Source organism: Kogia breviceps, chromosome 17 (genome assembly GCF_026419965.1).
Source record: "Kogia breviceps isolate mKogBre1 chromosome 17, mKogBre1 haplotype 1, whole genome shotgun sequence".
In the NCBI taxonomy this organism is placed as follows: domain Eukaryota; kingdom Metazoa; phylum Chordata; class Mammalia; order Artiodactyla; family Physeteridae; genus Kogia; species Kogia breviceps.
This window is the reverse complement of record NC_081326.1, coordinates 33964446-34025393: the sequence shown is the minus strand read 5'-3', so window position 1 is coordinate 34025393 and position 60948 is coordinate 33964446. Positions and strand designations below refer to the sequence as shown.

Genomic DNA, 60948 nt, shown 5'->3' with positions numbered 1-60948 from the left:
GAGGCCACAACAGTGAGAGGCCCACGTACCACAAAAAAAAAAAAAAAAGAGAAAAAAAAAAAAACTGCCTTTCTCAGGGAAGCTGCCTCGCACATGGGTAACTTACAGACTCGAATACAGATCACTCAGGGAAATAAATTGCAGTATCAATGGAGGGGAAAAAAAAGTGCCTTATATAGAAAACTAATTTGTCATTTTCTTAGTGTCCAAAGTTTCCTTTTAGATTTTGATAAACAGGCAAAATTATTTTAACTAGCTGTAAGTGAAAGTGTGAAACTCTTGTTTAAGGATATTATTTGCCTTTTAATGGTTGAATACATGATGAAATAAACATCCTAAAGTTAACATTATTAAAGTTATCACAGTAATTGTCAATAATTAATTCTAATTAAAAGTAGAAATGATTCATTGGGAGACAATGTATATGTAGAATCACATTCTGTTAATAATCATAGATTAAGAATAGGCTGAGTTGGACTTAAACATAATGACATCTGGCTTGAGGAATGAGTCCACATAAGTGACTTTTTAAAAGCTGAACTAGTTATTTAAAAATTTAAAATATATACATCCTTAAAAATCTCTTTTTCGTGTTGCAAGATGTAGAGAATAAGAAAATCAGATAAACAAAAAGAACATAATTACCCAAAGTCCAACTACCCAGAGACAACTATTGGTAATAGTGTGTATAAAACAAGTTTTTAAAAGTGTACAAATAGTGTATATAGCATACCTATTTGTGCAAAATGATAGAAAGAGGCAACTTCTCAGTTCCTGGTTGTTGTTTTGTTTTTGTTTTTTTGACAGTACACTTCCTAGTTTTTAATACAGAAATCTTATAGAAAAAATAATATATACATATCTCAACACTTTTTAATAGAGAAAAATAACATATTTACATCACCCAAATTCAGTACAATTTCAACAAAACAATGCTTGGGAAAGCCTCAAGTTATACTGCAGACACAACTGGTAGGTTAAGAATCAAATGTACACGTTTTGGAAGGCTCACAAGTGTCAACAAAAGTCATCTGCTTCTCTGAAGTCAGTGCCTGAAGATGCCCTAGTCAGGTATACAAAGCAAAGGTTTGTTAGTAAGTCTATTATTGGTGATTAGTAGGTGATGTTTTAAGCAATTTTTATCCTAATATGATAGTATGTTACATATATAAACATTTTACTGTGGTTTATATATTATTTAGGAAATTGGGGGGCTGGGGGTTGACATGACACAAAATGCATTAGAATGATAAAAATAGGCACATGCTTAACATTCTCTTGCAGATTTTTAGGACTGTATTATTAATGTTAATAACATTACCATTAATGTGCAGGCATTAACATTAACTATACAGGTGTGTGAGACACCTGTATATGTAATTGTGCATACATAAACAATTTCTGGAAGCATATACCACACACTGGTATCACTGACCGTCTCTGGGAAGGGGACTATGTCACTGGGACAGGAATGCCAATTTTGAACCATATGCATATGTTAGCTATCAAAAATGAAATTATATAAGTACAATCAAATATAATGTGAAAAATATACTCATGACTTTGAATATAACTAGTTTTATCTATTTTCAGTAAAAGCAAACATGATTTAAGACTAAGATTCATAGTCTCTATCCATATTAAATGTGCAATGACTTATTAGGGGCTACTGAGATATGAGGAGATGTTCATATCTATAGTAGACTTAGACTGGTGGTCTTGAAATTCTAGTCAGGTATCCAGTGGCCCCTTTAAGGAGCTATTGGGCAAGAGCTGGTATGTCTCATTAAGGAGCACTCTGGGAGAAAGAAAAAAAGAGGAAGAAGAGAAGAAAAAAATTGCCCTGAGCACTTCTCACTTTTCTGCTTCTTTTTGCTGGCTGTTATCTGATTCGCAATCCATTGCTCTCAACTACAGTCGGCCCTCCAAATCCCAGGTTCTGCCTCCCTGGATTCAACCAACTGCAGATTGAAAACATTCAGGAAAAAGAAAAATTCAAGAAAGTTCCAAAAAAGCAAAACTTGAATTTACTGTGTGCCAGCAACTATTTACACAGCATTTACATTGTATTTAAATTATTTACACAGCATTTACATATTAGTATTAAGTACTATAAGTAATCTAGAGATAACTTAAAGTGCATGGGAGACTGTGCATAAGTTATATGCAAATGCTACGTACACTATTATACAAAAGGGACTTGAGCATCCTTGGATTTTGGTATTGGGGGTCTTGGAACCCATCCCCCATGGATACAGAGGCACAACTGTAGTACAACTTTCATTATCTCCACTGATCAGCTCCAAGTAGCTTTTTTTTCCCTTCCAGTTTTATTGAGATAAAATTAACATACAGCACTGTTTAAAGTGTACAGCATAATAATCTGACTTATATACATCATGATTACCACAATAATTTTAGTGAACACCTATCATCTCATATAGACACAAAATAAAAAACTTTTCCTAGAGATGAGAACTCTTAGGATTTATTCTCAACAACTTTCATGTATTACATACAGCAGTGTTAATCATGTTGAACATTATATCCCCAGTACTTATTTATCTTATAACTGGAAGTTTGTACCTTTTGACCACCTCCATTCAGTTCTCCCTTCCCCCGCCTCTGGTAACCACAAATCTGATCTCTTATTCCATGAGTTTATTATTTTTTAAATTATTATTACTATTATTATTGGCTGTACCGCACGGCTTGTGGGATCTTAGTTCCCCGACCAGGGACTGAACCCTGCTCCTTGGCAGTGAAAGCACCTAATCCTAACCACTGGATCACCAGGGAATTCCCAAGTTTGTTTATTTTTTGGTGTAGAATTGACCTACAACACTATGTTAGTTCCTGGTACACAACATGGCAATTCAAAATTTCCATACATTACAAAATGATCACCATGGTAAGTCTAGTCACCATCTGTTATCATACAAAGATAATACATTATTAATGACTATATTCTCCATGTTGTACATTTCACCCTGTGACTCATTTATTTTGTAACTGGAAGTTTATACCTCTCAATCTTCCTCAACTATTTCTTTCCTCTCCCCACTCCTCTCCTCTCTGGCAACCACCTGTTTGTTCTCTGTATCTATGAGTCTGTTTCTGTTTTGTTATGTTTGTTCATTTGGTTTTTCTAGATTCCACAGTAAGTGAAATCATATGGTATTTGTCTTTCTCTATCTGACTTATTTCACTTAGCATAATACCCCCTAGGTCCATCCATGTTGTTGCACATGACAAGATTTCATTCTGTTTTCATGACTGGGTAATATTTCATTACCCAGTCATGAAAATACACACACACACACACACACACACACACACACACACACACACACATCCTCTTTATCCATTCATCTATGGATGGGCTATTAGGCTGCTTCCATATTTTGGCTATTGTAAATAATGCTGCAATGAACACATGGGTGCATATATCTTTTCAAACTAGTTTTGTTTTCTTTGGATAAATACCGAGGAGTGGAATTACTGGATCATCTGGTAGTTCTTTTTTTTTTTTTTTTTTTTTTTTAATTTTTGGCTGTGTTGGGTCTTAGTTGAGGCACATGGGGTCTTCGTTGAGGTATGCAGGATCTTTTGTTGTGGTGCGTGGCCTCTTCATTGCAGCATGCAGGTTTTCTCTCTCCAGTTGTGGTACGTGGGCTCTAGGGTGTGTGGGCTCTGTAGTTTGCAAGCACACAGGCTCTCTAGTTGAGGTGCCCAAGTTCAGTAGTTGTGGCACGTGGGCTTAGTTGTCTTGTGGCATGTGGGATTAGTTCCCTGACCAGGGGTCAAACCCATGTCCCCTGCACTGTAAGGTGGATTCTTTACCACTAGACCACCAGGGAAGTTCCTATTTTTAATTTTTTGAGGAACCTCCATACTGGTTTCCACAGTGGTTGTACCAATTTACATTCTTACGAACAGTGCACAAGGGTTCCCTTTTGTCCATCCAGGTGATCTCCCAGATGCTACTTGAGCAAACAAATGAAATCCTCCCTGTAGGAGCAAAGATTAAACTTCCTTCCTGTTCAATGATTTTTGGAAGTGTCCTGTTTAATCCTAGTTCTGGATTTGTCTAGCTCCAGCTCAGTATAGGGACACTGTTAGGTCATGAGGGAAACTCTCAGAGTCCCTGACCATATGCAGATTTTTGGAAGCATGTGTTCTAATTGTTCTGATGTTCTAATTGCTCTGACTTATATCACAAGTCCAAAGCTAGGCTTCTATTCTCATGTGTATTAATCTCAAGATACAGGATCTTCCCATTTAGGAAAAGAATAATGAATGAAATGATTCCTGGCCACCTTTCAGCCTGCTCATCCTTATGCCAAACGCTTCATCCTCCAAATATTTCCAAAAAAAGCCTATTTGAACTCTTTTTTGCTTTTATAACACCCTCCTTAGCTTTGGTAATCAGGCATCCACTCTTTGCCACATACCATATGTACTGGCTTATTATGGAAGTCTAGTCCTGGCTGAAATAAACTGCATGGTTTGTGGCCATTGAGGGTGGGTTTGAACTAGTTTTCATATCAGCTACCTGATAAATCTGGTAGCCTGAAAAATCATGGCATCTATCATAGTCATGACTATTAAGGTTTATCAAGGCTTCATGTCGCTTCTCCTTGAGGACTCAGGACAGTCAAAAGCTGATTACTTTAACATGATTTATTTCCAAACCACCAACAGCTCTTCAAATGACAGAAAGTTATCAGAAGTCTTTCAACAGCCAGCCTGACACTCTGTCCTATAAGCTTTCCTAAGAACATTGTCTCTTAAGCAATTCTTCACTCTAATTTTTAAGCCACTCAACACAGGCTGTACCAAAACAGCTTGCTCCAAATCCTCAGCTGACTTCAGCTGAACACCCTGTTATTACTGAGAATAGGTTCCCTTATTGTCATCCTGTCAAGGAAGTACCAGGTGCATGTGTTACACTTAGGCAATGACGCAGTCCTCTTGTCACCCACACAAGCACCCTAATGCAGCTTAAGTTCCTATAAGATACCTCTATCAGTCTGCTTTTATCTTCCTCATTACAGTTCTGTCTGCTTCCTCATTTCTGCCTCACATCAGTTTGTATATCTCATGACTTTCCAAGTGAAAAATTTAAACTTTTAACGGTATGCAAAGTTCTGTGCTTGCAGACAACAATCCTTGCTCTTTAGGAACTTATATTTAGAAGGATACAGGAGACATATGACTTAATTACTGTGACGCCCATCAGCTGATTGTGTGATGTATCAGGAGTCCAGGCAAACCACAATAGAATTTCAGAGGAAGAGATCTCTGTCTGGGGCGGCAGAAGACTTCATGGTGGAGACAGCATCTGAGCTAAGATGTGAAGGTTGGCTAGGGTTTTAAACCACAACTAAAATGGAAGAGTTGACATTCCAGGAAGAAGAAATAGTCAAGTAAATGGAAGATCTGAAATTGTATGTTTAGAAAACAAACAGCAGCCCATTTCTGGCTGAAAACCAGAGTATATGAAAAATAGTAAATCTTGACATTTTGGGGTCAACTTGTGGCATGCTTTGATTTTCCAAATTATAGAACTGAATTAGTATGTAATAAAAATAAAATGGCAGAATTGGAGCAATGTTTTAGAGATGAATTTGATACTGAAATGCAGAGTCAGAAGGATGGAAAAATAGTTAAAAGATTACTGAAACTGTAGTAAAGCTCTTTTAGAAACAGAATTGTAAACTGAGTGCTGTAAGGAATTATAAGTTATGTGATGAATACTATGAAAAAATAGTATCAATGTATGACAACCAATTAGCTATTGTAGACCTAATGGATGACTTAGAAAGAAAAGGAATAACACACTCCTTTTTTGTATGCTATGCAGCATCTATCATTTTTCTTTGCATATAGTAGGTGTTCTATAAATATGGATTCAGATACTCTATTTTTAATATCTGATTTCAACATTCAGGATATTTCTGGGTAAGCCAGTCTCAATTTTGTTGCAGCTAATTTAAAATGCTGGATTTATAACTAGTAGAAATTGAAGTGCACTACAATACCATTGCTATATTATCATTGAAATTCTTAGATAATTTATTACAAGTTTCACAGGGTATACATCATAAATTTTAATCCTTACATTTTATCTGCAAGAGTAATACATACTTGTAACAAATTCACAGAATATAAGAGCATATGAAATAAAGGAAGCAAATTCCAACGCCCCTGGAAACCCGGCAGGTAACAACATGAGTCAAGTCTGACATGGAGAGGGCACATACCTTTTAAAGGGGGCAGCGTTTATCCAGCTCAAGCCAATTGTTGCCAGGCAGGAATACGGGTCCTGGGTTTCCAAATCTTCTTATTTTAAGAGAGCTGGAAGTCCAGGTTTTTTCATGAATTCTTTTGATTTTTAAAACATTCTCTCTGTAAAAAATACATCTGGTAGTTGAATCAAGCTGGCAGGTCACCAGTTTGCAGTCTCTGATATGAAGTAAAAAAGTGAAAGTCTTTATGCTTTAGCCTCATTTCATAAAAATGTGCATTGCTGACAATTTGATGTACTATGATGATTATGTCTATTAGTCTATAAATTGGTTTTTGAAATTAACAATAGATTGAGGACATTTTATATGCCAGCCTGTGGAGATGCTCTTCTACTTCATCTCTTCCATCTTCTTCTCTAGGCTCAGTTTTTCATTGTTGGAATTACATAATTAAATTACCTATTTCTACCACTTAAGGGAAATTTATATTATTTCCCTTTTTAAAAGTTACCATTGGTAACAGATGGACAGCTTTACAGAGGTATCATTCTTCTCTTGTGCTAACATGGATTCCGTGATGTGGTGTTGCTGGGTGAGTGAAAAGGCACATGCATTTGAGATTTTAATAGATATTTCCAAATAGCACTCCAAAGATACCTGGAGTGTTGGAGAGTGCTAGGTTTCTCATCTCTTGTAAACACCAGATAGAATCTTAGACATTTTTCTCAGCCTGATTAGAAATGTTGTATTTGATTATTTTTTTTACTGGTGAGGTCGAGTACCTTTCTCTACACTAATTGGTTATTTGTAGTCTTCAATAAATTGCTTGCTCATAGTTTTTGCTCATTTGTCTACTCATGTTGTTTGCCTTGGTTACTGATTTGAGCTTAGTATTTTCTACCATCCTGTTTGCTCTTAGCTATAGTTCATGTAGTTTACCTTTGGCCTTTCTGCCTTTCACTGTATGGAAATGTTAATTTTTTAATATAATCAGATAAGATCAGCACATCACCAAATATTTCCTATGTGGCTTCTGAGTTCTAGGTCATACTTGGAAATGCCATTTTCTCTTCAAGATTATAAAAGTATTCACCCATATTTTCTTGTACAGTAATATATATAATATACATAATATGCTTATATACATATTAAATACTACTATATTGAATTTAGATATTTAATCCATAAGAAATTTATTTTTCTAAATGGTTGGGGTAGGGATCTACCTGGTTTCCTTCAAATGGTCCAACTGTCCAAATATCATTTGTTTGGGTAACTGGACCAGCTGTTTTTAAGTGTCACCTTTGTTATATATGATTTCCCATACATAAGTTTGTTTTTGTTCTCTCTATTCTCTGCTACTATTTATCTATTCTAGTACTAGTACCAGATTTTTAAATGTCCATAGCATTATACTACATTCTCATATCCAGTAGGAAGCTCCTTTTTAAAAAATTTCTTGACTATGCCGAATTATTACTCTGCAGTTAAACATCATTTGACAGTGACTTTTCTGGTTTGGTAATATATCATGTATTACTATTAATCCAAGACTTCTACAATGTTACTTGAAAAAGTTTGAGTTTATTCCTAGATATTTTATAATCGGAGTTGTTGGTGAATGAGTTTTTGCTTTTTTTTTTATATAACTCATTACTTGGATACAGTTGTCATATAAGAGGTCTATTGTTATTTATAGTATCTTTGGGGGGACCATCTTATCTAACTTAACTATTTCTAAGCAGATGATTTTAGTCCCCTGTCCTGTATGATGTTGAGGAGAAAGTGATCAGTGAGTTGAGCTGCCACAGAAGAAGGCTGAGATTTTGGCAGCCTAGTATGTGTTTCTAAAAGTCTGGAAACTCTCAGGACTAGGTAGTGTTGATAATATACATTCTAAAAGAAATTAACTACTAGCTGAAAATAAATTAAGATGTTAGCACTCTCAAATAGACAGTGACACTCAATTTAAAGTTCTAAAGAAAACTGTTATGAATGATTATGCTCAGAGGCATTGGTCTGAAATATTTGCACAATGATTCAGCACTTTATTAAGGTGAAATTTTAAAAAACTGATCACCAACTTGAATCAATAAGCATATGTTTTATGAATGGACTTACACTGAAAGGTAAAAAAATCAAGTTCTTTTATAAGTGAATCTGACAAATATTTCCTGTAGCAATAGCAACCATTTAAATTTTACAGAGCTTTGTAGTTTACATGCAATCATTTAATCCGCAGAAAAATTCTATGAGATGGAAAACAAGGCTCTCGTGTTATCCTCACTTTCTCAATGAAGAAACTGAGGTTTAATGAGGTTATATGAGTTGTCCAAATTTATATAACTCTTAAGTGGTAAAGTCAGGGTTTCGATGCAGATCCCCTGAAGCTTATATCAATATGCATTGCAATCCACACTGCTGCTTTCAAAAAGATCGAGCATACTGTAAAATGACATATGAAATATCCTGATTATCTTGTCTTTGATCCTTGATTACATGGTTGTGCAATCACACATGCAATTTGTGTGACCCCTATCTGACATTAACATTGCATGGGTACACCAAATTCTCCACCATGCAAGTCTGAATACTGCCTTTCTGCCATGGCCAATGAGAGATTTCATTAAAGCCCTCCAATGTTTTTTTGATATCCATATTGACTTTATGCTAAGCAACTGTGTTCTATATAATAATCAATTACAACATAATTCCAAAAGAAGATTTTTAGTATTTACAATCCTAAATTCAATGAGCTCTCTACTCTGCCACTGGCATGACAACTTAATGTTCACAAGGATTTGACATTTTTGAGCTTTAGAATCTAGAATATTTTAAAAAGCATTTCTGAACTTTCCATAACAATTTTTTTCTTCAAATTGTGAGGCTGTAGAACTCCTTGTATATTATTTTTCCTATGTCAAATGCCCTCTTCCCTGGTAGAGAAGGGCTGTGAGAAAAGAGGATGGAATATTAATGGATTAAATCTCAATGAATGTCCTACTGATGGCTGGGGAACATACTTTTAAAAATTCAGTTAATTATACACTGAAACTTTCAAAAAAATTGAGATTTGTTATGATTCTTACTTCTAAAATCCTCACTTCCTCTCTTTTCCATCCCTTTCCTGCCCCACCCTTGTCATATTACTTTTTCCTCAAATTCATCAGATCACCAGTGACTAACACATTTATTCTAAGCCACCTCTACATAGCAAAGTGCTGGATAGCAGGTATGAAAAAAAAAAATCCTTTCAAATATTTCTAGTTGAGGAATAATACAGATAAAAGACTATCTTAAGGATTAACTTCTGAGTTCTATTTTGTGTTGGCTCCTGTCAAGCTTCCATAATTTGAACTTTGAATAAAAAGACATATGACCTAAAAATTAGTTATCAAAATGAAGTTAAAAAAGTACCTTTCTGTGAAACTCTCATAAAGTTGTACTTAAACAAGGAGAAGTCAGTATAGCATATACTGTGTTCAACACTTTTTTCAGATTACATGCCAGGGTTTAACAGAGCAAACTGTCAATCCAAATTATGGCTAGATGAAAAACCTCTCTCTAAACCAGTGACTGTAGTGAAGACAAGGAATATCACATAACAATGTTTTCTCTTAAATAAAAAAGCCTATACATAGTGTTCTAATCAAAGCAATCCTTGTTTCATGCTTACAACTGAACTCCTTATAAAATGGAGATATGTTATCATAGCATTATATATGTAGCACCTCAGGGAAAATACTGTCAATGTAATAAACTTATGTAGAAATACATAAAACATTCACAAGTCTTTCCATATAATATTCTAGCATATGTTTAATAATTTTCTCACTTATTTCTATGAGTTGTTTACTGTTTACTTGGCTAAAGAGTAAGATATTACCATAATGAGTCAGAATAGTACTAAACAGAAAATTCTCTAAAGGTTTAGTTTCTTAGCATAACTTATTGCCTGCTAATAAATGTTTAATGAGAACGCTCAGGTTGCCTGAGTGCAAGTGATGTTAGTTATGTACCAAAAAAGTTTTAATTAAATATTAATTTTGATGTGAAGACATACCCCCTATATTCTCCACCAATAAAATAGGGCAAGTAGCCTCTGCAACAGTTAGAATTTTTCTTTATTTTAGAGAAGAGGAAGTTGCTCAAAATATTAATTCCTGAAATATATTGGCATTTTCTATGTGCAGGAACTATGCTAACAATCTAACAGGATAGAAAATGGGTATTTACACCCATTTTTCAGCTAAGAAACCTGAAGTTGTGAAAGTCACTTGTTATAAATGGTAGGGACAGGATTCAGTCCAGGTCTGCTTAAATTTAAAACCTGAAGCTTCAACTAGACATACAGCTACAGAAGAGCACAGGGAATATCTGGCTTCCCCTGAAACTATTCTTCAAAAGAATATGCTTTCTTCTTTTTAGGAAGAAAATTAGAACATTATGTTGATACAATGGTTATGATTAGGATAGTGGCAGCAGCGTGAAAATAATGTCAGATTCTGGCAACAACCCTGCTTTAAATCACTACTATAGTACTTTCCAGGACGCTGAGTACTTCAAGAGGACTTTTTTGTTTGGTTTGGTTTTATCTATTCACCCATTGCCTGATTATTTATTTCCTGGTTACCTTGTCTTCTAGCTTTAGAAATGACCTAGAAGTCAGACATCTTTTTTTTTTTTTTTTTTTTTTTTTTTTTTTTTTTTTGTGCAGTACGCGGGCCTCTCACTGTTGTGGCCTCTCCTGTTGCGGAGCACAGGCTCCGGACGCGCAGGCTCAGCGGCCATGGCTCACAGGCCCAGCCGCTCCGCGGCATGTGGGATCTTCCCGGACCGGGGCATGGACCCGTGTCCCCTGCATCAGCAGGCAGACTCTCAACCACTGCGCCACCAGGGAAGCCCGAGACATCATTTTTAAAAAAAACTTCTCTCAACCACTGCGCCACCAGGGAAGCCAGAGACATCATTTTTAAAAAAAAACTTCTCAGAGAGGAAATATGTGGTCCTCCTAGAATTCTTGGAAGGACTGGATTATCTTTCTTCTCCCACAATAATAATACTGTCTTCTTATGAAGAAAATGTCAGGAGGTCATAAAATAGTTACTTTTCCTGATAGTGGTGGTAAGTGCACCTAGATGTAGTCCTACTCTTTCACGTGCCCTAGTGACATATATTTTTAGGATATCTGGTAAGATTCAGTAGGTTAGAGAAGCTTACAAACAATCTTGGGGTATTGAGTTACAGCTTCAAGGAAAAGAGCATGAATGTATCCACTGAATCATCACTACCAGAAAAAGACTTCAGAATCTCTCATAGTTAGACTTTGATTCATTAGGTTTTCAATAGCAAAGACTTTCTTCACAAAAGTAGACAATAGACAGCTTGGTCAGGAATTAAATATGATCCTGGACTTCACAAAGTTTGCTTATGACATTGGACAATGCTACAGTCTATTCAATGAAACGTCCCAGGCCTGAATCTGTGTTGGGACAGGTCATTTGCAACTAAAATATTTACCCCACATCATCTGGGTCTATTATGGGTTGAACTATGTCCCCTGCAAATTTATATGTTGAAGATCTAACCTCCAGTAACCTCAGAATGTGACCTTATTTAGAAACAGTCATTGCACATGTAATTAATTAAGATATATTGAAGTAAGGCAGGCTTCTAATCCAACACGAACTCGTGTCCTTGTAAAAATGGGAAAATTGGACACAGAGACATGCACACAAAGGTAATACCACGTGAACATGAAGACAGATAGAGGTGATATATCTAAAAGAAATGCCAGATTTCCTGCAAACCACCAGAAGCTAGAAGAGACACATGAAGATTATCCCTCATAGCCTTCATAAGAAACCAATCCTGCCAATATCCTTGATATCAGACTTCTGACAATAAATTTTTGTTTGCGCAGCCTAGTTTGTGGTGCTTTATTATGACAGCCCTAGCAAACTAATACATGGTCCTTCAAGAAAGATCTTCATTGATTTAGGATGAAATATATGCCTCTATGCCTTCAGAGGGTTGATATGAAAAATGTTCGGTTTAAATAATCCTTTATGTTTTATAAAGCTATTGTTAAGATAGCGACACACTATGATAAAGACTATTATAATAAATTCCCATGTGGATTTAGTTGCAAGAAAAGTTTTGCCTTAGTAGGCTTTTATGTTTTCCTTTTTAATAGTGCCTCAATGTGCTTCTCTTCTTACTCTAGCACCCAGAAAGCTTGGAACCAAGTGTATTGCCCCAAAACTGAACACGTATAACTGAAAACATCTACTCCTGAAATGAAAACATTTGCAAAACATCCTTTAGATGTTTTCTCTTGTTGTATCCTTACTTGCCTGATCTGAATGTAACTCTTAAGTAGTTTCAAAGCCTTTCAGAAAAGAAAAATCAATTTTTAAACAAAATGATAGTATATGCCCTCTAGAAGTTAGTCATAATTTGCGATAGTGTCAGAAAAATTAGAATTACTAGGTGGAGAACAGTGTTTGGGTAGTCGAGTACTGAATAGCTATTAATTCGGAAAAAAAGTGTTGGGGTGGGGGGGTATGGGCACAGAATCATCCCTTTGAGATCCAGGAAAACTCTGATACAAGAGAAAGCATCAAAGACACAAAGACATTCCCATCAATAACATTACTTTCTGTGATTGGTTCATGATGTCTAGAAAAGGTTCACCTTTTTTGTGTGTAAAAACTGAAACAAGCAGAGATAGTATATTAATGTCCTAGGAAGAAACAGAAAACAGTTAAGAGGAGGACTGATGGTGGCAAAAGCCTAAGCAGGGAAGTTGAATGATAATTGTGGCAGCAGAGCTGCAAGTAAGCAGGCGCCTTGATGTCCAAATGAAGCAAGTCAGTGAGTCAATACCAAATATCAATGAGGTCTGAGTCTGGTGATACAAACTGCTGCTTGCATCCCTGCACTGAAGCCCATTAAGCCAAAGACACAAGAAGTCCAGAAATACAGAGCATCGACAGTGATGCCATAGAACATGTGTGTAGAGAGCACAGCATGAAATTCAAGAATTCACCTGAGCCTTAGTAATTCTCCAGATGATGCACAGCAGTGTGCCAGGGCACATCAACCAACATATCCAAGCAGCTGGCAAAGTAGGTGGATGTTTACAGTCACTGCATGCAGCTCAATGTTCATAAGCTGTGTCATAGCTCCATGTCATACCCCCTCTCCCTCAGCTACTACTGCATCTGTACCTAGGGCTCCATGAGCAGCCATGAGTTCCAGGCACTCAGATAATTTATGATCTCATGTCATGTTCACAATAACAGTATGAAATCGATTTTTTAAAAAAACCTTGCTTTAAGGTAAGGAAACAGAGGATCCGAAAAGTTAAGTAATTTGTTCAAGGTAACCCAGCTGATGAATGACAGAATGGTATTCAAACTTAGGTCTGTTGGAATTTCAAGTGTTCCTACTCAGCTTTTCCAAAGAATCATTGCTATTGCTAACTCAATCATTATCACTGCCCAGTTCGGAAATCTCCAGATCAATATGGTTATTTTTCTTCTTTAGGAGAGTATTTCTGGCTTTTCACAAAATGTCTTGCCCCCTTTACAGCCATCCTTGTCATTTCATTAATGTCACTTATTCTTTCCCTCCATAGTGCTGTTGATGGCAGCTTATCTCTGGATACAAGGTCTTTTAGGAGAGGGTGGATAGTTGTGTCTACTTGGAATCACCTGTAAGTATGCCTTCTGATTTCTTCTCAGCATCTCAGAATGACTGATTTTGTCCCTAGTGTGACCCAGTTATCTTGCCCCTTTACAAGGCTGAAGATCTGGAGTCAAAGCAATTTAAGGTCTGAATTTGCTATGACAAGAGGGTCTTACCATCTGTGGGGCATATGGATCTGGCCACCACACCATGCCTTCTTCCATTTAGCTTACATTATAGTATTTAAGTCAAGCAACTTAAATTGACACTCATTGTAGTAGCCTGAATAATGACCAATTATGTCCATTTCCTAATCCCTGAGACTGTGAATGTTACCTTACACAGTAAAAGGGACTTTGCAGTTATGATCAAGGATTTTGACATAGATTCTCCTGGATTATCTGGGTGGGTCATAAATATTATTACAACTGTCTTTAAAAAAGACAGAGGGAGATTTGACTGCAAAGGATCAGGTGATGTGATGGATCTGATGATGCTATGAAGCTCTAGCAATAGGGAAGACAAGCAAAGGGATTCTTCCACCCAGAGCTTCCAAAAGGGAATACAGCCCTGTTTACATGTTGACTTTAGCCCAGTGAAACCAAATTTCAGACTTCTAACTTCCAGAATTCTAAGTAAATATATGTTGTTTTAAGCACCAAGTGTGTGTTAATTCATTATAGCAAACATAAGGAACCAATGAACACATATTTTTAACCTTAAATGGAATGGGCCCCAAATACTTGAAATGTTACTATCTTCTTTATCAATGTCTTTCAGAAAATAACTCCCTTAGAGATTCCACTCAGTTTTACTAATAAGGGGCTGGAAGCCCAGTAATGTAACTTCAAAAAAATATGCAACCCTTCTTTTCAAGAAATGTGTTAATTAATGTGGGCCACAAACTTTGCCTTTTAATATTCTTTGTTCAGTTGGCATAATACAGCTGGGGATCCTATGTTTAAAAGAAATAGAAGGAAGAGTTCTTGAGTGTCCTTGACTATGCCCCCTCCTCCCTCCACTTACCTTTTAGTGCTGAGGGTCAGGCTGCAGAATGCAAATTTATTTTGTAGATTAGATCTTATTTCTTGTACACCAGGTCTCAGTAGCTGCTTATTTCTAGTATCTGGGTGAAATAAGTCTAGAAAATGCCAAATAACCCTATGCAAAGGTGAAAGAAATGAAAAATTATCAAAGAATGTCAAATAAATATGCACACTTATTATAGTTATTTTTGTGTTTACCATGTAAAACTGTTAGAATATTACAACCCTTTCTGATGTACCTTTCTGTGGCTCATAGGAATTTATGTTCATAACTTCTTATTCTACATAGACAACATGAAAGACCTTTGGATTCAGCTACTTTCCTTTTCAAATTTCACTCTCAAAAAGTGAAGCTAATGATCATGAATTGGCACAGTGTATATTTTAGACAGATTCTTAGGCTCATGACCCAGTTCTGCTACTGCTCAGATTTCTGACTCCTGCCTGGAGCTCATCCAAAAGCACCTGAAAGCCCCTTTTTAATTAACCATGGTGATTTCAGGGTCCCATGGATCTGGTTCATCTCAGCAAGGCTAATAATTCATTGAACAACATACCCAGGAAAAGAAAACTTAAAGATGTTTTCTGGCTTTATTTAAAATGACTTAGAGCGAGATGCTATTTTGTTCTTTGTGACAAGTGTTCCTGTTTTAAACACACAGTACTCCAGTAAGTCTTCCAATTTTGACCAGGAGTTGCTTTGTGTAATTCAGAAATTACTGATTGAAAATCCTTTAAATCCTTTTAAGTTTCTTCCTCAATATTTCAAATAGGTGAAGATTTACTGTTACCTAAAGCTTTCTAATAGGAACATTTTGATTTAAATGGGATTTTGGTCATATTTGAAGCTACCAGTTAAAAACCACTGGACTTCCCTGGCTGTCCAGGGAGTAAGACTCTGTGCTTCCAGTGCAGGGGTGATGGGTTTGATCCCTGGTTGAGGAACTAAGATCCTGCATGGAAATATAGAAATACTATGGAGCAAAAGACAAGAGGCTTGCCTAGTGGGCAGAGAAGTTGGGCAAACTTGGGGTACAGGGCAAATGCTTGGGCTAGAAGCATTTGGGAACAATTAGGGAAAGAAACTGAAAAAAAAAAAAAGGATAGAAGCACAAGGTCATAAGAGGCAAGAGGGCTCAAGGGAGGTTAAACTGTAACAGAGGAAAGGGGTGTTCATGAACTTAGAAAAGGGAAAAGTGGGACTAAGTGCTAATTTGTTAAATTTGGAAATGGAAATTGAGGGATGTCAAATGGCATCTATTGTTTCAATGAGTAAGACAGGAGACTAGAGTTCAAAGAGGGGAAATGTTCAGGATAATATTTGTGAATATGATAGAAAGTCAATTAATGGCTGAAAAAATTGTTGAGTGGAATGAAGGCTGGGGTGAGACTGCATATCTTACAAGTCTGTAATAGAACAATCAGCTAGGCTATGCTTTGCAAATTCAGGTACCCTTGGGTCTATCAGCTGTGTGCCTAGAATAAACAAAGCTGTAGGAATAACAGAACATCTTCCTCTAGTATCAGTTTTACTTGAAACATCTGAATGAAATTTTAAGTGCTTAATTGAATGTTTTAAAAATATTTTAATATATATAGAATGATAAACAGGGTAAATTTTTTAAGATAAATGGGAAACTTCAAACAAATTAAGTGCTTGTGGTAAGCTGTTCTTGATTATAACCCCCAACACTCTCAGGACTGCTACATGTATCTGTTCACTTTCTTCTACCCTTGGAGGAATGTCTACAGATAAGTTTCAGATAGTAGGAGGCTGTAGACAATGTGAGCAGGAGCAGAGAAAGCAAGAGGGCTGATTTCTCCCTGGGATTGGCAAGGGCTGGAGGCCAATGAGGTGAGGAATTATAAGGTGCTTGTGTAAGGCATTAAAGGTGGCCTTTTACTCCATAGGATTAAGTGATTCTCCCAATCTGTCTGACATAGATATTATATTTATCTGTTTTACAGATTTGGAAACTAAACCTCAGAGTGGTAAACCATTTGCCTAAGACATAGTTGATAAGTAACAAGGGAACTGAGTGTGGTCAGAAAGGCTCTGATGGCTTAGGAGACCAAGAGGCAACAGAGGGACTACAGGTCTTGATGACTGTAAAGACAGGGTCAGCAGGGGGCAAGGCCTAGGCAAGGTAGAAAGACATCAAAGGGAGGCACTGTATTTATTGGTTGTTTGAAACCAAAAAGTCATGGTTTAGATTTAACAAAACTCTGTAAGCACCATTCAAAAAAATCAAATCAGTCTTATACCTCCCACCAGCTATTTAAGGTGGGTGTTCCTCTGCCTCATTTTTATTTCCTGGAGGACAGAAACTGCAATAAGACTGAAATTTCCTTCTGTTATGCAACAATCACAAATTAAGAAAATGGAGTAAACTACATTGGATTAGTAAGCAGTGAAGTTTTTCTCCACACCATGTATTTTGGGAAAAGCACAATCTCTAGCAAATTGTATCTTCTTGCTTCTCTTTAATAACATACCTATAGTATGCCAAAGATTTGGGACCTATGAGAGCTTCCGTTTCTCCCAGTTACACATCATTGTGTTGCCTGTGGTCAGGCTCCCTCATTACTTTAAAAGACTTTTTCCACATTAAGAGCAACGTTTTCAATCTCTTGGGGATTTCAAATTATTATTTTTGTTACTGTTCATTTAATATGTATTTCTTGAGCACAAGCTGCATTTTAAACATTGTGCTATTTGGGGGGTAGGGGGCAGTGGAGGGAGGCACCAAGAGACTTGTTTACAACCCAGGACTCATCTTTAACTGCTACCTAGTTTACCTACAAATCAGACTTAAACCTGTTTTCTAATAGATGGAAATCCTAAATTATCAATAGTAAGGTCAAATAAAGGAGCTTGCAGTAGGCCTGGTTGGTCCATTTTGGAACCTGGTGTTTCCAGAGAAGCAGGATTCCGGAGAGTTAAGAGTCAGACAGAGGACTTGGGGGACTAGGTATGAGGTAAAATCATTGTGTGCAGCAGAGCTGGAAGGTCACAATTAAATTCCCACAAATTAGGGAGGTTAAAGATGCACTTGGTGTGCTATAAGATGCATTCATGAGCTGTGCGCCAGACAGGTGAGAATCAGCCAGGGCAGCTCCATCCTTACCCATGATTCCCTTCTTCAGTTCAACCCATCAGTAGTAGCAGTTACAGATTAAAAATAGCAACAGTAGCTCTATGTTGGCTAATCCTACTCCAGAGAGGCCACTATGTCTACATACATTAAATGACTTTACCAAAAAATGTCCCTCTGAAATGATGGACAGGAAATGAAATTTCCTGGCAAAGGAAGTGGTGAATGCTGATTAGAAGACACTGTCTTTCATGAACTCAGTAGAGTAGACTTCTCTATTAAAAACAAGAAGCAATCCTATTGCTTTGTCTGGGAACCAATATTTCCAGATTCTTTTGATATATTTGTCTAAACAGTGGAGGCTGAGTGGAGAAATGTTACTGATTTTCAGATTAGACAAGTTAATTGTTATTACACAATCGACTAACTTAACAAGTATGTATCGGAGTTGACCAGAAGTACCTCACCTCATGCAAATCAGTTTCCCAATTAAAATAATTTCTGAGGGGCTTCCCTGGTGGCGCAGTGGTTGAGAATCCGCCTGCCGATGCAGGGGACGCGGGTTCGTGCCCTGGTCCGGGAAGATCCCACATGCCGCGGAGCGGGTGGGCCCGTGAGCCATGGCCGCTGAGCCTGCACGTCCGGAGCCTGTGCTTCGCAACGGGAGAGGCCACAACAGTGAGAGGCCCGCATATCACACACACAAAAAATAATAATAATAATAATTTCTGAGATCACAACATTTTATTTAAGGTAAATGGACTAGCTTTTACTGTAAAATACCAAAATCATAATTGAGACTAGGAAATGTGAATGATCCATAAAGTATTTTGAAAGCCAAGTAGGTAAAAATCCAAAAATTTAATCATTCAAGAGCAGTAATGCAGAAATGTCATGAAGAACATAAATATCGAATTCACAAAATACCATCTGACAGACATTTCAGGTGAATGGTAGCAGTGTGAGTCCAATAACAAGAACAAGAAACAATTATAAAATCCAGGGGGCCCTCCAGTCCTTTCCATTAGACATTTACATGACAAGTCTGAAGATGTCTTAATAGGAAGTTTGGAGATTTTATCAGAATGATTTTTTCCTTCACAGATTCTAAGGAATGAGACATGTATGCCATAGGTGTAGATATTGAGATTAAATATCCTCCATAGGATTGAGCAACATTCATTAAACATTCTGGTGTGCAAACTATGTTCTAAGTATTGGGATAACGCTGAAAAATCTACTTAAGCTATTTTTTAATCTTTAAGTGGAAAAAAGAGGTGTGGGGACAGAGGCAGTGTGAAAACGGCACTAAGAGGGATATGCTGGGAACATACTAAAAAATCAAAATGGGTTCTGAAAACTTGAGCAAATTTAATAACTATGCTTAGGAGAGGCAATTTAGAAATCGTGATTATAGGAGCCCCTGTATTGTGTGAGGTGCCATTGCATGAGCAAGGATGGTGTGAAAAGGGACATCCCAGGCTGCCACCATGGCTGACCTGGGTGGATAATGGAGGATCAGTAAATATTTCCTACAAATCTTCCTATTAGATTGCCAGTTGTGGTAACATATTTGTAATTTTTGAAAAACAATTAGGTCAGGAAAAGATTTCTAGAGTTTCTGAAGGTTTTGGGGTTGAGGAGGAGTGCTACCATGACCAAGATGGGGGCTCTGAAGCCCACCCCTCTCCCCTCCCAGCCTTGTGTCAGCACTGGTGGTTTTGGTGAAGATTAAAGGAGAAGCACATACAGAGCATCTGCATTCTACCTGGTACAAATAAGAGCTATCCTGATCACCAACATCTTTTTCATCATCACTCATAAAATGCTAGGATATATATGAGACGAACGGTGAAAACTCAACATTTAAACAAAGAATTTAAAATAAAGAGAAGAGTTACAAAAACAACAAGACCAGAATGAGTAGCCAACTCTCAAGAGCCAGGTTCCAGTGAAGAGTACACATGCCAAGGGCAAGGGCTCCCAGCCTTCCCTGTCAGCAGGCAAGTTCGGGGGAAAGTAGACTAGAGCACATTTCTCAAAGGGTGCCCACTACATTCACCTGAGGTGTTCTGTTGGAAAGGTGGACGTCTCCAAATCACTTCCAGGCACCCCGACTCAGGAGTGCAACAAAGCACAAATGGGAAAGGAGCCACTGTCAGCAGGGGCGATTCATGGGGATGTCAGGACTCACTTGTTGCTCTCAAACTACTCAGCTTCGCAGACCTCTGAGTTTTCCTGAACTTCTCTGTTGCTCTGGTAGTATGAGAACACGTTTCCCAAGGGAAAGGCCTTGTGGAGGGATTGCTTCTTCTCCATGGCATGGAGATCTCCTGTCCATCTTCGCCCTGTGGGAGAAGGCTGTGGCAGAGGCCCCTGGCCTGGGGGTTCAGTTCCTGGGAATCCCACTCAAGCCCATGCCAGGGTGGTCTGGCAGGCAGTCCCTACCTCATTGACGTGCAGGGCCACAAGCTCAGTGGAACCATTGCTGGCAGTTGGCACCACCTTCACGAAGCTCACTTTGCTGGAGTCCTACTCCTTTGAGAGGTAAAGTGCTGCTGCTGAACCCTTCTCAAGCCCAGCTCCATGGTCCCCAATGGGGAGGCTGCTGGGGCTGCAGCTCTTGAGACATGTTCTGGGCTCTAGGTGCTGGCTTGGTCACTCCCCAGTCTGTCACTGGCCCAAGGGGCAGCACCTCACCATGCCTCTGGTCCAGCTTATATCATAAAAGCTGGGGTCACAAATAATACCCAATGCCCAGAGCTCTGCTGATGACATGAACTCAAACAGGAAGAAAAATACCTGGCATGAGGTTCACTCTCAATCCACATGAGCCCTGTCACAGGCCACCTGGCCTGCTGCCTCTTCCCCCCAACCCATCACTATTCTTCCTTATGTCCTTAAGTAATGACAGACAATGAGACTTGAGGATTGTTCTTAACTCAGCTAAGGGGCTTGGCATGTTCTGTTTCCTCCACCTGGAACAGTCACACAGTTGGCTTCAGGCCTTTGCTCAAAGGTCACCTTCTCAGGAAGCTGTCCCTGGATGCTTCATCTAAAGTTCCCTCACAACATTCCTATCCTTGTCCTGATTTTCTCTCTTTAGCATTGACTGCTGACTATGAGTTCTTTCTTCCCCACTAACACCATAAAAGCCATGGGTTTGTCTGTTCTGTTCACTGCTATTTCCCAAGCACCTAAGAAATGGAGGCACTGAATGGAGCTCAATTAGTGCTCCCTCAATCCTGTGAGATGCATCCATCCCACCCTCTGCTGCCATGGGTGTTTGGGGGATGGGGGTGGGAGAGGAGGCACAGCCCTGATTCTTAGAAATAAGACCCTGCCCCTCTGAGAGTTCATGGGCCACCAAAGCAAGCAGAAAATAATGAAAATAGCCAAATTTACAAACTCTGGTAACCTATGAAAGAAAAGTGCAAAGCACTACATGGGGCCAGCCCCATGTATTCAGCCCTTTGCAGAATAATCACAATGGTCCTCTGAGGTAAGTGTTACATTTCTCACTAAGGACCCCGGCTAAGATCCCTGATGCAAACCCAGATCTTCCTGTCCTAACCTCACAGCTGATTAGCTCTTCTCTGTTCTTCATCCTTGGAGAGAAGGTTAACAGTCATACTTTTTAGTTGCAGGCCAACAGGCAGCCCCCCCACCCCACAACTCCCCTCCATTCTTTTGTCCCTCGCTGGGGTCTTTCATTGTACTGACTTGAAGCCACCAAGCCCAGAAGTTTGAGCCCCTGCCCAGGGATAAGGCTTGTTGGGATAAGGGAGATTTCACTCTCTCTGAAGAGAAAGAGGATTCAGTCCACTTTTGAGGGGGTGAGGGATTCCTGTCTCTTTCTGCAGCCCTTGGTGCTGTTTCCTTTCCCTCTTCTTTCCCAAGATGCCTGGGATCTGAGGGGAGGCTGACTAAAGGCTGAACTCAGTGCCCATGGCTCCAAAACTGCTTGTGTCATCTGAGGCAGACCCAGACGGCCTGATATCAACTGCTGACCCAAGGCAGCTCTTACCCATCCATATTTCAGGGCTAAGGGTCACATGCACTATCTTGCTGTTGTATCCTGATGGCAGTCTTAACTAAATCACTCTCGTCTTGCAAAAAGGCATGAAGACCAAGGAGTTAAGTCACTTGCTCACAAATAGCTCCTGCTCCTCCTAAACGCTGCCTTCACTGCATTTCAAACTAGCATTGGTCCACACAGGGTGGGGGAATGAAAGGGTGAGCCTCTGAGCATTGTACAATAGGACTAATGCTCATTTCTCAAACCAAGTTTCATAGATAGGGAAACCTACCCTGCAGGTCTAGCCTCACAATTTGAAAAGCAAGATAGGAGTTAAGACTACAAAGAAGACAGGACCGCTTCCAGGAAAAACCGAGTACCCGCTAATATGGGACCTAGCATTAACAAATCCTATCAAACAGCAACATATACCGGGCCCAGCGCTAAACTATCGAATCTAAATGACCACACCAGGAAGGAATTCCAGAGAAGGTAAGTAACCGGCGCCAGGGTGGCACAGCAAGTCAGCAGTGGGGTCGGGATTTAGCCAGTGCAAAAGGGTGGCGAGCGCCGCTGGAGACCGAGGCCCAGCAAACGCGAGACCCAGGCAGGGTTGGGGACGGTCACAACGCAGTGGCAAATCCCGACTTGCTGGGGATTGGGCTCGTGCGCAAGCACTTACCGGGGTGCAGGAGAGCGCGCACTGCGCGTGCTCGTACCAATGCGCCAAGAGAACGGTGAGAGCGCGAAGCACATGGTGGCGAGCACGAGCAACGTGGCCTCGGGGACCTACGTCCAGCTGCCAGGCCCAGCAACCAGCGGCCGCAGCGCCCAGCCAGGCCAGGTAGAGCAGCCCTCGAATGGCAGCACCGCGAGGCGCCGCAGCAGCGCCAGGCACCGGTTCGGCCACAAGCCGGCGACCAACTCATTCATTGTGAGTGCAGGTCCAGCGGCAAGGAGCACGCGCGAGGCAGAGGGTACGCGGCTGCAACTTGGGCTTGGGCCAAGCCTAGGAAGACCGAGTCCCTCAAGACAGGCCGCTGCCCCCGGGCCCAGCCAACACCGCCCCCATCTTTCCCAGAGCCGCGCTGGTTTCCTCAGAGGCACCGCCTCACTTCTGACGTTTTACTTCCGCTGAGCCTTGGGCGCCACCAGAGCATCGCGGAATCAGAACAGCCAGGGACACGTAGTGGGCTGGATCCGGAAGTGGCTACTCAGGGCGACGCCATGACAGGTTGCTGCCGGAGAAAGAGGCTGGGCGCCGCCATGACAGAAAGGGCTTGAAAGGGCTAAAGGCGGCCTGTCTACCCTGCCACGCCGGACTGAGACCAGAAAAAACGAGGCAAGCCCGGGCGCCGTGACAACCTGAACCGGAAAAGAAGAGTCCTCCTCCGAGACTACACGGCACCGGCCTGTCTGGTTCACGAAGGACGGAACTTGTATACTTCGGAGGCAGGGCCTGTCAGGGAAAAGCCGGTGTTCAGGGGGCGGGGCTTGATATGGGGACGGGGCTTATCTCTCCGGCCGAAAGCCTCCGCCTTCAGGGTCCTGGGGAGCGCTTAGGGCTGCCAGGCTTAAAAAGCTAACACAGGACACAGCCACACATGACAAGAGCCATCATGCAATAGATAATAATTACTCACAAAATTACCACTTTAACATAAAATATAAAAAATCGGTGTTTATTTGAAATGATGTATTTTTTCTGTATTATTTACTTTCCTGTTACATAAATGCTATTGTTTGAACAAAACCAAAATAGTATTGTACTAATAGTGGCAATGGTACAGTATTTAATATTGTACTACTAATAGAAAAAGGTATATCAATATGTTTATAGTGTTTCTGCCCTCTGATACAGAATTTATATGAGCTATATTTTCAACTGTTTATTGGATATTGAATTTTCTGTTACATTGCATGTTCTTAAGATTCTTAAAATACATACGTGTAAGACTTTGCAAAAGGAGAATGTAAATGCAATAGGACTTGGATAATATTCTATATTTAATAAAATAACGATGATATTTCTTTCCCATTACACAGTAGGATATTTTTACCCTTTCACTCTTCTTTTCCAATTATGCTTATATGAGCAGACTGCAACCTTTAGAACATCCTTTTCTTTTATGTAGTTATAAAACTAAGGCAAAGATGACACCATTTTGATTTGCTCTTATCAAGTTCACAATTCTTGATTCTTGGTGTCATTCCAATGTGATGACATCAAGCTAAATATCCTCTCAACTAAAGCCTTTCTTTACTTACTAACAACAACAAGCTTTTTGACTTGTAGGACTTTGTTTCTAGTTCTCCAAAGCAGGTTTGTTTTGTAGACCAGCTTATTTATCAATCAAGCTTTTGCATCTATAAATTCATCATATGCTGCTATCAGTGTCCAAAATGTTTGTAGATTTTTGAACACTCAGAAGCACATAGGATATCAACATACATTAAACCTCCCTTTCTCCGGGAGAATGGTTTTAAAGCATAGAGGTAATCTGAAGTTGTGAAATCAGAGTTGGATTCCAAATAGTTACATTTTTAGGAAAGAAACTGATAATGTTTTGTTTAGTTTGACTGCCCTTTCCTGGTGACATTTTGAATTCTAAAGAAGGCTTATTTCAAAAAATGAGTAATTTTTTGCCATATGAATTTTTGTCACAAACTACACATAGTGTTCAACAACTTAGGGGCAGTTAGTTCATCCTTGTCTTGTGCTTTTGGTGTCATATGCAAGAAATTGCTACCAAGACCAATATCAAGGAGCTTATTCTCTCTTTTCTTCTAGGGTTTTTACAGTTTCAGGTCTTACGTTCAAGTCCTTGATCCATTTCAAGTTAATTTTTGTGAGTGGTATAAGATAGAAATTCAATTTCATTCTTTTGCTTTCGGTATTCAGTTTTCCCAACACCATTTGTTGAAGAGACTACCTTTCCCCATTGGGTATTCTTAGCTCCCATGTCAAATATTAGTTGACCATTTATGCATGGGTTTATTTCTGGGTGCTGGTGACCTTATGGAATGCGTTAGGAAGAATTCCCTCCACTTCCGTCTTCTGAAAGAGACGTAGATGTAATAATTGGTATACTTTATTCCTTATAGGTTTGGTAGATTTTACCAGTGAACTTGTCTGGGTCTGGTGCTTTCTGTTTTGGAAGGTTGTTCATTATTGATTCAATTTCTGTAATAGATAAATGCCCATTCAGATAGTCTGTTTCTTCTTGTGTGCGTCTTGGCAGATTATGTCTTTCAAGGAATTGGTTCATTTCATTCAGCTTATCAAATTTGTGGGCATAGAGTTCATAACATTCCTCTATTATCTTTGTAATGTCTATGAGATCTGTAGTGATGTTCCCTCTCTCACTTCTGATGTTAGTAATTTGTGTCCTCTTTCTTTTTTATCAGTTAGCTGGCTAGAAGCTTATCAATTTTATTTATCTTTTTCAAAGAACTGGCTTTTGATTTTGTTAATCTTCTTATTGATTTCCTGTTTTCAACTTCATTGATTTCTGCTCCAATTGTTGTTTCTGCTTACTTTGGGTTTATTTTGCTGTTCTTTTTCTAGTTTCCTAAGGTGGAAACTTAGGTTACTGATTTTAGATCTTTCTTCTTTTCTAATATATACATTTATATATAAAATTTTTTTCTAAGCTTTACTTTTGCTGCATTGTAACAATGTTGATACCTTGTTTTTTTTTTCCATTTTCTTCTAGTTCAAAATATTGGGTTGGCCAAAAAGTTCATTTGATTAATGAATATGTTCAATAAAATTCTTGGTGAAAATGAAAAATGTGTCTTTTACTTTTACTTAAAACTGAACGAATGTTTTGGCTAACTCAATATTTTAAAATTTCTCTTGAGATTTCTTCTCTGACCTATATGTCCTTTAGAAGTGTGTTGTTTAATCTCTGTGTTTGGGGATTTTTCAGTTATCTTTCTGTTATTGATTTCTAATTTAATTCAATTTTTGTCTGAGAGAAGACAATATGTGATTTCTATTTTTATAAAATTTTAAGGTTTTTTTTTTTGGCCCCAAATGTAGTCTATTTTGTTGAAATGGTCCCTGTGAGCTTTAGAAGAATTGCAATCAGCTGTTGTTGGATGAAGTAATCTATATATATATCTGTTATAACCAGTGGACTGGATATGCATCTCTTCCAACTAGCTGTTCCTGAGTTATATCTTTTTTTAACAAACTGGTAACCTAGTAAGTAAACTGTTTTTCTGAATTCTGTGAGCTGCTCTAGAAAATTAATTGAACCTGAGGAGGAAATTGGAGAAACCTCTGATTTATATAGCCTGTAGGTCAGAAGTACAGGTAACAACCTGGAATTGTAATTGACCTCTGAAGTGAGTGGGAAAAATCATGTGAAACTGAGCTCTTAACCTGTGAGATCTGATGTTATCTCCAGGTAGATATCATCAGAATTAATTGCTTGGTTTTGTTGGAAAAACAAAGCAAAACAAAAAAAAACACATACCAGAGTGTCTGACATTAGTTGGGAAATTCTGTCATTAACGTTTCAAATGTTTCTTCTGGTCCTTTTTCTCTTCTCCTTCTGATATTCTTATTATATTCTTATTATATGTAAACTATACTTTTTGTATTTGGATATCTGTGTTTTTTTGTTTTTCTTCTCTTTGTTTTTTATTTTTGGAAATTTCTATTGAGATATCTTCAAGCTCTGATATTCTTTCCTCAGCCATGTCCCATCTACTAATAAGCTCATCTAAGGGATTCTTCAATTCTGTTACAGTGTTTCTGATCTTGTGAAAGAATTTTAACCTAAAATAGAACCAGAGGGTATAAAATGGAGAATCTCACATATGTGCCCTCAGGAAGATAAAACTTAAGGACTAAGAGACACGTTTCCCATACATGCTTGCTTTACAGAAAACTGGTAGTGTCAGAATTTTCTCAGATGATGGGGATTGATCAAAGTTGTCTTATACCAATTTTGGAAAGTTTTGCTGAAGACACGAATAGGTGCTAACCCAGGTTGTGTTGATCTCACAAAGTGGGCTGAATTGAGCTTGGTTTGTGTGACAGGACTGATTTTGTCAGCTCAGAAAGTTTTCATGGCTAGTATCTATTCTTTATTTTAATGGACTCTAACTGAACTTTCTCTTCTTTACATTCCCTTTGCATAAATACAGCCTACTCCAAACCCTCTCACCTGTAGCTTTCTGCAGTTTGCTTGCTCTGACTTGCAATCCTCTAACTATTCCTGCACAAACTCATCTTTTTGAGCTTACCTCAGTTTATATCTTTACTGTCAACAAACTCTAACGTTTCTATTTTGTTATTTCTTAGGATTTTCATCTCACTGTTTACACTGCCCATCTGTTTTTGCATGCCATCTACTTTATCCATTGAAGCCCTTAGTATGTTAATTATAGTTGTTTTAAATCCCTGGTCTGATAATTTCAACATCCCTGTCACGTTTGGTTTTGATGCTTGCTCTGTCTCTTGAAATTATGTTTTATGCCTTTTGGTATGCCTTGTAATTTTTTCTTGATAGCCAAACATGAGGTACTGTGTTAAAAACAAAAACAAACAAACAAACGAAAAGCTACTGTAAATAGGCCTTTAGTCATGTGTGGTGAGGTTTCAGGAGCAGGGAAGCAATTTATAGTCCTATAAATAGGTCTCTGTCTTTTAGTGGGCCTGTGCCTCTAGGCTCTCCCTTAAGTGGGAGAGAATGGTTAGAGTTGACTGGAATTCGTATTTCCCTTCCCTCAGGTCAGGTAGGCGCTGATAATACCCCAGCAGGTTAGGCTTTGGTTAACTAGTTTCCTCTGAGGACAGGCCTTGTTAAGAATAGTGTTATGACATTTATCAAAATCGTTCCTTTTTGGAGGGGGATGGGGAAGATGACAGAGTAAGAGGATGTGGAATTTACTTCCTCCCACAAAAACATGAAAAAACTGCATGGAAGGGGCTTACCTGGTGGTGCAGTGGTTAAGAATCCTCCTGCCAATGCAGGGGACATGGGTTCAAGCCCTGGTCCAGGAAGATCCCACATGCTGTGGAGCAACTAAGCCCATGTGCCATAACTACTGAGCCTGTGCTCTAGAGCCCACGAGCCACAACTACTGAGCCCATATACCACAACTACTGAAGCCCGCACACCTAGAATCCATGCTCCGCAACAAGACAAGCCCCATCAATGAGAAGCCCGTGCACCACAACAAAGAGTAGCCCCTGCTTACCACAACTAGAGAAAGCCCACATGCAGCAATGAAGACCCAATGCAGCCAAAAATAAATAAATTTAAAGCAAACAAACAGTGTGGAAAATAATACAATACCTATGTAACTTAACCAAGGAGGTGAAAGGCCTATACACTGAAAACTATAAAACACTGATGAAAGAAATTGAAGATGATTCAAAAAGAAATAGAAAGATATCCCGTGCTCTTGGACTGAAAAGTTAATATTATTAAAATCACCATACTACCCAAAGCAATCTACAGATTTGATACAATCCCTATCAAAATACCCATGATATTTTTCACAGAACAAGAATAATCCTAAAATTTGTGTGGAACCAAAAAATACCCCAAATTGCCAAAGCAATCCTGAGAAAAGAAAAGACCAAAGCTGGAGGTATAACCCTCCCAGACTTCAGACTATACTACAAATCTACGTTAATCAAAACAGCATAGTATTTAGCACAAAAACAGACACACAATGGAACAGAATAGAGAGCCCAGAAATAAATCCACACACCTATGGTCAATTAATCTATGACAAAGGAGTCAGGAATTTACAATGGAGAAAAGACAGTCTCTTCAATAATTGGTGCTAAGAAAACAGATACATGTAAAACAATGAGATTATCATGTACAAAATAAATAAAAAATAAACTCAAAATGGTTTAAAGACCTAAATATAAGACATGAAAACAAAATATCCTAGAACAGAACATAGGCAAAACACTCTCTGGTGTAAATCATAGCAATAATTTCTTGGATCAGTCCCCAAGCAAAAGAAATAAAAGCAAAAAGAAACACAACAGATTTCTGTATATTAATCTTGTATCCTGCAACCTTGCTGAATTCATTTATTAGTTCTCACTAAACTTGAAAGCTTTTGCACAGCAAAGGAAAGCATAAAGAAAACAAAAAGGCAACACATGAAATGGGAGAAAATATTTGCAAATGATGTGACCAACAATGTATTAATATCCAAATTATACAAACAGCTCACACAACTCAGGATCACTGAAAACAAATAATGCAATCAAAGCATGGGCAGAAAACTTGAATAGACACTTTTCTAAAGAAGACATACAGATGGCTAACCAGAACATGAAAAGATGCTCAACATTGCTAATTATTGGAGAAATGCAAATCAAAACCACAATGTGGTATCACATCACACTGGTCAGAATGGCTGTCATCAAAAAGAACACAAATGACAAATGTTGGAGAGAATAAGAAAAACGTACACTCTTACACTTTTGATGGGAATGTAAATTTGTACAGCCACTATGGAAAACAGTATGGAGGTTCCTTAAAAGCCTAAGAATAGAAGTACTATATGGTCCAGCAATCCACTTCTGGGTATATATCCAGAAAAAAATGAAAACAGTAATTTGAAAAGATACGTGCTTCTCCAAGACATGGAAGCAACCCAAGTGCCCATCAACAGATAACTGGATTAAGAAGATGTGGTATATTTATACAATAGAATATTACTGAGCCATAAAAAAAAATGAAATGCTGTCATTTGCAGCAGCATGTATGGACATGGAGAATATTATGCTTATGAAATATGACAGAGAAAAACAAATACTCTATGACATCACTTATATGTAAAATCTAAATTAATACTAATGAATATATGTACAAACCAGAAACAGACTCACAGACATAGGAAAGAAACTTGTGGTTACCAAAGGGGAGGGGGGGGAGGGACAAATTAGGGGTATTGGATTAACAGATACAAACTACTATATATAAAATAGATCAGCAATAAGGATTTACTGTATAGCACAATTATACACATTATCTTGTACTAACCTGTAATGGAATATAATCTCCAAAATACTGAATTACTGTGCTGTACACCTGAAACTAACACAATATTGTAAAGCCAAATACTATAATAAAAAAATGAGTTGGGTTTATAATGGGAAATCAAGTTAGTGAATGTAGAGGCTCAAAACTGAATTTAGTCAAAACCACAATGGATCCCACTTCAACATCCATTAGAATGGCTACTATTAAAAACAAAACAAAACAAAACAAACAAAAAGTCCAGAAAATAACAAGTGTTGTGAGGACATGGTGAGCCTTTGTGCACTGTTGATGGGAATGTCAAATGGTGCAGCAACTGTGGAGAGTATGGCAGTTCCTCAAAAAATTAAATATAGTATTACCATATGATCCAGCAATTCCATTTCTGGGTATATGACCCAAAAGAAGTGAAAGAGAGGACTCAAACAGATACTTGAGCACTCATGTTTCTAGCAGCATTATTCACAATAGCCACAACGTGGAAACAATTCAAGTGTCCACTGGCAGATAAGTGGATTAACAAAATGTGACATATATTACATACAATGCATTATTATTCAGCCTTGAAGAGGAAAGAAATTTGGATGCATGCTACAATGTGGATGTACCTTGAAAACATTATGCTACATGAAATAAGCCAGATACAAAGGGAAAAATACAATTATATGAGGTACTTAAAGTAGTCAAATTCATAGAGACAGAAAGTAGAATGGTATTTGCTAGGGGATACGGGAGGAGGGAATGGAAAGTTAGTGTTTAATGGACACAAAGTTTCAGTTTTGGAAGATGAAAATGTTCTGGAGTTGGAAGGTGGTTATAACTGTACAAGATGTGAATGTACTTAATGCCAATAAGTGGTACATTTAAAAATTATTAAAATGATAAAGTTTGAAAAATGTTTCCTTTTCCCGTTTCCCTGCCAGAAGCACAAGGAGATTTTTTTCTGATATTTACTACGAGTGCTTGGTTGATCTCCTGGAAGTAAATTACAAAAAACTGTGGGGGCTCACATATGACTGTGTCCCACTGGAGTTTTTAATTGTCAGACTTGTCCACACTGACCTTCCAGCAAGTTGTCAATTATAATTCAGGTTTTCCTATCTTGACACTGATTCTTGCAGTTTCTGCTCTTGAGTCTTTGCTCTGATAAACTGTCATTCCCTGTATTTGCCTGCCTTTCTCTCCAATATTGGGGCAGCAGTTTGCCTTGTGTCCTCACCTCTTTTACAGATCCTAGAAGAGTTGATGATGTTTCAGTATGTTCAGCTTTTTACATGTTAAGACAGAGTGATGACTTCCAAGTTTCTTACATGCAGAAACCAGAAAATCCAACTTTTTTAAAATGTCAGCTTTATTAAGATATAATCCATATACAATTCAATTTACCCATTCAAATTATAAAATTCAGTGGATTTTGGTATATTCATAGATGTGTGCAATCATCACCACTTAGTGTGATGTTTTCAAGGCTCACTTATGTTGTAGCATGTATCAGTGCTTCATTCCTTTTTATGAATAATATTCCATTGTGTGGATGGACCACATTTTGCTTATCCATTTACTAGCTGATGAACATTTAGGCTGTTTTCACCTCTTTCCTATTATGAATGATAATTGTCCTTAGCTTTGGCTGTAGGCAGACCCAGGATACCTTCTCAGAGCCTCCCTGTTTCAGAGGGACGTACAAAATTTTTCGTGTGATATGGGGCTGTTGATGAGTCTAGAATGCTCTTCATGAGTTTCTTTCTTTAAAAAGCTTTCTGGGAGATGCTCTGCTTGTTCAGACCCCATGTGGGACTACAGCCAGGCCTGGGACTCCCTTCCCAGGCTTTCTTGCATTACCTGGGCCAGTCTCAGCCTGCAGTGAGAAATTTAGAAACATTTGGGGGAAGCTTATCTGGCAATTGGGCCCCTGGTTTGCCACTAAGCCCAGATCACCCTCTCAGGTTCTCACAGGCTCTCCTGAACTAGTTGCTGGTCTTGGAGGGTGATTTAGATATATTTTGAGGTGGCTCCTTTGACTACCAGTGTCCATGTGGGACTGCAGCTGTGCCCAGGAGACTTCTCCATGATGCTCTGAGTGTGACCACATGTTCATTTTTATAATTAGAATTGGATTCATCTTCATTTGTTCTAATCTGATGTTAGTTTTTCTTTTTTTTTAAAAAAAAATTTATTTATTTATTTATTTATTTTTGGCTATGTTGGGTCTTCGTTTCTGTGCGCCAGCTTTCTCTAGTTGTGGTGAGCAGGGACTACTCTTTATTGTGGTGTGCAGACTTATTTCAGTGGCTTCTCTTGTTGTGGAGCATGAGCTTTACGTGCACGGGCTTCAGTAGTTGTGGCATGTGAGCTCAGTAGTTGTGGCACATGGGCTTAGTTGCTCCATGGCATGTGGGATCTTCCTGGACCAGGGTTTGAACCCATGTCCCCTGCATTGGCAGGCAGATTCTTAACCACTGCACCACCAGGGAAATCCTGATGTTAGTTTTTCATGATTGTGTGACCCTAATTTCCTTTCCACAAACAATATACTGTTTCATCTTCAACTGTGCTAAGTCTCTAAGTCAAAATAAGATGTTAGTTTTGTGAGCCCTTTATAACTTTACAAGCACACGTGATGGTTAATTTCTTGTGTCAACATGGCTAGGCTATGGTACCTAGATATTTGGTCAAAAACTAGTTTAGATGTTACTGTGAAAGTATTTTTAGATGTGATTAACATTTAAACCAGTAGACTATGAGTAAAACAGATTATCCTCCATTATGTGGTTGGGTGTCATCTGATCAGTTGAAGGACTTAGAAAAAAAGACTGAACTCCCACAAGGAAGAAAGAATTCTGTCTCCAGACTGCCTTTGGACTCAAGCTGCAGCATAAACTCTTCTTCCTTCAATCGCCAGCCTGCTGACCTGCCATGCAAAGATTGTACTTGTCAGCCTTCACAATCATTTAAGCCAATTTCTAAATATCAACCAATCTTTCTCTCTCTCTCCATTAGATAGATGATGATGATAGATAGATAGATAGACAGATAGATAGATAGATAGGGGTCTGTCTATCTATGCATACTATACCCTAGTGTTTTTCTTTTCCTAGAGAAGTCTAATACAGCACATTTTCTCAAATAACACATTGATTCTTCTTCATTTCTTCTAAACTGAAATAACATGGTATTTTTATTGTGATTCTGAGCTCATTTCAATATTGCTTAGCTGCATTGTGATTTGCTCTAACTTGAAAGGAGACCTCTGTTTGGAGAGCATTGTATAACTTGGCACATTTTCACAAATAATGCCTTGGTTCATCTTCATGTGCTTAACTTTCACATGAGGCATTACTCCTCAGAGTATGACTGTGAGCTAGTTTCTGCAAATTCTACTGGAATAAAGGATGTGCTTTTGGTTTGTTTTCTTTAACCACTGACAGCATTCAAGCTCCCCTCTCCCCTTCCGCCTCACACAGGTGCTTGCTGATCAGATAAATTGGTATTGTTTAATGGGCATATTATTGTACTTTGCCAGGCACACTGTAATGGGCTGAATGATGCTCCCCCATTAAGAGATATGTCCAAGTCCTAATCCCTGGAATGTGAATACGACCTTATTTGGAAAAGGGATCTTTGCAGATGTAATTAACACAAGGATCTTGGATGACATTATCTTGGATTTAAAGTGGGCCCTAAATCTAATGACAATTATTAGGGACATCCAGAAGAGAGAAGAGGATGATGCCATGTAAAGATGGAGGCAGAGTGATGCAGCCACAAACCAAGGAATGCCAGTGAATACCAAAAGCTTGAAGAAACAAGAAAGAATTTTCCCCAGAACATGAGTAGGGAGCACAGCCCTGCTGACAACTTGATTTCAGACTTCTGGCCTCTAGAACTGTGAAAGAATAAATTTTTGTTTTTTTAAGTCACCTAAATTTATGTTACTTTGGATTTCAGTCAAAATGGATGGGAAGCCCTTACTAGCTCTGAGTTGGATCATTCTGACCCAGACTGTACAACATGAGTTCTAATTACAGGGCTGCATGTCTCCCTTTGACTGGTTCCACAGCAACCATTAAAGAGGTACTAGATGGCTGAGAAATGCTACCTGTTTGGGGGGTGTACACCAACACCCAGCGCCTTTCATTTCAAGGCAACAAACTCTACTACTGAGGCTATCCCAGATTTTTAGAATTTTTAAGACTACCTCCTTCCCCACTACCACAGTAATATTGTTGGACCCAGTTGCTGGAAGTGCCCCTGTAAACATTTTCAAGTTCCTCCAATGGCTCTGAGAGGCCACACCCGGCTTGGCTGCAATAACCTCCCCATGGGCTCCAGGCCACAGGTTGGGCATCCTCCTGGGGATTGGTGGCAGTTATGTCCCATCTTGGGGCTTTCAAGACAATCAATGCCCTTTAATGGATGTCTCTGATGGATGCCCTCTAATCAAAGCCTCTGATTGATAACCACTGATTAATGTCTCTGATGGATGCCCGCTAGTCTATGCCTCTCCTGGGCAGGTCCCCAGAGTAGATGGACATTGGGGCTGCTCTTCCTGCTATGCCTTATGGCCCATGCACCCCCATCCCATTACCCTGTTCCTGCTCCTGTCCTCTCTGACTTGGCTTAGGTGAGTGAGAGTCATCTATGACCCTTTGTGTCTGTCCTGCTGGGCCCTCCCTGCTGTGGGAGGATCACCACATTGTTGCCAGTACTGCCCTTCACCACCCAGGCAGCTCCAGGCTTCCGTCAGGTACCCCCCACCCAGAATCTTTCTTGCTCTCAGTGTTCTACCAGACCTCACTGTGTGGCATGTGAAAGGAGGGGCTTGCCTTGGCAAGTGACAGCAGGATGTTGAGAGTGTGTCCCACTGTGAGCGGGGATGAGGAGAGCACCACAAAGTTGCTGTCAGTCCAGACCCTGGACAGTCCTGTTGGGCAGAGGCCAGGATGCTCTCTGGCTTAGAGTCCTGATGCTGCTCAGAGTGATGTTTGCACCCAAAATGCCCAAGGAAGGCATGTGTCCTATTTATTGTTGCCCATGACATTCCTGCAGCTTTCACATAAGGCTATCCCCTAAGCCTGCATTAAGTGTGGGGGGCATTGGCCCGGCTTGATGGATGCAGCAATTCAATGTTAGATGCCAGGAATTGCCCAACATCCCTTCCCCTCTCTCTTGTCCAACCTCTCCTCCAGAAGAGAGACATAAAAACATTTGGGGGTGGACATGCCCCCTACCACTAAGCCCCATGTCTGACTGTGGCTGGAGCTAGAGTCACCCTCCTAGACACCCTCCTGCACCTTTCCAGGAGGTGCTCCCAATGACATGACCATGACCCATGTGGAACAAAAACTTAGCTCTGGGCACTCTTCCTGGTACTCCCTGGCTAGAGTGACTCTAGAAGGTATGGAAATAAATAAAGACAACCCAGGTGAGAACAACAGAAGCTACTTATTCAGAGCTTGCTAGAGCAAGAGGGTCAGCCACTACCACTTCACTTGGCAGAGATGCAAAGGCTGGCAGGGGAGAGAGAGAGCTTTGTGGTGGAAAAGAGAAAGCTCAAGTGTGCCCATTGGAGGCTGTTGGCCTGAGGAAATCGGGGCAGCTGATGAGAAGCGGGTACCCTATGTGATTGGTTAGGGGAGCACATTTGGCTTTTGGGAGGCAAAAATTATAGAAACTACAGTCAGCAACCAAATCTTCACTCTCTTGACCAGTTGCTGTTGAGTTTGTGGGTCAGAGATCCATTGTCATGTATGGTTTGGCCTTTGTCCTTTTATATAGACCATCTCCCAAGGATGATTTGAAAACTTTTGGGGAGGCACATTAATAATCAAGGCCTGCATGGGACTGCAGTCAGACACAAGGCCTTCTCCCCAGACCTCTGTGACTTGTTGTTTGGTCCCCACGATGGAAGGGGGATTGAAAGACATTTTGGGGAGGCAAATATGATGAATGATGCTCATGTGGGACTCTGGTTGGGCACATGACACCTCTCTGAATGGCTCTGGATAGTTGCTTTCCCTGGATGGAGAATGAGAAAAATTGGGGGGAGGCCTATTCAACAACAGGTTCCCAAATAAGATGGTGCCTTCCCAGGGCATCCTACTCATTCCAGACCACTGCCCTTCTTCAAGAGAGGGCCTTGGAAATGTTTTAAGTTTTTCAAAATTTCTCTCTCTGTTTTTTATTTTTAATTACAATACAATACACATAACATAAAATTTACCATCTTAATAATTTTAAAGCATACAGTTCAGCAGTGTTAAGTATACTCACATTGTTGTGCAAAAGATCTTATATCATCCCAAACAGAAATTCTGTACCCATTAGACAACTCCCTATTTTCCTCTCGCTCCAGCCCTGGCAGTCACTAGTCTACTTTCTGTCTCTATGGATTTACCTATTTCTGACATTTCACATAAATGGAACTATACACTATGTAGCCTTTTGAGTTTGGCTTCTTTCACTCAGCATGATGTCTTCAAGGTTCATCCATGTTATAATATCTGTCAGAATTTCATTCCTTTTAAATATACATATATATATAAAGAGATTTATTATAAGGAATATGCTCACATAATTGCTGACAATCCCAAAATCTGCAGTTGGCAATTTGGAGATCCAGGAGAGACAGTGGTGTAATTTCAGTCTGAATGCTAACAGGGGAGACCCAGGAAGAGCTGCTGTTTCAGTCCAAAGTCAGGAAAATAGCCCATGTCCCATCTCAAAGGCAGTCAGGCTGGAGAAGTTCCCTTTTGCTTACAGAGGATCAGCCTTTTTGTTCTATTTAGGCCTTCAACTGCTTGGATGAGGCCCGCCCATGTTAGGAAGGGAAATCTGACTTACGTCAGTCTACAGACACACCAGAATAATGTTGACCAAATGTCTGGGCACCCTGTGACACAGATGAGTTGACATATAAAATTAACTATCACACCAGACTTCCATAATAGTGCAACTGGTTGAACTGGAAACCTATTAAACATGACTAGGATTTTACCAGTGGAGGAAATATAGGTATTGCATAAGGATAAAGCCTGTTGGGAATCTGTGTCAGTACAACATTGTAATATGAAACAGGGCTCTGCCCATGAGAGACTTGGAATCCAAAAAGAGTGATTTTGCTAAGAAGGCTGAGAAGATACTACTGTAATTTAACTGATTTATTTTGTAAGGATCTTAGACTACTTATACTGTAAATTTATTCCGGTGTAATACTGGTATAATTAGTAAGATAAATTTGATTTTACTGTTATATAGATATCAGTGATCAAATTTATTGGGAAAATTAATTAAAACCCCCACAAGCTGTTCTTCTGGTTAAAGCTGATTGGCTAGAGAAAGAACAAATTTTGTTAATAATCAATTAACTGTTTCAGTCTATTGATATTTTTCATAAAGTTCATGCTTAATGGTGGAAGGAGGTAAAAGATTTTTCAAGCTTGTACATAGTTATGAATAAGGCTGTATTGGAATATTTGGTAAACTGAAAGATTTCTTTAAGTCAATATCTATCCCTCATTGGAAGATACAAATAAATAGTATTTTGATGTGTATCTTTCTATTTCTTTAGTTGTATAAATGTTGAATGTTGCAGAAGGAAGAATAATGACTAGTGGTTTGTAATTTAAAATGTTTGACCTTTAGGTCAGAGGTTTGGACCATATAAGTTCAGTTCTCAGTTGCTCTATTTCAACACTGTGCTTATGTCTGAGACACAATTGTCATGGTGCTTACTCTTGGATAAACTCGAATGAAATATAGCTAACTAATGATTGATATAGATTTGTGCTAGGGTCTGCAAAATATAAGGGGGCAACCTTAGCAGTTTATCAGCATTAGTTTTAGAAAATGTGTGAGATTGAAGGTTTGCACCTGGTTTCAGTTATGTTCTTTGGCTTCTACTGTTGGGATTGTCCAGGCAACCTGCTTTTGTCTGTATAACCAGAAGGATATTAAAAAATCTTCCTCAGAGACTGTGACTCCATTGAGACCAAGATGTTCCACACAATCTTGGTGACTGATGATCTGAAGATGATGTGTGCTCGGTGAGACTGAGAGAGGACCCTAGGACTTATAACTGGAAGTTTCAGGTTTCTCTGATGTTGGCCTGTGCCTTATTTTTCCTGCTGTACCACATAATGTCTTCAGGCGTCATCCATGCTTTAGCATGTGTCAGAATTTCATTACTTTTTAAGGCTGAATAATATTCCATTGTATGGATATACCATATTTTGTTAGTCAATTCATCTATCAGTGGGTTATTTCAAGTTTTTGGTTATTGTAAACAATTTTGCTATGAATATTGGAGTACAGATATCTCTTTGAAACCCTGAATTTAATTATTTTGGCTATATACAGAAGCGGAATTGCTGGATTATATGATAATTCTGTTTTTGATTTTTTGAGAAACTGCCAGACTCTTTTCGATAGTGACTGCATCTTTTTACCTTCCTATCAGCAGTGCATGGAGATTCCAATTTCTCTACATCCTTGTCAACACCTGTTATTTTCTGAGGTTTTTTTTTTTTTTTTTTTTTGACTCCTGGCTGTCAGGAGTTTACTGGCTGCCTTAATGTGGCTCCTCCAGAGCTCTGGCCCTCCCTGGAATGGAATTGAATCTGGACATGGTGACTGAGGCAGAGTTCCAGGAGGCTGACAGCAATGGCAGGATCATTCTGCTGTGCCCAATGTGGCTAGGGAAATCATTTACCATATATTTATTTATAGATAGGGGATGGAGGCTACTGCCACTGTTCAGGTAGTACCTAAGTACAGTTTAGGAGGGTTAACTGGCATATGGAAGACCCTCCACTAGTTAGATTGTCCAAGGCAAACAGGAATATGATGTGTGGGACTGGGTCATCTGGTGAGCTTCCTCAAAATGTTTCCAAGTCCTTCTCTGAAGGCCTGGACTGGGCCCTCCCTGCCTGGGCCTGGAGTGGGACACATGGGGATCCAGGTTCTCCTGCCACTTCATATGAAGAGTAGGCCAGATGGCCTATAGGGTTTTGGGTCTCTCATGATGATGGGGCTCTTACAGGTCCCAGTGGCCAGGCTAAAGTTCCAGAAAGTCAGACTATAGGGTAGATATTCCATGCTGATTGAAGAGTGTGTGTGTGTGTGTGTGTGTGTGTGTGTGTGTGTGTGTGTGTGTGTGTGTGTGAAATTTCTGATCTGGCAGAGCAGATTGGGCCACCAGAATGGTGTTGACACATTGATCTTTGCTATGCTGGATGATAGGATAGAGATAGTCCACCACCCGAGACCATTCCTGCTTGAATTGTACATGTATTGGGTCTCATCTGTCCACGTGTCCAGAACTTAGTGCTACTTCTGATCTATGACACCTAAGAGTGGCAGAGGTGGTGGTATGGGTTCTTTACCCAACAAGGGATAAGAATCTGAAAATCATCAAGGTCAAGGTTAATCAAGGTCAAATTCAAGGTGATATTCAAGGCCAAACTCAATATTGAAGTCAAAATTTCAGGCAGTGATAGAAATTGTGAGGATGTTAGTCAAGGACAGTATATGATGTGCAAAAGATCAAGGTCAGGGTCAATTTATTAGTTAGTGATAGAAATAAACATTTGATTATGGTCAATGCCAGGATTTGATCTGGTACAGAGTCAGTATAAAAGTCCAGGTCAAGGTCCCATAATCACTCTGTAGTGAAAATTGTCAGGATACAAGGTATGCATCTGAGAAGAGTCAAGGTCAAGCTCAGGCCAAGATCAAGTTCAAAGGAAAGGACAAGGTCGACATTTAAGTCAGGGACAAATTATCAGTCAATAAAAGAGAAGATCAAGAAAATTGTAAGGGATGGGACATAGGTGAAAAGAGTCAAGGTTGAGTTCACAATTGTGTCACAATGTTAGACCAAGGTCAAATTATCAGTCAGAAAGAAGATCGTTAGAGACAGGTTATGTTAGACAAGGTTTTTTTTTTTTTTAACATCTTTATTAGAGTATAATTGCTTTACAATGGTGTGTTAGTTTCTGCTTTATAACAAAGTGAATCAGTTATACATATACGTATGTTCCCATATCTCTTCCCTCTTGCGTCTCCCTCCCTCCCACCCTCCCTATCCCACCCCTCTAGGTGGTCACAAAGCACCAAGCTGATCTCCCTGTGCTATGCGGCTGCTTCCCACTAGCTATCAGTTTTACATTTGGTAGTGTATATATGTCCAAGATTATGTCAAGTTCAAAGTCAACAAGATTAAGGTCAAATTCTCTGTCACTATTAGATATGGTGAGGATAACGTTTCTGCAGAGACAAAGGTTCTGAAAAAAAGTGAAGGTCAAATTTAGTCTATGGTCAAGTTCAGTGTCATAAAAGCCAAAATTAAGGTCATAGTGATCTCGGGTGGCCTTGGCCTGCAGAGGCTTGAACAGTATTTCGGTTCCCGGCCAGAAACTGAGGTTAGGGCCGTGCAGTGAGAGCACTGAATCCTAACCACTAGACGACTAGGGACCAGTGGGCAGTCACACAGACCTGGCCTTCGGCTTTGCAGAAAAGAATCCCCACAAAGACAGAAAATAGTCAAACAAGTAAAGTGCTTATTAGGAGGAAAAATAGTATGTGTGGATAGACAGACAGGCGGACTCAGAGAGAGAGTCACGCCCTTGTGGTAGCTTGAATCACTTATATGGGGCATTTCTTCCAGGTTTCCTTTGGCCAATCATTTTGCTTTGCCTGGTTCCAAGTCCATATTTGCTATATCTCAGGGTCCTCCCTTGCGTGTGTATGCATCTCGTAGTCAAAGTGTATTCCAGTGAAGAAGCCTATGGGTAGGTTGACATCACCTACTAAGGAGTGGTGCCCCCTTCCTTTTGACCTTCAAGGAGGCTTTCTGTGCATGTGTAGTTGGGAAGGTCTCCTTGACCTCAAGAATGGGAAATATGTGGTCTCTATCTTTTATCTGGGCAGGGCTCAGCCTGTCCTATTATCCTGCTATTATTATCTTCATCTTGGACTATCTGTCCACGGGGAACAAACTCCATCTGTTCAGCCTGGGGTCCATCTGTCTCCTGCTTCAATAGTAACAGGCAGTAATAGAAAGGATCAGGACAATAGATAAGGACAGGATTTGTATAAAATAAGGGTCAAGGTAAAGTTAAAGGTCAAGGTCATTATTAAGATTGAGGCCAAAGTAAAATTATTATTCATAGACAATGCCAGGATGATAGTCAGGGATAGGCTAGAAAACTGAAATGATAAAGGTCAAGAAAAACGCCAGGTCAATTTCACATTCAAGTTCAAATTGAATTTCATGTTTTCAGTCAGGGGTAGAAATGAACATTGACAATAATGAAGGACAGGATTGAATCAGACGCAATTAAAAAATCAAAGTTAAGATCAAATTAAAATGATCATTCAATGATAGAGAAGGCCATGATAAAAGGGACAGGATATGGGTCTGCAAGTGGTCAAGGTCAAGGTGAGCTCAAGGTCAAAATCAAAACCTGGGTCACGTAGTCAATGTTAGAGATATCAGGAGATAGTCTGATACAGGATCTTGGTCTGAAAAGGTCAAGGTCAAGGAAAGGTGAAGGTAAAGATGAAGAGAAATCAAATTATCAATCAGTGAGAAGAATGTCAGGAAGATAGGCAGGAACATGTTATGGGTTATGCCTTTGTCCATTCAGGCTGCTATAATAGAATATCACAAACAACATCAACTTATTTCTCACAATTCTAGAGACTGGAAGTCCAAGATCAGGGCACAATGACTGGGTTCTGGTGAGAACCCTTTTCCAGACTGCAGGCTTCTTGTTGTATCCTCACATGCTGGAAGGGGTAAGGGAGCTCTTTGGGGCCTCTTTTATAAGGGTATTAATCTCACTTATTAAGGTTCTGCCCTCATGAACTAATCACCTCCCAAAGGTCCCACATTCTAATACCATAACTTTGGGTATTAAGATTTCAACATATGAGTTTGGGAGGGAGGATACCAACATTTGGACCATAGCAGGAAACAAGGGTCTTTTTCAAGTTCAAGATTATATTATACAAGGTCAAATACCCAATCAATGAAATAAATGTTCAGGATGATATTCTTTTTTAAAAAATTTTTAAAAAATTTTTTTAACATCTTTATTTGAGTATAACTGTTTTACAATAGTGTGTTAGTTTTTCCTTTACAACAAAGTGAATCAGTTATACATATACATATGTTCCCATAACTCTTCCCTCTTTTGTCACCCTCCCTCCCACCCTCCCTATCCCACCCCTCTAGGTGGTCACAAAGCACAGAGGTGAACTCCCTGTGCTATGCTGCAGCTTCCCACTAGCTTTCTAATTTACATTTGGTAGTGTGTATATGTCCCTGCCACTCTCTCACATCGTCACAGCTTACCCTTCCCCCTCCCCATATCCATGCTCTAGTAGGTCTGTGTTTTATTCCCATCCTACCACTAATCTCTTCATGACATTTTTTTTTTTTTTTAGATTCCATATATATGTCTTAGCATACGGTATTTGTTTTTATCCTTCTGACTTACTTCACTCTGTATGACAGATTCCAGGTCTATCCACCTCATTACAAATAACTCAGTTTCATTTCTTTTTATGGCTGAGTAATATTCCATTGTATATATGTGCCACATCTTCCTTATCCATTCATCTGTTGATGGACACTTAGGTTGCTTCCATGTCCTGGCTATCGTAAATAGAGCTGCAATAAACATTTTGGTACATGACTCTTTTTGAATTATGGTTTTCTCAGGGTATATGCCCAGTAGTGGGATTGCTGGGTCATATGGTAGTTCTGTTTGTAGTTTTTTAAGGAACCTCCATACTGTTCTCCATAGTGGCTGTATCATTTTACATTCCCACCAACAGTGCAAGAGTGTTCCCTTTTCTCCACACCCTCTCCAGCATTTATTGTTTCTAGAGTTTTTGATGATGGCCAATCTGGCCGGTGTGAGATGATATCTCATGTTAATTTTGATTTGCATTTCTCTAATGATTAATGATGTTGAGCATTCTTTCATGTGTTTGTTGGCTATCTGTATATCTTCTTTGGAGAAATGTCTATTTAGTTCTTCTGCCCATTTTTGGATTGGGTTTTGTTTTTTTTGTTGTTATTGAGCTGCATGAGCTGCTTATAAATTTTGGATATTAATCCTTTGTCAGTTGCTTCATTTGCAAATATTTTCTCCCATTCTGAGGGTTGTCTTTTGGTCTTGTTTATGGTATCCTTTGCTGTGCAAAAGCTTTTAAGTTTCATTAGATCCCATTTGTTTATTTTTGTTTTTATTTCCATTTCTCTAGGAGATGGGTCAAAAAGGATCTTGCTGTGATTGATGTCATAGAGTGTTCTGCCTATGTTTTCCTCTAAGAGTTTGATAGTGTCTGGCCTTACATTTAGGTCTTTAACCCATTTTGAGTTTATTTTTGTGTATGGTGTTAGGGAGTGTTCTAATTTCATACTTCTACAGGTAGCTGTCCAGTTTTCCCAGCACCACTTATTGAAGAGGCTGTCTTTTCTCCACTGTGTTTCCTTCCCTCCTTTATCAAAGATAAGGTGACCATATGTGTGTGGGTTTATCTCTGGGCTTTCTATCCTGTTCCATTGATGTATATTTCTGTTTTTGTGCCAGTACCATACTGTCTTGATTACTGTGGCCTTGTAGTATAGTCTGAAGTCATGGAGCCTGATTCCTCCAGCTCCATTTTTTGTTCTCAAGATTGCTTTGGCTATTCGGGGTCTTTTGTGTTTCCATACAAATTGTGAAATTCTTTGTTCTAGTTCTGTAAAAAATGCCAGTGGTAATTTGATAGGGATTGCATTGAATCGGTAGATTGCTTTGGGTAGTATAGTCATTTTCACTATGTTGATTCTTCCAATCCATGAACATGGTATATGTCTCCACCTATTTGTATCATCTTTAATTTCTTTCATCAGTGTCATATAGTTTTCTGCATATAAGTCTTTTGTCTCCTTAGGTAGGTTTATTCCTAGATATTTTATTCTTTTTGTTGCAATGGTAAATGGGAGTGTTTTCTTAATTTCATTCTCAGATTTTTCATCATTAGTGTATAAAAATGCCAGAGATTTCTGTGCATTAATTTTGTATCCTGCTACTTTACCAAATTCATTGATTAGTTCTAGTAGTTTTCTGGTAGCATCCTTAGTATTCTCTATGTATAGTATCATGTCATCTGCAAACAGTGACAGCTTTACTTCTTCTTTTCCTATTTGGATTCCTTTTATTTCTTTATTTTCTCTAATTGCTGTGGCTAGAACTTCCAAATCTAGGTTGAATAAGAGTGGTGAGCATGGGCAACCTTGTCTTGTTCCTGATCTTAGTGGAAATGGTTTCAGTTTTTCACCATTGAGAACAATGCTGGCTGTGGGTTTGTCATATATTGCCTTTATTATATTGAGGAAAGTTCCCTCTATGCCTACTTTCTGCAGGGTTTTTATCATAAATGGGTGTTGAATTTTGTCAAAAGCTTTCTCTGCATCTATTGAGATGATCATATGGTTTTTCTCCTTCAGTTTGTTGATATGGTGTATCACGTTGATTGATTTGCATATATTGAAGAATCCTTGCATTCCTGGAATAAACCCCACTTGATCATGGTGTATGATCCTTTTAATGTGCTGTTGGATTCTGTTTGCTAGTATTTTGTTGAGGATTTTTGCATCTATGTTCATCAGTGATATTGGCCTGTAGTTTTCTTTCTTTGTCACGTCTTTGTCTGGTTTTGGTATCAGGGTGATGGAGGCCTCATAGAATGAGTTTGGGAGTGTTCTTCCCTCTGCTATCTTTTGGAAGAGCTTGAGAAGGATAGGTGTTAGCTCTTCTCTAAATTTTTGATAGAATTCACCTGTGAAGCCATCTGGTCCTGGGCTTTTGTTTGTTGGAAGACTTTTAATCACAGTTTCAATTTCAGTGCTTGTGATTGGTCTGTTAATATTTTCTATTTCTTCCTGGTTCAGTCTTGGCAGGTTGTGCATTTCTAAGAATTTGTCTGTTTCTTCCAGGTTGTCCATTTTATTGGCATAGAGTTGCTTGTAGTAACCTCTAATAATCTTTTGTATTTCTGCAGAGTCAGTTGTTACATCTCCTTTTTCATTTCTAATTCTATTGATTTGAGTCTTCTCCCTTTTTTTTCTTGATGAGTCTGGCTAATGGTTTATCAATTTTATTTATCTTCTCGAAGACCCAGCTTTTACTTTTATTGATCTTTTCTATTGTTTCCTTCATTTCTTTTTCATTTATTTCTGATCTGATCTTTATGATTTCTTTCCTTCTGCTAAATTTGGGGGTTTTTGTTCTTCCTTCTCTAATTGCTTTAGGTGCAAAGTTAAGTTGTTTATTCGAGATGCTTCCTGTTTCTTAAGGTATGATTGTATTGCTATAAACTTCCCTCTTAGAACTGCTTTTGCTGTATCCCATAGGTTTTGGGTCGTCGTGTCTCCATTGTCATTTGTTTCTAAGTACTTTTTGATTTCCTCTTTGATTTCTTCAGTGATCACTTCATTATTAAGTAGTGTATTGTTTAGCCTCCATGTGTTTGTATTTTTTACAGATCTTTTCCTGTAATTGATATCTAGTCTTATAGCGTTGTGGTCAGAAAAGATACTTGATACGATTTCAATTTTCTTAAATTTGCCAAGGCTAGATTTGTGACGCAATATATGATCAATCCTGGAGAATGTTCCATGGGCACTTGAGAAAAATGTGTATTCTGTTGTTTTTGGATGGAATGTCCTATAAATATCAATTAAGTCCATCTTGTGTAATGTATCATTTAAAGCTTGTGTTTCCTTATTTATTTTCATTTTGGATGATCTGTCCATTGGTGACAGTGGGGTGTTAAAGTCCCCTACTATGATTGTGTTACTGTCGATTTCCCCTTTTATGGCTGTTAGTATTTGCCTTATGTATTGAGGTGCGCCTATGTTGGGTTCATAAATATTTACAATTGTTACATCTTCTTCATGGATCGATCCCTTGATCATTATGTAGTGTCTTTCTTTGTCTCTTGTAATAGTTTTTATTTTAAAGTCTATTTTGTCTGATATGAGAATTGCTACTCCAGCTTTCTTCTGATTTCCATTTGCATCGAATATCTTTTTCCATCCCCTCACTTTCAGCCTGTACGTGTCCCTAGGTCTGAAGTGGGTCTCTTGTAGACAGCATGTATATGGGTCCTGTTTTTGTATCCATTCAGCCAGTCTGTGTCTTTTGGTGGGAGCATTTAATCCATTTACATTTAAGGTAATTATTGATATGTGTGTTCCTATTACCATTTACTTAATTGTTTCAGGTTGTTCTTGTAGGTCTTTTCCTTCTCTTACGTTTCTTGCTTAGAGAAGTTCCTTTAGCATTTGTTGTAAAGCTGGTTTGGTGGTGCTGAACTCTCTCAGCTTTTGCTTGTCTGTAAAGGTTTTAATTTCTCCATCCAATCTGAATGAGATCCTTGCTGGGTTGAGTAATCTTGGTTGTAGGTTATTTTCCTTCATCACTTTAAATATGTCCTGCCACTCCCTTCTGGCTTGTAGAGTTTCTGCTGAAAGATCAGATGTTAGCCTTATGGGGATTCCCTTGTGTGTTATTTGTTGTTTTTCCCTTGCTGCTTTTTTTTTTTTTTTTTTTTTTTTTTTGTGCTAGGAGAGCCTCTCACTGTTGTGGACTCTCCCGTTGTGGAGCACAGGCTCCAGACGCACAGGCTCAGCGGCCATGGCTCACGGGCCCAGCCGCTCCGCGGCATGTGGGATCTTCCCGGACCGGGGCACGAACTCGTGTCCCCTGCATCGGCAGGCAGATTCCCAACCACTGTGCCACCAGGGAAGCCCTCCCTTGCTGCTTTTAATATGTTTTCTTTGTATTTAATTTTTGACAGTTTGATTATTATTTGTTTATCCTTGGGTTTATCCTGTAAGGGACTCTCTGTGCTTCCTGGACTTGGTTGACTATTTCCTTTCCTATATTAGGGAAGTTTTCAACTATAATCTCTTCCAATATTTTCTCAGTCCCTTTCTTTTTCTTTTCTTCTCCTGGGACCCCTATGATTCGAATGTTGGTGCGTTTAATGTTGTCCCAGAGATCTCTGAGACTGTCCTCAATTCTTTTCATTCTTTTTTCTTTCTTCTGCTCTGCAGTAGTTATTTCCACTATTTTATCTTCCAGGTCACTTATCCGTCCTTCTGCCTCAGTTATTCTGCTACTGATCCCGTCTAGAGTATTTTTCATTTCATTTATTGTGTTGCTCATCATTACTTGCTTCCTCTTTATTTCTTCTAGGTCCTTGTTAACTATTTCTTGCAATTTGTCTATTCTATTTCCAAGATTTTGCATCATCTTCACCATCATTATTCTAAATTCTCTTTCAGGTAGATTGGCTATTACCTCTTCATTTGTTAGGTCCGGTGTGTTTTTATCTTGTTCCTTCATCTGCTGTGTGTTTTTCTGTTTTCTCATTTTGCTTATCTTACTGTGTTTGGGGTCTCCCTTTTGCAGGCTGCAGGTTCGTATTTCTATCGATTTTTGGTGGCTGTCCCCAGTCGCTGAGGTTGGTTCAGTGGGTTGAGCAGGTTTCCTGGTTGGGGGGACCAGTGCCCCTGTTCTGGTGGATGAGGCTGGATCCCGTCTCCCTGGTGGGCAGTTCCACGTCTGGGGGCATGTATGGGGATGTCGGTAGCCTTACTGTGATTCTAGGCAGCCTCTCTGCTAATGGATGGGGCTGTAGACCTGTCTCGCTCTTTGTTGGGTATAGGGTGTCCAGCACTGTTCGTTGCTGGTCCTTGAGTGAAGCTGGGTCTTGGTGTTGAGATGGAGATCTCTGGGAGATTTTCGCCATTTGATATTACGTGGAGCTGAGAGGTCTCTTGTGGACCAGTGTCCTGAGGTTAGTTCTCCCACCTCAGAGACACAGCCTTGACACCTGGCTGGAGTGCCAAGAGCCTTTAATCCACACGGCTCAAAACAAAAGGGAGAAAAAAATAGAAAGGCAAGAAAGGAAGGAAGAAAGGAGGAAGGGAGGGAAGGAAGGAAGAAAGGAAGGGAGGGAGGAAGAAAGGAAGGGAGGAAGGAAGGAGGGAATAAAGAAAGGAAGGGAGGGAGGAAGAAAGGGAGGAAGGAAGGAGGGAATAAAGAAAGGAAGGGAGGGAGGAAGAAAGGAAGGGAGGAAGGAAGGAGGGAATAAAGGAAGGAAGGGAGGAAGGAGGGAAATAGGAAAGAAAGGAGGGAAGAAAGGAAGAAAGAAAGGGGAGAAGACAAAATAAAGTAGGGTAAAATACAGTTATTAAAATAACAAAATAATTATTAAGAAGAAAAATTTCTATTAAAGAAAAAAAAAAAGACCAAAAAAAAAAAAAAAAAAGGGTCGGTCTAACCCCAGGACAAATGGTGAAAACAAAGCTACACAGACAAAAATCTCACACAGCAGCACCCACATACACACTCACAAAAAGAAAAAAGGGGAAAATAATAGTATATCTTGCTCCCAAAGTCCACCTCCTCAACCTGGGGTATTTCGCTGTCTATTCAGGTTTTCCACAGATGTAGGGCACTTCAAGCTGACTGTGGAGCTTTAACCCGCTGTTTCTGAGGCTGCTGGGAGGGACCTCCCCCTCTCTTTGTTCGCACAGCTCCTGGGGCTCAGCCCTGGACCTGGCCCCGCCTCTGCACGCAGGTCGTCCGAGGGCATCTGCCCTTCGCTCAGAGAGGGCGGGGTCAAGGGAGCAGCGTTAACGGAGCAGCTGATTCGTGGTCTCTGGCTCACTCGGGGGGGGGGGGGGGGCACGGATGTGGGGCGAGTCCGCGGCGGCAGAGGCCGGCCTGACGCTGCCCAGGCCCGAGGCGTACCGCGCTTTCTCCCTGGGAAGCTGTCCCTGGATCCCGGGACCCCGGCAGTGACGGGCTGCACGGGCTCCCGGGAGGGGCGGTGTGGAGAGTGACCTGCGCTCGCACACAGGCCTCTTGGTGGCGGCAGTAGCAACCCTAGCGTCCCACACCCGTCTCTGTTGTCCGTGCCGACAGCCGCAGCTCGCGCCCGTTTCTGGAGCTCCTTTATGTGGTGCCCTTAATTCCCTTTTCTCGCGCCCCAGGAAGCGAAGAGGCAAGAAAAAGTCTCTTGTCTCTTCGGCAGCTCCGCGCCCATTTCTGGAGCTCCTTTAAGTGGCGCGCTTAAATCCCTCTCCTCGCGCACCAGGAGGCAAAGAGGGAGGAAAAGGTCTCTTGCCTCTTCGGCAGCTCCAGACTTCTCCCGAACTCCCTCCCGGCCAGCCGTGGTGCGCTAACCCCTTCAGGCTGTTTTCACTCTGCTAACTCCAGACCTTTCCCTGGGATCCGCCCGAGGATCAGCTCCCAGCCCTGCCCGCCGCGGCGGGTGAGCGGACAAGCCTCTCGGGCTGGTGAGTGCTGGTCGGCACCGGTCCTCTGCGGAATCTCTCCGCTTTGCCCTCCGCACCCTGTTGCTGCGCTCTCCTCCGCGGCTCCGGAGCTTCCCCCTCCGCCACCCGCAGTCTCCGCCCGTGAAGGGGCTTCTAGTGTGTGGGAACCTTTCCTCCTTTACGGCTCCCTCCCACTGGTGCAGGTCCCGTCCCTATTCTTTTGTCTCTGTTTATTCTTTTTTCTTTTGCCCTACCCAGGTACGTGGGGAGTTTCTTGCCTTTGGGGAGGTCTGAGGTCTTCTGCCAGCGTTCGGTGGGTGTTCTATAGGAGAAGTTCCACGTGTAGATGTATTTCTGATGTATCTGTGAGGAGGAAGGTGATCCCCGAGTCTTACTCTTCCGCCATCTTCTCCAGGATGATATTCTTATAGTTCTAAAAAGGGTCAAGATTTGGAGCTGGTCACACAAAATGTAAGATCAACTTCAAGGTCAAGTTATATTATCAGTCGATGAAGAAGATGATCAGGATTACAGAATAAAAGTTTAGGAATAGAAAATATACTAATGAAGGGCCAAAAGGAAAATGAAGTTCAAAGCAAAGGTAAAAATTTTGTTTAAGTTCAAATTTTTGGTTAGAGATAGACAATGACAGTATTTTTTCAGGATCAAGTTCAAGATATAGATCATGTACAAAATCCAGCCATAATCAACATCAAGGCCAAATTATCCATCAATGATAGAAAATGTTACAAAGATAGACAAGGACAGAATATAGGATAACAGATTCAAGTTCAAGTTCAAGGTGAGGTGATGATCAACTTTAGGTAAATTAAAGTCATAGTAAAGGTCAGGTCAAGTTCAAAGTGGATTTCAGTGATAGAAATTGATAGGATGATAATCAAAGTTGGAATATATTGTGAATCAGTGTCAAGGTCAAGTTCAAGGACAAAGAATATGGACAAAGTAAGGAGATGTCAAGAACATGGCAAGGTTCAAATAGCCAGTTTGTAATAGAAAAGCAAAAGGACAGAACAGAGATTTTAAAAATGGTCAATGTCAAGCTTTAAAGTAAAAATCAAGATCAAATTATCAGTCGGTAAGGAACAAGGTAAGAGAGAAAGTACCACACGTGATATGCATCTGAAAAAGGTCAAGGTCACCTTTAAGGTTAAGGCAGGACACGTTCCCATTAAGAAAGGGTCAATGACAGTATTTAGATTCACAGGGTCAAGTTAAAAGTCAAATTCAAGTTCAAGATCAAGGTAAAGTTCATGGTCCAAAACAACCCCACAGATATATGAGGTTAAGGTCATGGTCAAATTGTAAGTCAGTGATAGAAAATGTCAGATAATTGAAACAGAGTATGTGTCTGAAAAGTACCATGATGAGTCAGTTAAAGCTCAATTTCGAGGACAGTATCACAGTTAAAATCAAGGTCAAAATTTGAGGGTTAGGGTTAAGATGAAAATTTAAAGTTAGGGCTTCCCTGGTTGAGAGTCCGCCTGCCGATGCAGGGCACACGGGTTCGTGCCCCGGTCCGGGAAGATTCCCACATGCTGCAGAGCGGCTGGGCTCGTGAGCCATGGCCGCTGAGCCTGCGCGTCCGGAGCCTGTGCTCTGCAACGGGAGAGGCCACAACAATGAGAGGCCCACGTACCGCAAAAAAAAAAAAAAAAAAAAAAAAAAAAAATTTAAAGTTAGAGTGAGGTTCAGGGTTGGGGCCAGGTAAGGCTAAAGTTAGATTTAGGGTTATGGTTTGGGGCAAATGGTAAGGTCAGGGTAAGGATTGGGGGCAGGGGCAGGATATAGTTAGTGCTGGGGTTGGGTCTCATTTTTGTATATGTTCATGTTTGTATTCATGTTGGTATCTGCTATTGGATTTTAATTCAGGCTCAGACTTGGGCTGGAACATGGAAGTGTGTATAACACACAGTACAGAATGGGAAACACACTGTTTCACACGATAACACAATGATGATTCATTCATGCAGCTAGCATTCTTAATACTTTCTTTACACATTTCCTTACAGAGTGTATAACATGCAGCATAGAGTGGTGAACATAGTGTATTACTGAAATAACAGTGTCCTCATTTATTCCTGCAATGTGACTTTAGAGAGTACATAACATAAACCACATAGAGATAAATGCAGTGTTTCACTTAAATAACACTTCACTTTCCTGATACATCTTTTACACATGTCTCCTTACAAGTTGTATAACTTGCAGCACAGCAGAGTCTTTCAGTGACAAAACACCACCCTGATTCATTCACACAATGAGCTCTTTGGAGAAAACTTTTAATCAGGTGTCTTTAGAGAGTGTAAAATGTACAGCACAGCATAATGTGAACACAGTATTTCACTGAAAGAACACTATCCTCATTCTTTCAGATGACTACAACTCATAGAAACATCTTTCATAGATCTGCCTCTACAGAGCATGTAATATGCAGCACAGTGTTTCACAGGAATAAGACTATGCTGATTCATGAAGTCAACCATCACTTTTATTTTATTTTATTTCATTTATTTATTTATTTTTGGCCGCATTGGGTCTTTGCTGCTGTGCATGGGCTTTCTCTAGCTGCAGCAAGTGGAGGATACTCTTCATTGCAGTGCACAGGCTTCTCATTGCAGTGGCTTCTCTCTTGTTGTGGAGCATGGGCTCTAGGCACATGGGCTTCTGTAATTGTGGCACATGGGCTCAGTATTTGTGGCTCATGGGTTCTAGAGCACAGGCTTAGTAGTTGTGGCACACAGACTTAGTTGTTCTGTGGCATGTGGGATCTTCCCGGGCCAGGGCTCAAACCCGTGTCCCCTGCATTGGCAGGTGGGTTCTTAACCACTGTGCCACCAGGGAAGTCCCAACCATCACTTTTAGAGTGTATAACATGCAGCAGAAACTGAGGAACACAGTGTTTCACAGAAATAACACTATCCCCATTCATTTGTACAACTAGTACTCTTAGAATCATCTTTAAGACTGTCTTTAGAGTGTGTGCTAAAAGCAGCACAGATTTGTGAAAACTGACTTTCACAGGAAAAAAAGTATTCTGATTTTTTTATGCAACTAACATCTTTACAAGGATCTTTTGGGGTCCAAACTATGGATGAAAGTCCCTTGACACCAGACTTCATCATACAGTTTCCTCCTGCACTCTAGTCCCAAGAAAATAAGACCCATGGGACCTCCAGACCCTTGGACCCACTCTTGGACATTGCTTTTGAGAAACAGGGAGGCCAGGTGGAAAGGAGAAAAACAAAGACATCACACACATGCAAACACACACACACACACAAACATACACACACACATACTCTCTAGGCAACAATAGGTCCTCCAGCCAGGGCCTAGTAGTGAGGGAAGCAGAAAATGTCCCTGAAGGTCTTTGCTGCCAGTATTGGAGCCTCCAACTAAAGGCCAGCCTCAGGGCAGAGCTCTTTTTTCCTGGCCTAGCTGATGTGCAAGCACACTAGGGGGGACCTGGGCTCACCACCAGGAAAAGTTTTCTTCTTTTTTCTGCTGGGGAGGTGTGAGGGAAGGAACACCTGTGAGCAGAGTCCTGGTCAGGGTGGGTAGATTTAGGGTATGGAAGACTTTGGGAAGGCTGAGCTGGAGACCCCTGGTTGCATTGGTGGCTCTGGGTGGGTAGGTTAAATTAGGCCTGGGAAGAAGAGGCATTGGGTATGTAGAGGTCCAGGAGGCCCCAAGCCTGGGAAATCATGGGGTGCCTGGCCAAGGACCCCAATGACAACAGTGATACCAACCTAAAAACTCCCAGAACCTCTGCTCTCAGAAGTTAAGTGGGGTCAAGCACCTCCAGGATACTGGGTACTGTAGGCCTTTGCCCTATTGATAGTCTAAAATTATCTAGATCACCTGTCTTACTAGTCTATTATGATCCAGGAAATACTTTCCCTTGTTGCTTCTTTCCATATCTAGAGTTTCACCACTGCAATTATTCTAGGTAGAGTTATATAGATTATCAAATCTCTTGTCTCCTTTTCACCTACTGAGTGAAACCCAAAGTTCTCCCCAGTCACACTGCCAGCCAACCAAGCTTTGCAATTTATCATCTAGTAATACCAAACTCTTTGAAGTTCCCCACAAACATCATATAGTTTGTGTCTTTGTGCCTGTTCTCATGCTGTCCCCTCTACCTGAAACTCCTTCCCCACCTAACTCTAGTTCATCCTTCAAAGTTCAGTTAAATTATTATTTCCTTAGAAATTCTTCCCTGTATCCCAGAGTTGGGGTCAGTGCCTCTCCACTAAAATCCCACATCACTCTGTTTATATTTTTATTACAGCATTCACCATTTGATGTTGGAATGATCTATTTTTATATCTCTTTAAATGATTTTTTTTACTCTATGTTACAGAAAATCCAACTCAGACTGGATTATAATGGTTCACATAAATGAAAAGACGTACACAGGCTTCAGGTATAGTTTGATCCAGAGGTTCATAGGATCATTGGCCTTCACTTTTCTGTTTCTCTTGACCCCATCTTCCTGGTTTTTCCTTCAGAGTAATCCCTCATGGTACAAGTTTTACCACTGATATCCAGATTGGAAGAAAGAACTTCTCTTCCCCTCATGAAGACAAAAGCTCTGAGCTTTCTTGGATTGAATCAGTGAAAGACTGGTGCCATCCCTAAACCAATCATGTGTACAAAGGAGATAGGAATGTGATAACTGTCTGAGACTCCAAGACTGGAAAGTTCAGGTCCTTGTAGGAAGGGGGAAGGATAAAGGATACTTTGGAGGTCACCAACAATATCCACTCTACTTTCCAATTAGACCAAGTTCCTTATGGTCATGCACCCCTTCCATATTCATCTTTGGGTTCCCAGCATGTAGCAGAGTGCTTGATACATGCAGACTAGATGATGAATACCCACTTGCTTAGCTGAAGGGAAAGGAACCTGCCTGGAACTTAAAACACATGTATAACCATGCCCACCTTTATGCATGCTCCCTACTTTAGCTCTGCAGATTTCACCTCCATGCTGGCTGCCTCATCGATCTACTTTTCACCCTTCCCCCGTATGAATTATTCTGCCTAAAGTGGATTCTCACTTCCCTTATCCTGGATTATTTTTTTCTCAATCAAAGTTCAGCTTAAACCCCACTCACACCCACCCCAATCCCAAAAGGATCTCCCTGTTTAGAGGCTCTCTGGGGCTTCCCTTACAAGTTGAAGATTCTGTGATAAGTTCATGAACATATCACTAGAAATGATGGAAACATCAAAAGAGAATGGTTTGTCAGTCAGTCCTTTTTTATTAAGTATTCTCAGAAGGCAGCTGCTATATATCTTTTGATTATTCCTTCAGAAGAAAGAGAATAACAGAGTAGAAAGAGACTAGACTTTGAAAACAGATCAGGGTCAAATCCGGTCCCATCACTTCTTAACTCGGTGAAATGCAGGGCAAGTGATTTAACCTCTCTGAGCTCAGCACCCTCCTGTGTAAAGTGAGGGATAATACTACTCACCTCCCAGGATCATAATAAGCATTAAATAAGATGAGCTATGTAACACGACTGGGACAGTAGATATCATTTTCCCCTTCTCCCTTAGCATCCAGAGTGCATTATTGCTATGCCTAGTATTTTAAGTTCTGTAATAACAATCTACAGGGGATTCAGGCAATTAAAGCAGCTCACTGTTACTGGAGAAGCTCTTCTGAAAGCTACTCTGGCCTCACAGTATCTAAGAGCAGAAACTTGAGAGACCTTAGAAGTCTTTGGTAACCTGTGCAGTTCCCCACAAAGGAAATTGTCTTCCTTCTTTGGCATGCCCTGGGTTTGTTTTCCTGGTGAAGCAGAAGATAAACAGCTTGCCATCTGTGGTCACTCTGAAGATCCAGATAGGGTGGGTATGAAAGTCAAAAATGCTGTGGAGTATAAGGGGTTTCAAGTGTTCTTGGCGTGCTTTTAACTTTGCCTCTTGCTTCCTCACATGCGGCCTCCCGGATATAAAAATCAGCTTCATCTCCTGTTTCTAGAAATAAACCTTACCAAAAATGTGAAGCAGGGAAGAGCAGTTGTTCATAGACCTCAAACAACTTCTGACCTATAATTGGACATCCCCATTTATAAAACCTCATGCCAGGCTAGTATCTGGTTATTTCTTCAGAACTTTATACCTCCTCTTGGCTCCTTTCTATATATTTTCTTTTCTCCTTAGTTTTTGCTATACTTTTCTTTGGGGAATAAAGCAGAATTTCTCTCACTATGTCCTTCAGGGTATCTTATCACCAACTTTTGTGGTTTTAACTACTAGTCTCCTACCAGGTAGAGCTAATCAAAATTTTTTATGAAACAAAGATTGTTCCCTCCCTCAGAGGAATTCTAATGCCAGCTACCAATAATCATTATTAATAATACATTCACCTTATGTATAAGTGTGAATAGATGTTTCTCCTGCAAAATGTACAGACAGGGCCTGGAAAGGATTGCAAATGTTCTCAAATACCAAATCTCAGTGATTAAAAACAAAATTCAATATCTTCATTTGATACCTGAATGGGAGGAAGGCAGATATTTTATGTGTTCCTTGATGATGGATTTCAAACAGGGGAAAAAATAGTAGCTCTTAGAGACAATGTTTTTAACTGTATACTATTGAGTTTCTTAGGAGGAGCCAATGAAAGAAAATCACTGCTCAATATGCTGTTCTCTCTCTTTCTCCATGTGGAATTCTTTCTCTTGGTAAACAAGACTGCCAAATGCTCAGCTCTTTAAAGTTTTACCCCTCTCCATTTTCATGTGAAGCACAACCAGAAACAAGAACTTCAGATCATCTTTCAGGGACACAAGCCTTCAAAGCTTCACACTGTGGACATGTGTACAGGTTACTAAGCTAGAAAAACATGGCACATATCTTTAGGATTTTAAGTAAAGTTGCATTCCTTCATACAAAAGAATGTATGTCCATTGTCTAGAAAGTCTACAATATATAGATAAGAAAAAGAAGAAAATAAAAGTCATGTCCCATTCCAGCACCCAGAAATAACCACTGTTAATATTTCACTGCAAATGCTATTGAACTTTCAGGCATATAGGTACACCTGGGTATAGTTTTTACAAAAATGAATCAGACTTAGGGCTTGCAGGTTTTCTTTCTGGACCTCAGCTGCACAGGGTAAACTGTACTACTTGGTTCATGGCACATCATTCTTTCAGCTCTTTCAAGGGACTCTTGTGGAATTTTCTTCTTTTTTTTTTTTTTTTAATTAAATTTTCTATCCCCAACCACTTAGGCAAAAACTGCAGTGTGTTTGACATATAATTAATATATACTATTATTTTGAGTGTGAATGTTTGTAATGCATACAAATAATATAGTGTTAAAAACTCCATAGATTCTTTTTTTCATTTAACACAGTTTTGGAATCTATCCGTGTATTCCAAGAAAATTTTGTTCTCTTAATAGAGAGAGGAATCAAATCCAGTCCTGCACCACCCTACTTTATTTTTAATGTCTTTATTGGAGTATAATTGCTTTACAATGGTTGGTTTCTGCTGTATAACAAAGTGGATCAGCTATATGTATACATATATCCCCATATCTCCTCCCACTTACACCTCTCTCCCACCCTCCCTATCCCACCCCTCTAGGGGGTCACAAAGGTCTGACCTGATCTCCCTGTGCTACGCAGTTGCTTTCTACTAGCTATCTATTTTACATTTGGTAGTGTATATATATCAATGTTACTCTCTCACTTTGTCCCAGCTTACCCTCACCCCCTCCGTGTCCTCAAGTCCACCCTCAATCTCTATGTCTTTATTCCTTTCCTGCCCTTAGATTCATCAGAACCGTTTTTCTTTTTAGATTCCATATATATGTGTTAACATACGGTATCTGTTTTTCTCTTTCTGACTCACTTCACTCTGTATGACAGACTCAATGTCCACCTACCTGAATACAAATAACTCAGTTTTGTTTCTTTTTATGGCAGAGTTATATTCCATTGCATATATGTGCCACATCTTCTTTATCCATTCATCTGTCAATGGACACTTAGGTTGTTTTCATGTCCTGGCTATTGTAAATAGAACTGCAATGATCATTGTGGTACATGTCTCCTTCTGAATTAAGGTTTTCTCAGGGTATATGTCTAGTAGTGGGATCGCTGGGTCGTATGGTAGTTCTATTTTTAGTTTTCTAAGGAATCTTCATACTGTAATCCATAGTGACTGTATCAACTTATGTTCCCACCAACAGTGCAAGAGGGTTCCCTTTTCTCAACACACCCTCCATCATTTATTGTTTGTAGATTATTTTTAACATCTTTATTGGAGTATAATTGCTTTACAATAGTGTGTTAGTTTCTGCTGTATAACAAAGTAAATCAGCTATACATACACATATATCCCCATATCTCTTCCCTCTTGCATCTCCCTTTCACCCTCATGATGGCCATTCTGACTGGTGTGAGGTGATACTTCATTGTGGTTTTGATTTGCACTTCTCTAACGATTAGTGATGTTGAGCATCCTTTCATGTGCTTGTTGGCAAGCTGTATAATTCTTTGGAGAAATGTTATTTAGGTCTTGTGCACATTTTTGGATTGCGTTGTTTGTTTTTTTGATACTGAGCTGCATGAGCTGCTTGTATATTTTGGAGATTAGTGCTTTGTCAATTTCTTCATTTGCAAATATTTTCTCCCATTCTGAGTGTTGTCTTTTCATCTTTTTTATGGTTTCCTTTGCTGTGCAAAAGCTTGTAAGTTTCATTAGGTCCCATTTGTTTATCTTTGTTTTTATTTCCATTACTCTAGGAGGTGGATCAAAAAGGATCTTGCTGCGATTTATGTCATAGAGTGTTCTGATCATGTTTTCCTCTAAGAGTTTGATAGTGCCTGGCCTTACATTTAGGTCTTTAATCCATTTTGAGTTTATTTTTGTGTATGGTGTTAGGAAGAGTTCTAATTTCATTCTTTTACATGTAGCTGTCCATTTTTCCCAGCACCACTCATTGAAGAGGCTGTCTTTTTTTCTTTTCCTTTTTTTTTTTTTTTTTTTTTTTTTTTGCTGTGGCTCCTGGGCTCTAGAGCACAGGCTCAGTAGTTGGGGTGCACAGGCTTAGGTGCTCCACAGCATGTGGGATCCTCCCGGACCAGGGCTTAAACCTGTGTCCCCTGCATTGGCAGGCGGATTCTTAACCACTGCGCCACCAGGGAAGTCCCTGTCTTTTTTTCCATTGTATATTCTTGCCTCCTTTATCAAAGACAAGGTGACCATATGTGTGTGGGTTTATCTCTGGACTTTCTATCCTGTTCCATTGATCTATATGTCTGTTTTTGTGCCAGTACCATACTTTCTTGACTACTGTAGCTTTGTAGTATTATCTGAAGTCAGGGAGCCTTATTCCTCCAGCTCCAGTTTTGTTTCTCAAGATTTCTTTGGCCATTCAGTGTCTTTTGTGTTTCCATACAAATTGTAAAAAATTTGTTCTACTTCTGTGAAAAATGCCATCGGTATTTGATAGGGATTTCAATGAATCTGTGGATTGCTTTAGGTAGTGCAGTCATTTTCCAAATGTTGATTCTTCCAATCCCAGGACATGGTATATCTCTCCATCTGTTTGTATCATCTTTGATTTCTTTCATCAGCATCCTATAGTTTTTGGAGTACAGGTATTTTGTCTCCTTAGGTAGGTTTATTCCTAGGTATTTTATTCTTTTTGTTGCATTGGTAAACAGGAGTGTTTCCTTAATTTCTCTTTCAGACTTTTCATCATTAGTGAAAGAGAATGCAAGAGGTTGCTGTGCATTAATTTTGTATCCTGCTACTTTACCAAATTCATTGAATAGTTCTAGTAGTTTTCTGGTAGCATCTTTAGCATTCTGTATGTATAGTATCATGTCATCTGCAAAGAGTGACAGCTTTACTTCTTCTTTTCTGATTTGGATTCCTTTTTATTTCTTTTTCTTCTCTGATGGCTGTGGTTGAAACTTCCAAAACTGTGTTGAATAATATTGGTGAGAGTGGACAACCTTGTCTTGTTCCTGATCTTAGAGGGGATGGTTTCCATTTTTCACCATTGAGAATGATGTTGGCTGTGGGTTTGTCACATATGGCCCTTATTATGTTGATGTAGGTTCCCTCTATGACTAGTTTCTGGAGAGTTTTTATCATAAATGGGTATTGAATTTTGTCAAAAGCTTTTTCAGCATCTATTGAGATTATCATATGGTTTTTATCCTTCAATTTGTTAATATAGTATATCACATTGATTGATTTGCATATATTGAAGAATCCTTGCATTCCTCAGATAAACTTCACTTGATCAAGTTGTATGTTCCTTTTAATGGGCTGTTGGATTCTGTTTGCTAGTATTTTGTTGAGGATTTTTGCATCTATGTTTATCCGTGATATTGGCCTGTAGTTTTCTTTTTTGTGTGAGATCTTTGTGTGGTTTTGGTATCAGGGTGATGGTGGCCTTGTAGAATTAGTTTGGGAGTGTTCCTCCCTCTGCTCTATTTGGCAAGAGTTTGAGAAGGATTGGTGTTAGCTCTTCTCTAAATGTTTGATAGGATTCACCTGTGAAGACATCTGGTCCTGGGCTTTTGTTTGTTGGAAGATTTTTAATCACAGTTTCAATTTCAGTGCTTGTGATTGGTCTGTTCATATTTTCTATTTCTTCCTGGTTCAGTCTTGGAAGGCTGTACTTTTCTAAGAATTTGTCCATTTCTTCCAGGTTGTCCATTTTATTGGCATATATTTGCTTGTAGTAGTCTCTCATGATCCTTTGTATTCTGCAGTATCAGTTGTTAATTGTCTTTTTTCATTTCTAATGCTGTTGATTTGAATCTTCTCCCTTTTTTTTCTTGATGAATCTGGCTAATAGTTTATCAATTTTGTTTATCTTTTCAAAGAATCACCTTTTAGTTTTATTGTTCTTTGCTACTGTTTCTTTCATTTCTTTTTTATTTATTTCTGATCTGTTCTTTATGATTTCTTTCCTTCTGTTAACTTTTGGGTGTTTTTTTTTTCTTATTTCTCTAATAGCTTTAGGTGTAAGGTTATGTTGTTTCTTTGAGATTTTTATTGTTTATTGATGTAGGATTGTATTGCTATAAACCTCTGTCTTAGAACTGCTTTTGCTGCATCCCATAGATTTTGGTTCATCGTGTTTTCATTGTCATTTGTTTCTAGGTGTGTTTTTGATTTCAACTTTGATTTCTTCAGTTATCTCTTGGTTATTTAGCAGTGTATTTTTTAGCCTCCATATGTTTGTATTTTTACAGTTTATTTTTTTCTGTAATTGATATCGAGTTTCATAGCATTGTGGTCAGAAAAGATTCATTATATGATTTCTATTTTCTACAATTTACTGAGGCTTGATTTGTGACCCCAGATATGATCTATCCTGGAGAATGTTCCATGAGCACTTGACAAGAAAGTGTATTCTGTTGTTTTTGGATGGAATGCCCTATAAATATCAGTTAAGTCC

General features: G+C 39.6%; 1 long non-coding RNA gene across 2 annotated transcripts; it reads right to left on the bottom strand.

Moving 5' to 3' along the window:
- Nucleotides 1–855: 855 nt before the first annotated feature.
- On the bottom strand, nucleotides 856–23201 carry LOC131744133 (uncharacterized). 2 transcript variants are annotated; one of them, XR_010837368.1, is made up of 7 exons: nucleotides 22785–23201; nucleotides 20279–20432; nucleotides 18552–18732; nucleotides 14970–15104; nucleotides 6267–6411; nucleotides 1859–1961; nucleotides 856–1063 (listed from the first exon to the last, which is right to left on the bottom strand). It is a non-coding gene; the product is annotated as an uncharacterized lncRNA (long non-coding RNA). The 2 variants fall into 2 exon arrangements; XR_010837367.1 differs by having other exon boundaries at nucleotides 20147–20432; nucleotides 22785–23200.
- Between the last annotated feature and the right edge of the window lie 37747 nt (nucleotides 23202–60948).